Here is a 72,089-nt window from a genome sequence, read left to right on the forward strand (position 1 = left end):
AAGTTCTTCCAAATAATTACAATTTTCAAGATCTAAATTCTCCAGATTCGGAGTCAACCCAATGTCAAGGGTCTTTAACCTTGAATGACTAATGTTGAGGTTTTTGAGCTTTTGGCATTCATCAGCCATGTGAAATTGTTCCAAATAATTACAACTTTTAAGATCTAAATCCTCGAGATTTGGAGTCAGCCCAATTTCAAGGGTCCTCAACTTTGAATTAGTGAGTTATAGGGATTTAAGATTTAGACATATACTGGCCATTTGAAATTCTACCAAATAACGACATGCATAAAGAATCAACGTCTTGAGATTCGGAGCCAGCCTAAGGTCAAGAGTCCTCAACCTTGAATGTGAGATGTCGACGGATATGAGCTTTAAACATCTAATGGGCATGTGAAGTTCTACCAAATTATTACATCCTTCAAGATTCAATGTCTCGAGATTTGGAGCAAGCCCAAGGTCAAGGGTACGCAACCTTGAATGACTCAGGTCAAGGAATCTCATCTTGTTAAAAACCTAACAGAAGCAAAAAAAAAAAAAAAAAGTTTAATATTGGTGTAATAACAAACCAATGCATGTAAAACATTATAATGAGTTGTGCAAAACAATCAATGATATTTACCTTTCTTCCTCCTCCTTCCCAAAGTTGTTTGATACTACTGTATGCCATCACAAGTGCAACAAGATTATTTGCTTGAAAAGTTTTGGGTAGAGACCTAAAAGGGTAACACTTCATACTCAGATATCGTAAAGCATCTGGAAAGTCTAGGCTCACTTTTTCAGATTTCAAATTATGGAAACGACCTTCGATTAACACCGAAAGAAATCTAAGTCCCTTCATCTTTCTCAAACCTTTTGTAACATTGTGCAACTTAAGTGCATAATTGGTGTGTATACATCTTGTTGCTTTAGTACCCTGTAATGCAAAACAAGTCACCATGAAACTTATGTTAGTAACAAGTGAAAATGTGTTAGTTTTCACCAACTTACAAACAAAATTTATATTTACCAAATCATTGGCCAATATCTCTTCAATTTCATCGCCAACCCACAATCGACTGTGTTTCTGAGGCTTATCCGGGTGTGAGCGACGAACAATATTCCTACCCATTTCTATAATATGGTCATGCATGTCCACAAACTCAAATTTAGAAATAGTTACGAGAGATTTTTGCTCAAGAACTCTTAAACCATTTCTAGCATGAAATCTACAACTTTCAAGCGCTCTGATTACTACGTCTTTGTGGAAACCTTTTAGCATGCATGCAATATCTAGGAATATTTCCTTGTAATCCTCCTCTAGACTGATATAGCTTAATTCCAACTTTTTCAGAGTTTCCATTAACGGAATCGTCTTTAATCTTTCTAGAGCATCAGTCCATTCAAGCTCAGTTTTACCACAAAGAAACGAACCCAAAACTCTAAGAGTTAACGGAAGACCAGCAGCATATTGTACAACTTGTATCGATAGCTCTTTGTACCCTTCAATTGGATTATCTCTCCCAAATGCATACCTACTGAAGAGGCAAATTGCTTCCTTGTCTGATAACAAACTGACATCATGAATGAACTTAACCCGGTGCGCTACAAGCACTTGCTCATCTCTTGTTGTAATGATAATTCTACTTCCAGGCTTAAACCAATTAGGCTCACCGGCTAACGCCTCAAGATGGTCTATATGATACACATCATCCAGAACAACAAGAACCTTCCTATCAGGCATCACCCTCTTCATCATGTGTTTCCCGTCATAAACACTACTTACTTTGATGTCTTTATCATTTAAGACATCCCGAAGGACTTGTTTTTGCAAAGACTTCAAACCGGACAAAGAAGCATTTGAAACTTCCCTGACATTCTCCACAAAGCTTTTACCTTCAAATTGAGAGGAAATTTGATCAAAAACAGCTCTGGCTAAAGTTGTCTTCCCACCACCTCCCATTCCCTTTATCCCAATCATGAGAACATCAAAACCGGTTCCTAAAGATGATACAACTTCTTTGACCCGAGACTTCATTCCTACCAACTTTTCATCAATGTTGAAACTAATGGAACGTAACTCTAGTGAAAGCTCTTCAACAATCTTTTGGATGAATTTAGCTTCATGCCTGTTCATTAAAAAATATTCAGTTAGTTACTCAAAATCCCACATGACTAGTTAATCACACTTATATAATCGTATCCCAAGGTTAAGCTTTCGTTAAGACTCAGATCTTGAGTTAAAATATGACAATCAAATATGCCATGTACGAGTCGTTTACATCCAGGACTCCAGGTTATCCCCTAGATCAGAAAAATTCAAAATACAAGAATACTGCAGACATATGATGAAAGAATTACCCATCAGAAGTCTTCTTCAACTCCCATCCAGCCAGATCCGATGCTTCTTTTAGAGCCTTTCTCCATTTCTCAGCAGCCTCTTCCATTTCATATTTGGCAAACGCTTCTCCAACTGCCCCACTTTGTTTTCTGACTTCGGAGGGTTCCACGTCATAGAAAACAGGGTAGGCAGTATGCTCGGTTGTTTTGTGACATTCCATTATCTTCACAAGTTCATCCAAGCACCAAGATGAAGCGGCATAGTTCTTTGAGAAAACAATGACATAGAATTTTGAATCTTCAATTGATCGGATGAGCTCATCACTGATCTTTTTTCCTTTTTTGATTGTTTTGTCGTCCTTGTAAGTGTGAATGCTTTTCAGCTGAAGAGCATGATACAGATGATCCACGAAGTTTGTACGGGTGTCTTCGCCTCTAAAACTCAAAAACACATCATACTTAAAGCTCTTGTGAATTGATGAACTTGAGGAAGACGCCATTGAAGGTGTACCTGAAGGATCCTTTAAAAAATTCAAATTCTATTTCCAATTATCAAAGTTTTCAACACAACTTGTTTATAAATCCATAATTTCAAATAAGTTCTAAGACCGAAAACAGAGTTGTTAACACAAATTGTCTAAATATCCATAATTTAAGTAAACTTCCATCAAATTATTTAACCGATAAAACATTCTCAATCTCAATACTAATATCCTCTACACAAGAACAACTCCTGTTGTTTGCCTATGGTTTGCAGGTCAAAAAGATCAACAACCAGTTAAAGTAGCACAAGAATGAATAATTTGTTTTTATAGCTTGATGACAACATGATGGAAGCAAAATTCTTCATTTAAGCAATTTTAAAGCCTTCAAATTTCTTCTAACGGACTACATTCAGTCAGCACATCAGACCAAAGTTGCTCTGATTGGATTAAGAAGAAAGTTCGACATCTAGAACAGGATAGTTGGCTTTGAGAACCTTTTATATTTGAAAATCAAACCCGATTCTTTTCAATTACAAAATCGGTAAATTGATAACAGAGCTGATATATAGATTGATCTACAAGTAAGTTCCACGACTGAAAATATTTGATCCAGAATATTAAAAAAAACTGAAATATTAGTTTTGAATTTGAAAAGTACGGAGACTGACGAATTTTCAAAATCACCTAGGCATACTTTATTGCTGCAAATTATGCCGCTTCAATGAAAAAAATGTAAACATATCTACATTAGGGCTCTTACTCATAAGATTTTCTTGAACTGGTCAACTTTATACATAAAAAACAATGGCTTTTTTTGTGCAAGATTAAAACTTTTTAATGTTTGAATATTCCTCTACACTCAGAAGGAAATCAAGCAAATTAAAGAAATTGAGATAAAGATTAAGCTATTGTACCGGTAGCAGGGGCTGTAAGTGGTAGTTGAGGAGTTGGTTAAGAAGAGAGGAGAATAGGAGATATTCACTGGGCCAAGATCCCACTCGAGCGAAAACTTCTACAGCCGGTTGACCAAAAAAGAGAGAAGAGAATCGTCGATTTAGATTGAGAGAGTAGAGACGAGAGAGAAGAGATGACCTCTGGCGTCTGGACGAAAGTCAGAGAGAGGATGGGTGTCTGAGTGACTGAGTGTATAATGAAAGTGAGAGATTACCAAGGAACAAAGTTTTTAGACTAAATGGGTGTTTCACAAAGTTAAAGGAGTTTTTTTTTTTTTTTTTTTTTTTTCGGTTTACCTGGATAAGTAAAAAAATAGTAAGGTAAAAAAACCATTTATAACCTCAGGTCAAAAAGTCATAAGTAACCTATCCATACTTATTAAAAACACTTTACTTCACCAAATAAATTATAACTTAAAAAATTATAAATCTTTTCAAATAAGCTTTGTCAAACACCCTCTAAATTACAGAAATGGTCATGTGAACATGAATCTATAGTTTGTTTGTGGTGGGCACGATTCTATAGTTTGAGTCCTATTTTTTTAATTTATTCAACATTGGTCCTTACTGTATGTTTTTATTACTCATTTCTTCCTTATCTGTTTGATTACTCATTTCATCCATATCTCTCTTACATTTTCATTGGATGTGTCGACCACCCTCATACCTCTCATACGAGGGGAATTCTAGTCATTTTCCTACTTTCCAAACCAATAACCACCGTTTCTCACTATCACAACCATCCAACTTGTATTTAGAGTAATTTAGGTAAACTCCATCTCACACCATCTTCATCCTCCACTTTTTTTTTTCTTGAAAACTACCCTAACATTAAATTATGGGAACCTTGTCCCACTTCCAATTTTCTTTCTTGCACAAACCCAAATCATATATGCTAATATAACAGAAGAAAAACATCACCCTAAACATTCAATTCCTTCCATTGTGCATATCTTACCTCAATTTATTTTCTCGATACCAAGTTATACATTGCAATGAAGTTTCTCAAGGTAACAAGTTACTCTAGGTTACTAGGTTATATGCTCAATATTAGTGTTCACTAAGTACCAAATTTCTCAAGTTAATTTACGTAAGTGATCAACTAGTAGGGCCACAATCCAAGCAGTTATGATGGAATTCTTTCATCTGGTTCATCTTTCATCTAGTTCATTGTCAACTTGAGCACTTAATGATGTATAGAAACTAAAATAACTTACTAGTGAGCATTAGGTTTGTTGTTGATCTCTTGGTTTCTGTCTGCTCTTTTGGGACTAAAATTAAGGTAATCATTTTTAAAATCCATGCAAATTTGTCATGTGTAACACTTGTTTTCCGGAATTGATCAGATAAAGACTTGAGGATTTCAAATATAAGGTTTTGGGCAAAAACCTGATGCCACGGAGTGGCCATGTCATTAAATGTTTGTGTTGCACCACGATGTGGTGGTTGTTGCAGCCCAAGCCTAAAATTTTAGGGTTTTTACCATATATGATGTGACATCCCCAAAATCTCGGCCAGAAAAGACCGATTTCATTTATGCTTTTAAAATAATTTCAAAGTAAATCTTTTTGATTTGAAAGAGTTACGGAATTTGCTCCCAAAAACAAAGTATAATAAAATAATATTTACCAAAGCATTTCATAAAGAAATGTATTTTCATTATAAAATCAAAACTCGGGATGTCATGTCCCGATACAGACCATAAAGCATAACGATAACATTACAAGTCATTCAACGAATACATACATATACAGACTTGTAAACAAAACAACTTGATGATTCATCCCTCTTATGCCCATGCGCCACTTCCTGTAATACAATTAAAACTGAGTGGGTCAGGCTTAGGAGCCTGGTGAGCATATAGGGTTTTCAACCCACAATAAATAATTAAATTTAATTTTCACCAACCAACAATAACCCGATTACTCATTCCCGTTATCTTCACTTTATGTCCCTAAACAACATCTATTACCAGTGACCTAATCTAGGATTTTCATCGGGACGGACATTACTGCTAAGGGGTTTCCTCAACAATAGATGTCCTAAAGGCAACCATGAGGGGGATAGAGTACACCGGTGAACACATCGTTCACAACACCTACAGGTTATGAACCTGCTAGCATTCCACTAGACTGTCTAGAAAGAGTCTGTGGTCGTCATCCATACTCCGCTAGATGACTAGGTCAACAACAACATCGAGGTCTCTCATCTGTTTATCACACATCAACTATCTACCAATGTTCTACCCAACATATTAGTAGATAAAAATACATATTTTTATACATAGTTTAAAATCTGTATAGCATTCTCATTCAATACATTTTCCAAACAACAGATGAGACACATACACATAACACGTATTTCATAGAGAACAAATCATGTCTATGAGATAGAAGAAAGTGAATATACATTCACACATATAACAACAAAATATACACATAACACGTATTTTATATAAAATACTTCATAATTATGCGTTAGAAGAAAGTAACTACACACTCACTTGATCAGAAGATGATCGGACAACACTACGACTTATAGAAGTAGTATTCTTCGGTAGATTTGGAAGATCTTCACAAAAATCAAGCTTCTCGCAGGCAGAGCTTCGGCTTGGGAATTGCACTTCTCGGGATCTTCGGAGCTTCAGGACTTCCTTCGGGGCTCAGGAATGATACCGGGGCTTCGAGATATTTCTTGCACACAAAACGGGGTAAAACGGGAGAGAGAGAGAGAGAGAAGAGAAAATGAGCAAGAAGGTCGGCTGCCCTCGCATGCCTTTTATAGAGGCTGAGCCTCGCACGTATGTTGGGCGTAATGCTTAGCTATGCGCGGCGTACGCAACCAAAAAAGTCATTACTTACGTATCGGAGAACTTGAGTGCGAGGCGGGTCACGCTTCGGTGTACGCTGGGCGTACTCAACTACGCTGGGCGTAGTGTGGATCAGATTGGTGACTCCTTTGGATATATATCCGAATTAAAGATTAATTAATAAATATTAATCATTTAAAAACTTCGGAAATTCATATCTTCTTCATACGAACTCCGTTTTCGATGTTCCTTATATCCACGCGTAGGTAAGACTACACTCTACAACTTTCATTTAAACTCCGTCGGCTAATTTTGAATTTATTTTTATTATTTATTTTTAGTAGGCTAGGACAGGAAAACTCCGTTATAAATTCATAACTTCTTCATCCGACGTCTGTTCCGTCTGTCTTTTTACCGTTGCACTTCCCTTGACAAGATCTTCGATTCTCATTTAGATTGTTTCGGCTAAAAACTGCTCTAACATAAATTTCACTTTTTACGTCATTCAACGTTGTCGGTTCTGTCGCGAAACTTCGACAGGTCATAACTTCTTCGTTATAACTCGGATTTCGGCATTCTTTATATATTCGGAAACCTCGTTTCAACTACTACAACATTATTCATAGATATCAGCTTTATCTAACATTTTATTTTGACGCTTATTTTCATTCTTAATTTAATTAAGTCACACAACTAAGCACAAAACACATAATACTCAAATAATACATCTTTATTATTTCAAGGCGGGTTACAAAGGTTAACCTAGACTATTATATTGCTATTAATGACAAGCCCAGAAACACGGGCGTTACATATAAAGGCTCTAACTCATGGTTTGGGTCATTCTCTTTAGCCTTCCTTTTCTAAAATTGAAACCCTAGCCCTTACCTGAATGTTCTTGATGTTTGTGTAATGTTCTTGAAGTTTTAAGCCTTTAAATACATTTTGGGAGAAGAAGGTGTTATGCTTGTTAGTTGTAAGGTTGTATTTATTTAAGATCTTGCATCTTATGCATATTGTGGAGCTTTAGAAGGTATAAAGTTTCCATATTTATCATTCTTGTTTCTCATTTCATGCGTTGAGGTCCTTTTTATTCCTTTGAAGGGATGTTCTTGGAGTTTTGATGTAACACCCGTTTCCATAAAGAATTAGTCAATGGTATAAAGGAGTCAAAGACATGGTTTTTTAGGAAAACCATATGTCACGACGTGACATGAAGGATGTCATGACGTGGTATGCCAAATGAAGAACGCGTATTTCGGATGGTCACCACGGCATGACATGAAGGGTGTCACGACGTGGTGAATGTTGCAGCCCAAGCCCTATATTTTAAGAGTTTCATTCATTTTTATGAGCCTTAACTCTAGGGTTAAGCCATTCCCTTCAACCTCTATTCCCCGTAAATGAAGCCCTAGCCTCTCATCTTGCCTTTTTACCTTTGATGTTGTTTTGATCACTTGAAGGTAGAAGGAAGACTTTGTTGAGCAATGGATCAACTAGCAACCTTGTCTACATCTCTTGGTGCACTTACTAGACTTGTGTAAATCTCCAAGTTTCCATCTTTTTGGTTCATCTCTTGTGGATCTATCTTTTAAGCCCTTTCCTTAATGATTTGTGGTTATGATTGGTTGGATTGAATAAAGTTGGCAACTTTACAAAGCATAGTTTCCAAAAGTTATATTTGTGAATTAGAGTATCCCAAAATCAAATATCATAAAATACGAAAGATGTGCACGATCATGCCTTTGCCTTGCCCCTGTCCTCTGAAGTACATGAAACCATAACAATTAAACTGTAAGCCAAATCTTAGAGAGTTTATCCAAAGTACCACTCAATCAATTAGAAAACTAAGGCTCTGATACCATTGATGGGTTTTCTAGGTTATAAAAAAAATCATGTGGCGGAAAAAACACTTAAACCCTTATGTTCACATGTAACCCAGAAAGGATTTATGTTTTCTTTATTGATAGCAATAAACTATGAACATCAATAAACCCTAGAGAGTGGTTATGAAAATCGAATTAACATAAATATTAGGGTTACATACGTTTTTATTATTATAGCAAATAATCAAATCAAATCCTCTTGACATTCCTTAGAAAGCAAACACCAAAAGGATGATGCATCTAATGGCTCACACCTAAAACCAAAAACCCTAGAATGAGGAAGGGAACAGAGACATGAGGGAAATTTCGTTCAAATGCCTTTAGGTAATGTGGTGAGCGAATATTGCAAATCAAGGGGTCCTATGTAACGCCCGTAGATTCGGGCTAGTCAATTTAGAGATAATAGGGGTCGAAAATGACTTTTCGACAAAAAATTATTTAGAACAAATAATCTTAACCAATTTTTATAATATGTCTCAAGGGTTCCGTACATATAAAGAACGCCGAAATCCGAGTTATAACGAAGAAGTTATGGCCCGTCGAAGTTTTACGACAAAATCAGCACGGCATGGGGAGACGTAAATAGTGAGTTTATGATAGAGCGACTTTTAGCCTTATTAATCTAAATGAAAGTCATAGAATATGTTAACCTGTGACATCCCCCAATTTCACGGCCAGAAAAGACCGATTTGTTTATGCTTTGTTTTTATAAAATCAGAGTAATCCTTTGATTAAAAGAGTTGCGGAATTTGTTCCCAAAACAAAATATGATAAAATTTATCAAAACGTTTCTCAAAGAGAATGTATTTTCATTAAATAATAAAACCTTGGGATGTCATGTTCCGATACAGACCAAAAGCATAAATAATATAAAATAAACCTTACAACAATTATTTATAACTACTGATCTATAATCCAAAATCTCTCGTCAAGTCCACTAACTTATACCCTTGTGCCATTACCTGTAATGCAAAGAAAACTGAGTGGGTCAGGCTTGGGAGCCTGGTGAGCATATAGGGTTTTCAACCCACAATAATACATTTATTATATTCAATTATCAAAAAATCAACCCAAATACCCATCCCCATATCTACTTTATTTTCTCAAGGGTTTACCCTAAGAATCCACTATCCTTCATTCATTCATTCCTAAGGATTTACCTAAGGAATTGGCACGAAGTCCATTGCTGCCAAAGCTTATCTATCAGATACTAAATCCATAGTTATCAGGCGCTAACTCCATAGTCACCAAGGTTTATACAATAGGCACGAAGTCACATCGTCACAAAGGTTTATCAATAAGCACTAAGTCACATAGTCGCCAGGGTTTACTCAATAGGCACGAAGTTACATCGTCACCAAGGTTTATCAAATAGGCACGAAGTCGCATCGTCACTAAAGCTTACTCAATAGGCACGAAGTCGCATCGTCACCAAGGCTTTACTCAATAGGCACTACGTCTCATAGTCACCAAGGTTTTACTCAATAGGCACGAAGTCGCATCGTCACCAACTATTTTATCTACCCATGTTCTACCCAACAATTTTGTAAATATAAATACAAACACGGTTTAAATCATTTAACAGCCATATAAAAACATCAATTACAAGCCCATCTCAAATAGACAAATAATATATAACAAATAGCACGTATTTCATAGCTAATACTTTATATTTATGTGTTAGAAGAAAGTAACTATACACTCACTTGGTCAGAAGATGATCGGACAGCACTACGGCTTGTAAAAGTAGTATTCTTAGGTAGATCTGGAAGATCTTCACAAAAACCGGGCTCCTCGTGGGCAGAGCTTCGGCTCGGTAATTTCACTTCGCGGGGCCTCGGGACTTGCTTCGGGTCTCGGGATGATACCGGGGCATCGGGGGTACTTCTTTGCACGTAAATCGAGATAGAACGGGAGAGAGAGGAGAGAAAATAGCACCCCTAAACGGTTGGCCCTTCAAATCTATTTATAGGGTAAAATTTTCCCTTGCCACGTTGTGGCACCTTTTTCCACGTCGTGGGCTTGGTTGTCGCTGCATGCGTCATCGCAAGTTGCGTCTGGGGACTCCAGGAGGTGTCAGAAGACGTGCCACGTTGTGGTATTTGATAGTTTTGGGGTTTCATGCCCCGAACTTCAGAAATTCATAACTTTCGCATACGAACTCCGTTTTCGACGTTCTTTATATCGACGCGTAGGTGAGATTATGATATACAACTGTCTTTTAGACTCCATTGGCTAATTTTGACTTTATTTTTAATATATTATAAACATATTGCTTATATATTATTTTTGGTAGGCCGGGATAGGAAAACTCCGTTATAAATTCATAACTTCTTCATCCGACGTCCGTTTTCGCCTATCTTTTTATCGTTTCACTACTATTAATGAGATCTTCGATTCTCATTTAGATTGTTTCGGCTAAAAAACCGCTCGATCTCAAATCGAGTATTCGGGCTGCATACCGCTAAGTTAAAACTTAGAAAAATCATAACTTCCTCATACGAAGTCAGATTTCGACGTTCTTTTTATGCACACTCACAGTTTAACGTATTCTACGACTTTTGTTTAGATTGCTAAGGCTAAATATCGCTTTAATGTAAATTCACTTTTTATGTCGCGTTGTGTCGTGCCGGTTCTGTCGCGAAACTTCGACAGGTCATAACTTCTTTGTTATAACTCGGATTTTGGCGTTCTTTATATGTACGGAATCCTCGTAACATATACTATAACTTAGTTAAGATTACTCATTCTAAATAATCTTTCATCAAAAAGCTATTTTTGACGCTTATCATTTCTAAATTGACTAGCCCTGATCTACGGGCGTTACAATTATCTCCCCCTTAGGATGATTACGTCCCGGAATCATCAACGAAATAGCACCTATAAAATGATTCCAATCTTCTGACTTATGTCAGATGTTACATCAAACTTGGTTCTCATATAACAAACTCATCGTAGTCGGACTCAATTTGATATGACCACTAGGGTCGAAATAACAACCATCTTACTAGTCATTACCGAAACAATGGTAATGACATACTTGAATAAAACAGAATTAATTACTATCTTCTTGGTAACCTTGCGACTTCCCATGATCCAAGCGTGAGTCCTGTTCTTCCGGTAGTATAGATCTCTACTACCATTCACACCTACTCATACTCGTCCTAAGTATTGTCTCACAGTTAACCAAGTCACCATACAGAAATCATATAATCATTCAACACATCTGATAACAAAACCAGGGTTTACATTAATTCTTGAAACTATTACACAAAAGTTCAAGTTCACCCTATACTATGCCTCTAACAGGCTATGCTTCCTGATACAGACTTTATATATTAATATTAAGTCTTCATATTTTAATCCTCCCATCGTTTTCTGCTTTGTAGAGGAGCATGTGGAATGCCCTTGGTTGTGGCGGTGCGTTTTTCTTTGGGCAGTCTCTAGAAATATGCCCTTCTTCGTTACATCCGTAGCACACCTTTTTGTTAGCTGCACATTTGTTGGTGAAATGCCCTGTCTTCCCACATTTGTAGCAGGTCGTCTCCTCGTTACACTTCCCGAAGTGTTTCTTTTTACACTTCTCACACCACTTAACTTCATCTCTTCATCTAGATTTCAAGAATTTTGTTTCTTTGTTGATCATTGAAGATCCTTCATGTTTCCTTTTCCCTCCAACTTCAACTCTCTTCAGACCCTTTTATTTTATTTGGGTCTCAACATTTTTGGCTTTCAGAGTGGTTGCTTGTTTGACTATCAGACCAAATTCCGCTGGTAATCCATTGGCAAACTTGTTGACCTTGGAAAGTTCAGTTGGAATTAGGTATGCAATAAGCTTCATCTTCTCCGTAAAGCTTGTAGCGTATTCGGTGACACTCAATTTTCCTTTCTTTGGTTTCTGGAACTCATTGTTGATTTCCAGAAGATCCAGCTCAGAGTAGTATTGCATTTTCATTTGCACCACGAACTCTTCCCAAGGCATCTTACCAGCTTCCCCCTTAGGCATTGAACTAGCCAGTAACTTCCACCAGCTCAATACTCCAGATTTTAACAGAGGAATTGCAAGAGCGGTCTTCTGCCTGTTGCTACACTTGCAACTTTCGAACATTGTCTCTATCTCGGAGATCCAGTCCATGAGTTGCACCAGTGTCGGGCTCCCAGAAAGACATGGTGGTTTGGATGCCATGAAACCTTGTACTTTCATCCACGTCCGTCATTTCCTCCATCCTGGTTCTTTTGGCGAATTATTAGTGGGTTGACTTAACCAACAGTCCCACTGTAGTTTCCTCCTTCAGACTGCCCTCCATTTACTTCGGGCTCTTCAACTTGAATTGACAATTCTTCGCGATTCTGCCTAATCAGACGTCTGGTTTCTTCCATCTGATGATCCAACATTGCCTGGATCATCACTTGAATTCCGGCCATTGTCATTGGTTCAGGTGCTGCTACTACAACATGTATTTACTCAATCACTAGTATTTGATTCCTGTTTTCATCAGCATTTCCAACACCACTCCTCGTTCTCACCATTTTTGATCTATATACCGAATATGGTGAAATTAGATCCTCATTCACAATAGATATTCAAATCATCTTTATCACTCCGAAACGTTTACATGCTAATTCTAATACCGTAGACATACGCTTAGAATCCTAAACACATAAGGTTTCCAGATCCGGTCGGCAACAGACCATAGATCCGAACAAATAATATCATATATGGAAAACATATAACATTTAGCACACAAAAGCATTTTAGGCAACTTTCCTAAAATAAACTAGTGCTCGTGTCTTAAAATATGGTAGACACTCATCTCACAATTATCGCTTAGCATTCTAAGTTTAAGTCTAGAAATCCTACAAATTCCTAGTTCGCTTAAACTAATGCTCTGATACCAACTGTGACATCCCCAATTTCACGGCCAGAAAAGACCGATTTGTTTATGCTTTGTTTTTATAAATTCAGAGTAATCCTTTGATTAAAAGAGTTGCAGAATTTGTTCCCAAAACAAAATATGATAAAATTTATGAAAACGTTTCTCAAAGAGAATGTATTTTCATTAAATAATAAAAGCTCGGGATGTCATGTTCCGATACAGACCAAAAACATAAACAATATAAAATAGATCTTACAACATTTATTTATAACTACTGATCTATAATCCAAAATCTCTCATCAAGTCCACCAACTTATACCCTTATGCCATTACCTGTAATGCAAAGAAAACTGAGTGGGTTAGGCTTGAGAGCCTGGTGAGCATATAGGGTTTTCAACCCATAATAATACATTTATTATATTCAATTATCAAACAATCAACCCAAATACCCATCCCCATATCTACTTTATTTTCTCAAGGGTTTACCCTAAGAATCCACTATCCTTCATTCATTCATTCCTAAGGATTTACCTAAGGAATTGGCACGAAGTCCATTGCTGCCAAAGCTTATCTATCAGATACTAAATCCATAGTTATCAGGCGCTAACTCCATAGTCACCAAGGTTTATACAATAGGCACGAATTCACATCGTCACCAAGGTTTATCAATAGGTACTAAGTCACATAGTCGCCAGGGTTTACTCAATAGGCATGAAGTCACATCATCACCAAGGTTTATCAAATAGGCACGAAGTCGCATCGTCACCAAAGCTTACTCAATAGGCACGAAATCGCATCGTCCCCAAGGCTTTACTCAATAGGAACTACATCTCATAGTCACCAAGGTTTTACTCGATAGGAACGAAGTCGCATCGTCACCAACTATTTTATCTACCCATGTTCTACCAAACAATTTTGTAGATATAAATACAAACACATTTTAAATCATTTAACACCCGTATAAAAACATCAATTCCAAGCCCATCTCAAATAGACAAATAATATATAACAAATAGAACGTATTTCATAGCTAATAGTTTATATTTATGTGTTAGAAGAAAGTAACTATACACTCACTTGGTCAGAAGATGATCGGACAGCACTACGGCTTGTAAAAGTAGTATTCTTAGGTATATCTGGAAGATCTTCACAAAAACCGAGCTCCTCGCGGGCAGAGCTTCGGCTCAGGAATTTCACTTCTCGGGATCTTTGGGGCCTCGGGACTTGCTTCGGGTCTCGGGATGATACCGGGGCTTCGGAGGTAGTTCTTTGCATGTAAATCGAGGTAGAACGGGGTACTTGCTTCGGGTCTCGAGATGATACCGCGCCTCGAACTTTAGAAATTCATAACTTTCGCATACGAACTCCGTTTTCAACGTTCTTTATATCGATGCGTAGGTGAGATTATGATCTACAACTCTCATTTAGACTCCGTTGGCTAATTTTTACTTTATGTTTAATATATTATAAATATATTACTTATATATTATTTTGAGTAGGCCAGGACAGGAAAACTCCGTTATAAATTCATAACTTCTTCATCCGACGTCCGTTTTCGCCTATCTTTTTATCATTTCACTACTATTAACGAGATCTTCAATTCTCGTTTAGATTGTTTCGGCTAAAAAACTGCTCGATCTCAAATCGAGTATTCGAGCTGCATACCGCTAAGTCGAAACTTAGAAAAATCATAACTTCCTCATACGAAGTCAAATTTGGACGTTCTTTTTATGCACGCTCACGGTTTAACGTATTCTACGACTTTCGTTTAGATTACTAAGGCTAAATATTGCTCTAACGTAAATTCACTTTTTACGTCGCGTTGTGCCGTGCTGGTTCTGTCGCGAAACTTCGATAGGTCCTAACTTCTTCATTATAACTCGGATTTTGGCGTTCTTTATATGTACGGAATCCTCCTAACATATACTATAACTTAGTTAAGATTACTCATTCTAAATAATCTTTCATCAAAAAGTCATTTTTGATGCTTATCGTCTCTAAATTGACTAGCCCTGATCTACGGGCATTACATAACCTGAGAGCATCCATAAAAAGAACACCCAAATCTGACTTTGTATGAAGAAGTTATGATTTTTCGAAGTTTCAGCCTAGTAGTGTACGACCCGAAACTCAAATTTTTGTTTGAGCGGTTTTTGGCTTACGTGACCTAAATGAGAGTTAAATATCTCATTAATAGGGACTCAATGGTAAAAAGACAGACGAAAACAAAGTACGTATGAAGGAGTTACGAATTCTTCGCGGTCATTTAACAGTCTAAACTCCTCCTACTGTTAAATTTAAGATTGATTGAGAATTAGCCGACGGAGTCTAAATGAAAGTTGTAGATCTTGTTTTTACCTACGTGTGGAAAAAAAGAACGTCGGAAAAAGGGCTCGTATGTTATGGGTTTAGAAGTCGGCATGGTACTGCTGCAAAAGGGGTGACGTGGCTGAATATGAGCCAAGGATTTCTCCCCAAGGAAAGCCATCAGGTGATGAAACGTGGCACTGACTCGGCGAGTCCATGAACCGACTCCGTGAGTCCTTCAGGATTTCACCCTATAAATAGAGGTGTCGGGTTCTCTTATTTCCCACACCTCTCCCCTTCAACTTTCTCTCTCTAAACTCTCTCTCTAGCCTCCCTTAAACCCCCTAAAGTCTAGGTAAACCCCCTAGCACCCAAAGGAAGCCTTGAGGCTCCCGAAGTACCGAGAAAAGAGCCTTTCGGCTCGGTAACGCTGCTTCAGGCGAAGCCCGATTTTCGAGAAAACCTGTTGTAAGTGAGCTATGCCTACCCTATCTTTAGTATAACTTATGTTTCAATATAGTAATGTTATTAGGACTTTACAATTAGTATTTAGGCTATTATTATGGGTTATATAAGTATTGTTTAACGCTTATATAATAGTAATAATAGCTAGACTATTAATTAGTCTCGTCAAACGTTAGACTAAACTCTAGTGGTAATGATACTAGGTTTCGTTAGTGGATAATTGTTTTAAGAATAAGGAAGTGTTGTCTGAGTGTCGATTCACCACCTTATCAGGTGAGTGCATATTTACTTTCATCTTACACATAGATATGAAGTATTTTACATAAATTACGTGTTATGTGTGCATGTTATTTGAATAGTTGTTGTCTACGCTAGAGGAACGATTTTATACATGTTTTAAAAGATTTAAATGGTATATTTATTTTATATCTACAAATATGTTGGGATAAAACAAGGGTAGATGAAATAGTTGATGTGTGGTAAAATAAAATGATGAGAGATAGGTGATGATAGGAAGGTGATGATAATTAGGTGAGGATAGATAGGTGATGATGAATCGGTGATGTAGGATGAAAGATACTATAACCTTGTCCGACAATTTGGAGATGTAGTCATCTACCATAGTATAGATGGCGACCATGGACTATTATAGACAACCCCTTGGAAACACCAGCAGGCTCATAACCTGTAGGTGATAAATTAAGAGTTCAGGCAATATTGTAACTACGTATTCATGCGATGATACTCTAACCCCTTACTATGAATTACGAGTTCAGGCGATGTTGTAACTACGTATTCATGTGATGATGCCCTAACCCTTGTTGGACACGTATTGAGGGAGTAATCCCTGAATCAATATTGTCTATGCGATGTAGGCGATGATCCTTAGGGAGAGTCCTTAGGAACAAACATATAAGGAAATCCGATGTAAGGAGATGAGAGGTAAATATGATGTAGGAGACAGCCCTTAGGATAAATCCTTAGGGAGGGTACATAGGAATAAAGAAGATAATGGGGATGAGTAATTGGGTTAATTGTTTGATGATTAAATATAATAATTATAGTATTGTGGGTTGAAAAACCTATGTACTCACCAGGTTTCCCAACCTAACCCACTCAGTTTACTTGTATCATTGGTGACGATGTGAACTTACATTACATTGAGAGATTAAGGAGATATAGATCACTAGTGTAAATGAATGTAAGTTCTGTTTATGCTTATGTTTCTGTATTGACGATGACATCCCAAATGTTTTAAAAGGAATAAAAATACATTTCTTCGGAAATGCTTTGATAATGAAATTATCATGTTTTTCTGGGAATAAATTCCACAACGTTTGTATTGAAAGAGATACTCTGATTTTTATAAAGCATAAACACAAATCGGTCTTTTCTGGCCGTGAAAATGGTGATGTCACATCCTATTTATAGTTTAGTTAACTTGTAGGCAAATCAAGATTTGAATTAATTAAATAATAGATTTACTATTAATTCAAATCTTTTCCTTATATACAACCAGGAGGCTTTTAGAAACCCTAGAAAACCCTCCAAAACTGTTCATACCATGAAGGGTTCTAGAACTGCTTCTTTTATTCAACTATTGAACAATTATAATTCATCCATTGCACCTTTAACTAATTCCATCAAATCTAAAATTAATTTCAGATTAATTCTTATTAATATTTAATTAATTCTAATTAAATTCACATTAATTTATTAATTATATAAATTAACAAATCAACTATTTAACAATCGATTTCATACTAATTTATTAATCACATAATAAATCAACAGATCAACTTTTTATTTCCAATTACTATATTAATCACATAATATATTAACAAATCATTTTCTCACAATTTCCAATTAATTTATTAATCGTATAATAATTTAATAAGTTATGTATTTTCTCTTTTAAAATCATTTCTAGTTATGTCTATTAATGAGGGCAACCCAAAACAGACTTTGCATCTAATTACAAGAATATATCAATTTAGTTATTAACTTAGACACCTTAATCCAATAATCTCCCACTTGGAGAAGTCTGTAACAACAATTCCAAGTATAAACCTTGAATTAAACCGCAAAGAGTGCTTTCCAAAGCCACTGCCAAACTCTAGTTCAAATCAAACATTGGCCCTAAGATAAGTGATAAGTTATTCCTTCGTTCTACAAGATATCATATGAGTTGAGTCATGGATTAAATGATCCACCTCATGTTCATTCATTTTGTTTTCTAATTTCCTGATTTGTGAACAACTTAGACTTCAAAATTAAACACATCAATTTATTCCAGACCAGGCCCCTGGTTTTCATAGATCAACTCAAATCAACAAGGGGCCTAAAGATATCGCTTTTCCTTATTCAGGAAAAAGGAACGAATTATATTGACTATATAGTCATAGAATTTGTTGGATAAGGTGTCTAAGTCCATAATTATATTTGGTATGTACTTGTCCTGAAAGTAGCATGGTCCATTTGGGTTGCATTTCACCGGAACAATTTGTAAGGATGGACTTTTCAGAATAGGTTATTTATGATTTATTAATATATTATAAGCTCTAATATATTTATATGAAAGCGTATTATTTAATTAGTATTGATAAAGAATTGATTTGGAATTAATTTACTGATCAAAAGAGACTAATTAAATGTGAGGGGATTGATTTGGTAAATCAATGATTCTTATATTGTGGGCCTATGGTTATTTCGGATGGGCTAAACCAATATGGTAGTCCATGGAGGTTTAACCCATGGATCCTAAGAAATATGAAAGGTCATGTCCATTAAGGTTTACATGGATGTAACTCTAGACCTTGACACACTATATAAGAAGTCCCTTAGCTCCTAAAATCGGCACTAGTGAGATTTGGAAGAGCCATAACTGATTTTTGTGTGCAAGTTATTCTCTCTCAAAGTCCTCCATTATTGGTGGTGTTTTGTGAAGCATTTGAGGCATCACATTTGGGGTGCTAGGCTCTTAAAGGTCCAAGCTAACAAGCTACAAGAAAAGGCATGTTATCTAACTAGTTTTTGTTATACAAGTACCCATGTTTTGTATGCTAGTTACGATAATGCATTGGAGAATCAAATTGCATGTATAATTAGAGAAAACATAGATCCAAAGCATTTCGGGTTGTATGTGCACCTTAAGGTTGTTAGAGTGCTCAAAACCCATCAGTGGTATCAGAGCCTATGATTGTTTTCTATTATACTTGATGTTTATTGGTTTTCAAAGTTGAAAAAATTGAATTTCTGCATTGTGACTGGTGAACTCAACTAGTCCACTTAGAAACAAACTAACTCGATGAGTCTAGTTCATGTACTCGCTGGGTTGGTGCTCCAGTGTGCATTATTTCGTGTTTTGGCCAGAAATTGGATTATGATCATTACCCCAAACTGTTTTTTGAATCATGAAATTTGTTCTTTTGATAAGGTAATGATCATGCTTGTCCAATATATGTAAATACATGAATATGTTTTTAATTTGTACGTTTTAAATATATATATATATATATATATATATATATATATATATATATATATATATATATGTTTTTAAGTGTATAAACACATATAAATATGTTTTAAATATATATAAATATATAAATATGTTTTTTATTTGTACAAATACGTGTAAATACATTTGTAATATATATAAATATATTTTTAATATATATATATATATATATATATATATATATATATATATATATATATATATATATTGTTAAAAAAAAAAAAATACGTATACGCATGTTTGTATATCATGACAAACTTATTTATATATTATGAGGTGTCTTTATATAAATTTAATGATATAAATACGATTTGAAGATATAAATACTTATTTAAATTGAAAACTATTTTTTAAAGATATAATTATGTTTCTAAAAAGGAAAATCATGTTTTTAAATATATAAATACGTTTAAAAAATATATTTATACTTTCATAAATGGAGTTATGTTAATAATAATAATAATAATAATAATAATAATAATAATAATAATAATAATAATAATAATAATAATAATACGAATAAAAAGAAAAAGAAAAAGAAAAATAAGAAAAAAATCCTTTCGTGAATTGTTAAGTTTAATACAGCAGAAGTTAAAAGATAAAATCCCTTGTGGCTGAGTGGTGAAGGCGTTGATGTTCTCTTTGTGAGGCCACTGCTTCGATTCTCGTAGGCCTTGTTTCATCAAACGCATAATCCTTTTTCTAATAAAGAAATGAATATCTGACTTGGCATTCCATGTCAATGCCCAAGTCAACGAAAAATACTTGTAATGTGACCCAAAAACTTGATAATAGGGCAGAAATGTAAATCTTTACCCAAACTTCGGCTTTAGTGAACCTAAAAGTCATCTAAAGGTAAAGCCGAAGATTTCTTGAAAATCCAAGGGCTCTTATTGGATCAGCCGAAAAGTTAAATATGAAGGTCTAAACATTTAGGAAGTTTGATTTTTTAATGAAAATGAGAAAAATATTGGATTATTGAAATTGAAATGCTCATTCTCTTTTTAATTTAAAAAAATAATTTAAATAAATAAACAAATGAAATAGTTTGGCTTCAATTTGGGAATTTTGAAATTAAAAGGAAAAGTTGTATTAATGAAATTAATATCCATTTATTATTACATTTATTATAATTATTCTATTTAAATTCTATCATCTCTGATAAATGAATGTTTATTGACATATGTTTTCTTCTCTTTCATTTTGCTACATGGCTTTTTTTGGTTTTTTTTTTTTTTTTTTCATTTTCTTATTTATCACTTGTCATTTTTTTGAGCTTTTTCATTCTTACATTAAATTTCCAGTATTTTATGGTTATATATATATATGAAATGTTCTCATTCTATTCATATAAGGTTATCTTTTTATTAATTTAAGAATAAATTCATATAAATGTTACAAACTTATTGATTTGCTTTCTTTTTTCAATTACTTTATAAAATATTTAATGTTTACATATTGATATTAAACATTTTATTTTTAATAAAATCATATAGTACACGGGTCTCGCACCTAGTGTGAAATTTAATAAAATACAAAAACAATAAAATGACAATGGGAAAATTTTAATTTAAAATAATTACAAAATGACATGTAGCAAAATAAATAAAAGTGTTACATGTGGTATAAAAAGATTTTTATTTATCAAGAGTAGAGAAGATTAGAAACATAAAAACTAAGATTTAAGAAAGGTAAATCTATCAAATATTATAGAATTAGTTTACACATGGAAAATCCAAGGGTTATTGTCACTCTAGCCCAACAAAGTTACGTATAATGGTTTAAATGATCCCTCGTGATTATTTTTTGCGTTTTAAGGGCTTAAACTTGTTAATGACCGATTGAGAAAGTCATCTTACCCATTTTAGCAGGTTAACATGCTTCGTCACTTGCCATGTATACGTATAAGGTAACTCACTGAGTCAATACCGAGTTGACTCGATGACACATAAGCTGGCACATGCAGATTAGCAATTATCGCCTTTAATGTCCACCAACACCCCAACAACCTTACACTGTCGATTCGATTGAGTCCCAGGCACAAGTCTCGAATTATAAGGGGACATACGCTTGTAGGGTTTAAATTAAAACAAATTTGAAACTTGTTTACCATTTTCGGGCAAACAATCTTGTGGAAGAACCCTTAAAAAGCAACAATGTCAGCTCCACCACCTTCACCCAACTCTATAAATTATGGTGAAGACATCAACTACAATGTGCTCCACTCAATCTTCTGTGATTGTGGTCCGAAGATTACAGAAAACCAAACTGAAATGAAAAGGTTGAAGGAGCAGCTAGGACAAGAGTATATCATTTGAAGGATCGACCACATCAGTCTCCAGCACAAGCTGGATGACCATGATCAGAAGTTTAAAGTCGTTGGTGTTGCTCTGGGTGGCATGATGTTTGGGATGCTCTTGTTGCTGGTTGTTGTGCTTCATTTCCTTGTTAAGCTTTGGTGATGGGTTGATCTGCAGCTAAGGTGGTTAATGGTTAAGAAGGTTATTAGTACGTAGTGTTCGTGTGTTTTAATTCTTTTTCTTTTATTTCTGTTTATTTTGGCGAAATATGTAAAAGTCCTGTCTTAATGACAGACATTTTGTAAGTGAAATCGAATGATTAATGAAAGACATATCAAAATGATAGGCGTTTTGTAAAGTTGTCTGATGTTCTTTACCGATTGTTTTTAATTTGAATTAGTTCTTAACTTTGATAGAACGAATCCGTTGAAAGTGCAATAGTGGGGGTAATATAGTCTTTTACTCAATGGGGGTAATATAGTCTTTTTTATGTACTGCTCCTTCATATATACATTCTTGCATTCATTCTAACACATTGTTTTCTTCTTCAAATACTCTCCACTGTGAAGGTACATAATGAAGAACATGGAATGTGGATGTGGAGCTGAGGCTATAATAAAAACATCTCGTACTAGCAATAACCCAACAAGGCCCTTTTATGCATGCCCAAAAAGGTAATTTACCATTTATTAAAAATTTGGTGTTAACCCTACTTTTTTTAAGATGTGTTAATTGAAGCAAATAGTTGGAATCAGGATGCTCGTTCAGGTTTTATAGCTTAGGTTGATGAAATGGAGTGCAATAATGAAGGTTTGATCATAAATGGGTTGTATAAGTCCAACAAAAAGCTTCAAGTTGAAAGTTGAAGGTTTACCTAGTATGTAGTTGGGTATTTTTTTATGTTTAATCATGTACAAGTTGTAATGAAGGTCAGTTGGACCACTTGTCTTGTTATGTATCTTGTAATGCACTTTGATGTCTTTTGAAACTTGTAATGTACTTTATTTCCTTTATGTTGTTATGTAATCTGTAATGTACTTTATTTATTTGGGGTTTGATGTGTTTTGTATGTATAAAGTATGAACAATCAAATTAAACAAAGTTAACACTTAAATCCAACCAAACACAACAAATTTAAAACATAACAAGTTGTCCAATTCCAAAATTAATAACCTACTACATCCCAATACCAAACTTAACACTTAAATCCAACCAAACACAACCAAGTTAAAAGATAACAACTTAAACAAAATAAGATCCTAATCATTAAGCTCCAATGGGTTTGCACTTGTTTCTCCTTTCCCATCTTTGCCCTTCACCCTCTTAGCAAGTTTCATCTTTATGATTCTTTCTGATTTCTTTCTTTTAAATATCCTTCCATCAGCAACAACTGTTGCTCCTTGAACCTTTTTCCCTTCGTGCATTGATTTTGCTCCTTGACCATTTTTCCCTTCATTGACACCTCCTGCTCCTTCACCTTTCTCTTTTCCATTGACACCTCCTGCTCCTTAACCTTTTTCATTGACCCCTCCTGCTGCTTCACTTTTTCCATTGACACATATTTTCCTTCTTTTAACATTTAGTTTGGGCCTCCTACCAACTTTAGGTTTTTGCACTTGAGGTCTTTTAGCTTGAGGACATGTGACCTTGTTATGCCCCACATTTTTACAAACACTGCATGATATTTTTTTTCCCTGCCTTAGACATAGTGTGCCTTGGTAGCTTCTCTGATGTATCTCTTCTTCTGTTAACCTTTGGTCTACCTGGCATTCTTCTCTTAATTGGTGGAAGAGGTGGTATGAAGTCAGTAGGTGGCCACATCTTGCTACCATTCATCCCCTGAATTAGATACTTATAGGTGTTCTTGTAGACTGCTCCATAGAACATTGTATCAACATAACTACCAACATCTCTATTGAGGAATGATATAGTTGCAACTGAATGCACACATTCATACCCATTAAGTTTCCACACTCTACAAGTGCAAGTCTTCTTGTCCAGGTCAACAACATAGGACTCAGCCATGTTTCTTGTTTCAAATTGGTTAAGACCACTTGGTAAAACCTGCCAATACCTAGTGTAGACATAACATAAGTAATTATATTAATTTATGAGTTTAGAGTTTAGAAAGTACCTTTGTGCTTTTTTAATTGATTCAGAAGGAGTGTAATTACTGGGCAAGGCTTGTAATCAGGCCATGAACTACCTTTAATCTTTAAATTGTATATTCTCTCCATAACATACAATCTAATCTCCTCTAACATGGTGATGATTGGCTTTTTCCTAGCATCTCTTATCACACTGTTAAAACTCCCAGATAACCCATTCTCCACTGCATCACACATTTTTACCTCTTGAAAAAATGCTCTACTCCAAGATTTGGGGTTGGTGTCCATAAGATAAACAAAGGCTGGAGGGTTAAGCACTTCAATCTCCTTCATGGCAGCATTGAATAAAGGGTCAGTGGATGCCTTGCTTGCCTTCCAAAACATGTTTTCATAATGCACACCACTAAATCTTTTCCTAAAGTTGGCAACAATATGCCTTGCATACTGCCTATGTTCAGCAATAGGTAGTATTTCCTTCACAGCCTCTAACAGCCCCTGTGCAACAATGGTAACAAATTATATAAAGGGTATGAAACTAGAATTTATTAAATTAGGAAGTAAAACTACTAACCTTATGCTGATATGACATTAATGTTATACCAAAACCATCATTCAGTTGCAAGTCATCTCTAAGGTTTTCCAGAAACCATTTCCAATTTTCTTTGTTCTCTACATAGACAACTGCCCACGCAATTGGAAATATGTGATTATTAGCATCTCTTCCTACAACAGATATGAGCTCACCACTACATAAGCCCTTTAAGAAACATCCATCTAAATTTATAACCCTTCTACAACTCCCTCTCCACCCTTGCTTAATCCCATCAAAACACAAATAAAGTTTTCTAAATAATTCTTACCATCTGGCATAGAATTGACATCAATTTTGACTGTTGATCCTGGATTTGATCTTCTAATCTCCTCACCATAATGACCACAAATTTGGATACTTCTTTGCTCTTCTACACTGTCCCATACTCACATCTATACCAAATTTCTCTTTAACTCATCCCTAAGTAGCCTCACACTAACCTTTTGTTTCTGTAAGAATTGTGTTGTGTAATGGGTACCTATCCATGAATAATTGACAATTGAACCAAACTTGAAGTTTCTTGCACAATTATGCTACTTTATAAGACTCTTTATCTGGAAAGACTTTTCCTCACTCATCCAAGAAGCCTACATCCTAAACTTGCACTGCCCATAACAACATTTCACTAATAGCCTCTTACTATCATTTTTTTTGTAACACAACTGATAACCATTTGCTACAACATAGTTACACATCATATGTTTAAGTTGTTTAGGACTCACAAATCTCATACCTAATACAGGTTTTTGCTTTTTCCAATGAACATTCTGATTGTAAATATCCTGGTCAGTAGAAATTACCTCAACTTCATTTGGTGGATCATATGTATCTTCACGAGGTGGACTGTCTGGGATACTTGCTCCTTTGGGCACAACTTACTAAGAAACTCATCCTCCTTTGTCTTGTTCATAGGAATGCACTCATCATGATCACTAACCCCTTCCATGTGAATGTCATCATCTCGCTCTCCTTGCAAATCCTCGTTTAGACATAGGATATCATCCATACCACCATGTAAATCTTTCATGTCGATACCATCATCCATATCCATACGACTGCGAACTTCTTCACGATCTTCATTTGCACCAGATAATTGGTCCAAATAACTGCCAACTTCTGCTTGCTCTTCAAGAATCCATTGATGTACATTAACACCAAGATTGTCCATATATACATCGATTACACAATCAGAAGCATACCCTACTTCGATTAGTTCCATGTAATCCATGTCATTCGCGATTAACCTTAAACCATCAGGAAAAGCAATATCGGACATGCAAAAGTACACATTCACACATATCTCACACGCGAATCTTTCAAGGATCTCGACAAATTCCTTCTTGTCCATTCCAGCAAAATCAACATCATCAAACCGTTGCTCTGCTCCATCTTTGTAAGTAATAGAGGGGTACTTGGTAAAAATTCCAGCAAAATGTAGATCAATCTTCATGAAACGGCCATAGCAAGAACAAAGTTCCCTTATTTGAGTGACTAACATTTGAAGAAAAGGATATGACCGAAGAACAAATCAACAAAGAAGTCCGATGTGGAAGTTAAAGACGAAAGTGATAGAAGGGGACAGTTAAGGGGTTTAAACGTACAATATCTCTCATTAACTGTGCACACGTGGTAATGAAATGGCCTAATTTAATATGACGTGGAATGCCAAGTAGGATGGGGTCACCGGGTGACCCCTTCATTTTTCCAAGATTGCCCTTTTAAACCAACAAATAACAAGTTTAAGCCCTTAAAACGCAAAAAATAATCACGAGGAACCATTTAAACCATTATACAGAACTTTGTTGGGCTAGAGTGACAATAACCCAAAATCCAAATCTAAAAGGTGAAATCCATTTATCTAATGATAACATGGGGGAAAATAGGATTGTAATGTGACTATGGGCCGAGGATAGGCCCAATTGCTCAAGAAAAGTTAAGTACACAATCCAAACTCAATATCCAGGAAGTGATTATCATAAGCCCTATTGTCAGCCCAATTTCCCAACAATTTATCATCACATCAAGCAGATACCATATAAATAAGCACACGACACAATATTAGATTCCTAATCAACCTATAGATTTTACCAAGTATTAACAAGCAGCCTACAGTTTTTCCAAAGAGTACATTTTTTTAATTGATAAACAGATTATAGTTTTTTTCTGGGGAATAAAAGGTGTTTCTTTTTCTTTATAATTTCGGCATATTACGAGAAATAATAATCTCAACAATGTGATATAACCTTTGCTCATAATAACAACCTACTAACAACTGTATACAGTTGTACCAGAACTTTTAACCTGAAACCTATCAAAATTGTTTTCACAATACATTATATGCTGCAATCAACACACACCAGATGGGAGATGATTCTTAACTTTCAAAACTACAATCCTATTGTTAATATTCAGGATATGCTTTGTGTTGATCCATGAAAAATCCGAGCAATAAGCTAAAATTGTATTTCAATATACAAAGCATTAAGCTCCAATTCAAAAAAGAAATTACAAACAAGACCTATAATGACTTTTTTGCAAAGATAACTTATGTGCAGGCTTTTAGGGTTGTCCATCAAATGATGAATGGAACGAATTTATTATCAATTTTTTGCAGTTAAAATAAGGGAAATCTCCAGAAAAGTCCTAAAATTTTAGTCTAATTTATGAAAAAGTCCCGAACTAATTTTTGTTTACAGAAAAGCACAGAATATTGGCTAAAATTTCGAAAAAACACTTTTTGGCCGGTTTCGTAGATTTAGCCGGTATTCTGTCCTTTTTCGTTAGTTTGTTCAAAATATTAGGACTTCTCTGAAAATTACCCGATAACCAAAATATTATGATTTTTTTGAAAATTACTGTGGAATTAATGGATATTATTATTATTATTAACAAATCATTTATAAACATAAAAAATATTTTTTATTTAAACAAAGGAAATACATTTGTTGCTATTTTCTATGAATAGAATGGTCGACTATGTACTTCTTTATTGTTTGTTGACTACTCAAAGTCTCTATATTCTTCCTATGTATCGTTGTGGGTGTCATAGTAAGAAGTACTCTGTTAGGCGTGACCAATACAAGAGTTGATGATACTTATTAATACACAATAAATAAGTGTCAATTTGCTATTAGGCATGATGCTATATGATCACGTGTTATTAGAAAATATGATTACACAAACATATAGATCTTTTATTGTGTTCTATAACCTAACTACTACCTACCCTCCAAACATTACCCGATAACAACCACAAAATTACACATCTATCAGAGTGAAAAGTAAACTTTGAATGACAATTTAAATAGATAATCACCCTTCACTTGTTTCCATATAAATAATCATTGGTTCACTTTTCACATTTTATAGATGTGTGTTAGCCGATGGTTGTTAACACTTAAGGTATGAATGTTGGTTGGTAGTTAGGTTAAACAACATAAGAGAAACACCAACATTAGAGGAATGCTAACTAAGTTCATCTCACAATCATACCCACAACAATGCATAGGAAGAACATAGTGAGTTAGAGTGGTCAGGAAGCAATAGAGTATTAGCGTGTATATTATTAGTTGTAAACTGTATATTATTAGCTGTAAATTGTATTTAATATTAGCTTATCTATTTTAGGTTAGTACCTAGAAATATGTGATTATCCCTAATTATAGGGAAATCTGTTCCTCTTTTGTAGCTAGCTTTCCTATATTTAATCTGTTGTACTCTGTTTTGCTGGGCACAAAGACACGATTCCCTTTATGGTATCAGAGCCTAGCTCTCGTCTCTCTCAAACCACGGTTTGATCTTCCTCTGTTTTTTTTCTCCCGTATCCTGTTATCCATGGTCGCCACACCTGCACCTGCTGCCAAGCCCCTCCACCCCGTCTACACTGTGACCAACATTCAGCATAAGGTCCGCGTGCTTGATGGAACGAAGGTATCATACTCTTCGTGGGTCAATCTCTTTCAACTACACGCAAAGGGTTACAAAGTCATGTCTCACATTGACGGGACACCGTCCCCAGCCAAAACAGATACATAATACGAGGCCTAGGCTGAAATTGATGCCATTGTTTTGCAATGGATTTATGGAACATTATCTGACGATCTGCTGGTTCGCGTTCTGGTCACCGAGTCCACTGCCTATGAGGCTTGGTCTCGAATCAAAGCCATTTTTCTCAACAACAAGGGCTCTAGGGTTGCAGCTTTGGAGCATGAATTCAACAATCTCACACTAAAATCCATGCCATCTCTTGAAGCCTACTATCAAAAGCTCAAAGAATTAGGAAGTCAACTCAATGATGTGGACTGTCCGGTAAATGATCAACGACTTGTTCTTCAACTAGTTCGAGGACTACCCGCTGAATATGATACCGTCGCCTCGTACATCAATCAAAGCCTTCCCACTTGGGAGACCTCCTGCAGCATGCTTGAACCGGAACATCACCGCCAATCGGCCCGTGAATCCATGTCCCATCCCACTGCCATGGCCGCTGTCTCATCTAAACCGCCACCTGCCTCTCCTAATTATAACAACAGACGGCGTCCCAACCATAGGCCTGGACAGAAGCGCTCCAATAACCCCTCTAGCGGCTCCCCCTCAACAGGCCCAGGACGAGGCACTGGTACACCTCAGTCCCCTGGATGTTTCATCCCAACCGGCTACCCAACTGGGCCTATTGGACCCCACCACCGTGTCCCTTTCCCACCAACCCGGGTTGGACCTCTCCTTGGGCCGGGCCTCCTGCATCTTCTTTCTGGCCTACACCTACCGGCACACCTGCAACATCCAAATCTGGACCCAGATCCCCTGCTCCAACAGCAAACCAAGCCAACCTTACTGCATTCGACCCTCTCGAGCCCGCTCAACTTGGCGAAGCCCTTCAGACAATGACTATGGACCCGGTTGATGGTCAATGGTACATGGACTCCGGTGCCACAGATCACCTCACAGGTGACCAAGGTAAAATTTCCAAACCCTCGTTCAATTGTCCTCTTAGCTCCATCTTTATAGGTAATGGTGCCTCTGTGCCATTTTGTGGATCAGGTTCCTCAACCATTCAGATAACCACACGAAACCTTCACTTAAATAATATCCTTTACACACCAAATATCATCAAGAATCTTATTTCTGTTCGAAAATTTTATGTTGATAATAATGTTTTCATAGAATTTGATCTTCATGGATTTTCTGTGAAGGATTTTCCGAATGGTCAGATGCTGTCCCGCCACAATAGTTCCAGCAAACTTTATCCTCTCACTTACCCAGTCACAAATGCAGCCTTCCTTACCTCAAGTGCTCGATATTTTTGGCATGATCGACTGGGATACCCCGGTCTTCCAGTTTTGGATTTTCTTAGTTTAAACAAGCTTATTCCATGTAATAAACATTCTAGATCATTAGTTTGCAATTCTTGTCAAATTTCCAAGCATAAACGATTACCATTTTCAGATTTAACTTCTTCTACTATTTTACCATTTGATATTGCTCACTGTGACTTATGGACATCCCCCGTCCTCAGCAAATCCGGTTATAAATATTACATGGTTTTAATAGATGACTTCACCAACTACACTTGGGTTTTTCCTCTTAAATACAAATCTGAAACATTTTCCAAATTTTCTCAATTCCATAACTATATTTCCACTCAATTCCACCTAAAAATTAAAAATTTCCAATGCGACTTAGGGGGTGAATTTGACAACCAACACTTCAAATCTTTTGCTGAAACAAACGGTCTCCTTTTCCGGTTTTCTTGCCCTCACACTTCCCAACAAAACGGAAAATCTGAGCGTATGATTCGTCTCCTTAACGAGATCATACTTACACTCCTCACCCACACATCTCTTCCACCACATTTATGGGTCGAAGCACTTCATACTGCATCTTATCTTCACAACATTCTCCCAACAAAACTCTTGAAATTCAACACCCCCATGACTGCTCTCTACCACCGATAACCATCATATGAACACCTCCGTGTGTTTAGCTGTGCGTGTTATCCTTACACTACCGCCACACGAAAACATAAGTTGGAACACCGTTCAACTCATTGTGTTTTCCTCGGGTACCCCGCTAATTTCTGCGGGTATCGGTGCCTTGACATATCTTCCGGCAGGGTGATTTTATCCCGTCATGTAACCTTCGATGAGACATGCTTTCCTTTTTCTAAACAACATTCTCATGTTCTTGTTGACTACTCTTTCCTTAAGTCTGACACGTCTCCTCTCATCTTTCACCCGCCTGTCTCTCCACCACCTCCACAAACACCCAACCACCATCCCTCTACTCCAAACACAACCCTCCCACAACCCCCTCTCCTTCATACCTACCACCACCGACACAAACACCCACAAACCACCTCAAACACCGTACAACCCGCATCAGCCCCTACCATACCACCTCCACCACCTCCCCCACTACCACCACAAACCGCTTCCACCCACCCCATGATAACCCGGTCCCGAGCATTTACAACTCAACCTCCTGTCAGCCTTCACACCACTACTCGAATTCACATATCTCCCATACCAACCTCTCACATCAAAGCCCTATCTAATCCACATTGGCACGCCGCCATGACTGACGAATATCGAGCCTTAATGGACAATCAAACATGGGAATTGGTACCTCGGCCACCTTATGCAAACATTATTCGATGTATTTGGTTATTCTGTCACAAGTTTAACGCTAATGGCACCTTACAACGATACAAAGCAAGATTAGTAGTTAACGGGAAATGTCAACAGGTCGGCATTGATTGTGAAGACACATTTAGTCCCGTTGTCAAACCAACCACAATCCGAACGATACTCACTCTCACCGTCTCCCGGGGTTGGTTAATTAACCAACTCGATGTTAAAAACGCATTTCTGCACGGGGACTTACATGAAACAGTATATATGTTTCAACCTCTGGGATTTACCGACACCACTCATCCCAATTATGTATGCAGGTTACGTAAGTCACTTTACGGGCTTAAACAAGCCCCCAGGGCATTGTATGACAGATTTGCTACCTATATTAAAAAGTCTGGTTTCCGGAGTACCGTCAGCGACTCTTCCTTTTTTGTCTACAAAAAGGGACAAGACATGGCCTATTTACTGTTGTATGTTGACGACATTATCCTCACGGCATCTAATAATCAACTGCTCACCAGCATCATCGCTCTTCTATCTCGTGAGTTCGCTATGACAGATCTCGGCACCCTCCATCACTTTCTTGGGATCCAGGTTACACAAAAGAACGGCGGTCTTTTCCTCTCACAAGAAAATTATGCCGCTTCCGTTTTATCACGGGCTCATATGGCAGATTGCGAGCCTTCTTCCACTCCTGTTGACACTTCCCCCAAAATGAGTGCAACTAGTAGAAACCCGCTACCTGATGGGACACATTATCGCCAATTGGCAGGCGCTTTACAATATATCACCATCACTCGCCCGGACCTAACCTATGCGGTTCAACAAATCTGCCTGTTTATGCATGCCCCTCGAGACACCCACTTTCAGTTCCTCAAACGGGTTCTTCTCTATCTTAAAGGAACTCTCAACTATGGTCTCCGTATAACACCCTCCAAATCGACCCAACTTACTGCCTACTCTGATGCCGATTGGGGGGGGGGGGGGGGGGGGGATGCCCCGACTCTCGCCGCTCTACATCCGGATATTGTGTTTTCTTAGGGGATAATTTGGTTTCTTGGTCTTCAAAACGTCAAGCAACCATATCACGCTCTAGCGCGGAGGCAAAATATCGTGGGGTTGCAAACGTGGTTGCCGAAACGGCTTAGCTGCGTAACTTACTTCTTGAACTTCATCTTCCAACTCGCACGGCCACGATAGTTTACTGCGATAATATATCAGCCGTATATTTATCGGAAAACCCCGTTCAACACCAACGTACCAAGCACGTGGAAATTGATATACACTTTGTCCGAGAAAAAGTGAAAATTGGTTCTGTTCAAGTTTTACATGTTCTTGCCAAGTTTCAGTACGCTGACATATTCACTAAAGGGCTTCCACGTCACCTTTTCACTCGGTTTCGGTCCAGTTTGGGCATTCGTCCTCCTACTGCTCAGACCGAGGGGGTGTATTAGCGTGTATATTATTAGCTGTAAATTGTATTTAATATTAGCTTATCTATTTTAGGTTAGTACCTAGAAATCTGCGATTATCCCTAATTACAGGGAAATCTGTTCCTCTTTTGTAGCTAGCTTTCCTGTATTTAATCTGTTGTACTCTGTTTTGCTGGGCACAAAGACACGATTCCCTTTATAGAGGAGTACTTAGACCACCAATTTATTCTTCGAAATTAACAACAAAATGTATTTCCTTTTTTTATAATAAAATTATTTTTTATGTTTATAAATGATTTGTTAATAATAATATCCATTAATTTCATGGTAATTTTCAAAAAGTCCCAATATTTTGGTTATTAGGTAATTTTTGGAAAGGTCCCAAAATTTTGAGCAAATTAACGAAAAAGGACACAATACCAGCAAAATCTGCGAAACCGGCCGGAAAGGGTTTTTTCGAAGTTTTAACCGGTATTCTGTGTTTTTTTGTAAATAAAATTTTGTTTGGGACTTTTTCATAAATTTGACTAAAATTTTAGAACTTTTCTGATAACTCTTGATAATGGGAAAGTCTCGACCTTGTCATCAAAGGTTTCCATGCACATCTTAAGGTGAATATATAGATTATATTGTGGATGACAAAAGATCAACCATTGCCAAATTGTAATATAATGTGGAAAATAATGCAGAAACATACATACATACATTTATACAAATATAAATACATACATATATAAATATCGGACAAATCTTAGATATAGCAATGTACCATAGTGCATGTTTCATCCATTTCTCAGCATTTCTTTACTCGAAAACTAATTAATTTATTTTTTTACAAGAGAAGATCAAGAGAAGAGAATGAGACTAGGATGAACCAGGTTATAACAGTCTTTTCAAATTATCACTGACTAAAATAAAATAAAAAACACACAGAACTTCGGTAATGAGGCACTCAACTCCATATATACAAATTGTAGAAGATCAAGATCCTGAAACAATAATGACATTCAAGTATTAATTACAGAAATCCATGGGAATGATGAGATAAAGTTTAGTTATACCTCAAGAGGAGGACCTATCTAGGGACCAAATTATAAGTACTAGAGGTTGCTGATAATAAAGTAACATGGGTTGAGAACTTGAGATAATAAGTAGATTCCCTACATAGATACCAGATTAATCTCAATTAACAAAACATTTACCCCAGATATCACGAATGCTTGATAAAGAACAGAACAGATGCAGATGCCTGATAAAATCAGTTATATGATCAAATCAATTTTTTGACATGTATAAACAACAATAAACTAGATTCTCCACATATATAATAAAGATATCAAAAGATTTACATGTAACACAAAAGTTGTCTCTAAGTACAGTACTTGTATCTTTTTAGTTATAATTGTTGATTGTGGCTGAAAACATAATTATCATCATAAAAATTTCAAATTTGAAATCATGTAACATGAATACAAGATCAATAAAAAAACACTCAAAGTACCTCTTCCAATAGTTCTATTTCACTTGACTATGGGCTCCTGCATTATGGGTACCCGTGCGTAACACATCGTTTCATCTATATATTCGTGGGCTTCTATCTCGGGTGTAAACCCACACGACTGAAGAAGCTGTCTCGACCCTTGAATACGCAGATCTTTCAACAAAAAAATGCTCTGCGGAAGATCACTTATGCTTGTACCATGTATATATAACGCTTCTAAACATCCCAAACGTCCAAGTTCATCAGGCAATTTTTCAACTCGAATACAACTGTAGAGAAAGAAATGTTTTAGACATTTCATCTCACAGATGCTATTTGGGATATCTTGTAAACGTGCACATCCGTGTAAATCTAGCTCCTCTAAACATTCTAATTGGCCAAGATCCTCTGGTAACTTCTCAAGCAATGAACCACAGAGTAGAAGATTTTTCAAGCGTTTCAACATGCAAATGCTCTCTGGAAGATGTTTAATAATCTTTGCATCTGTCAAATGTAGCTTCTCTAAACATTCTAATTGGCCAAGATCCTCTGGTAACCTCTCAAGCAGCAAACAATCATAAAGTTCGAGATATTTCAGGTGTTTCAACATGCAAATACTATCCGGAAGATGTTTAATAATCTTTACATCTGTCAAATGTAGCTTCTGTAAACATTCTAATTGGCCAATATCCTCTGGTAACTTCTCAAGCAACGAACAATCATAAAGTTCGAGATATTTCAGGCGTTTCAACATGAGAATGCTATCCGGAAGATGTTTAATCTTTGTATAATACAATATGAGCTCCTCAAGAGATTCTAACTGGTCAAGGTCCTTGATCACCTCTACAAAACTGTGTTGGAGTACAAGCTTTCTTAAACGTTGTAAACCACAAATGCTTTGTGAAAACGTCTCAAGGTTTGTGCAAGCACACATACCTACAGAAAAAAGTCTCTTAAGATTTCTAGTCAATGAGGGTCGATCTTCTTTATAATCACAGAAAAACTGAAACTTTGGCAATTTATTGTCTGGGTGAAGTAGGCATCTTTTTACAGACTCTGCACACAGATATAACTCAGCAAGAGGACCAACCTCAAGTGACTCATCCACACTACAAGAGGTATAATCCTTTATGTTAAACTCAAAACGTCTAAACCTCAAACAACCACTTAAGTTTACGTGGACAAGCTTTTTTAGACATCCAAAAGGAGTGTGAAGTTCTACCAATTTATGACACTCTATGAGAACTAACTTCTCGAGATTTGGAGTCATCCCAAGGTCAAGGGTCCTCAAATTTGAATAAGTAATTATGAGTTCGTTGAGCTTTTGACATTCATTGGCCATGTGAAGTTCTTCCAAACAATAAGACTTTTTAAGGTTTAACTTCTCGAGATTTGGAGTCAGCCCAATGTCAAGGGTCCTCAACTTTGATTTGGTGAGTAGTAAGTGTCTGAGATTTAGACATCTTCCAGGCAAGTGAAGATTTTCCAAATCTTCGCATCCAACAAGAATCAACTCTTCAATATTTGGAGCCAGCCCAAGGTCAACGGTCCTCAACCTTGAGCCTTCGAGGTTGACAGATGTGAGCTTTAAACATGCAGCGGTCATGTGAAGTTCTACCAAATGATAACAATCTTTAAGAGTCAACGTCTCGAGATTTGGAGTAAGCCCAAGATCAAAGGTACTCAACACTGGACTACTGAGGTCAAGGAATCTGAGCTTGTTAAGGACCTAAAATAAGCAAAAAGTAAAATGAATATTGGTGTAATAACAAAACAATGTATGTATAACATCATAATGAATCATGCAAAACAACCAATCAACCATAATTTTACCTTTCTTTCTCCCCCTTCCCAAAGTTGTACGATTCTGCTGTTAGCCATCTCAAGTGCAACAAGATTATTTGCTTGAAATGTTGTTGGTAAAGACCTAAAAGGGTAAAAGTCCCAATGCAGATATCGTAAAGCTTTTGGGAAGTCTGGACCGACTATACTAAACTCCAAATCAATGGAACAATTTCCACGAACAGAAAGAAATCTAAGTTCCTTCATCTTTCTTAGACCTTTTATGAAAATAGGAAGACTGAATTTCTTTCTATGGACTTGTATATATTTTGTTGCTTTAGTACTACCCTGCAATTCAATAGAAGTCACCATGAAAATTGTGTCATAATAACTATAAATGTGTTGGTGTTTCCCAACAAAAAAGTAAACTTTATCCTTACCAAATCATTAGCTAATGTATCTTCAATTTCATCGACTTTCCACAATCGGCTATGTTTATGAGGCTTATCGGGGTGTGAGTGACGCACAATATTCCTACCCATTTCCTCAAGATGATCATGCATGCCTAAGTGATCATAACCATAGTTCTTATAAATAGTTATAAGAGATTTTTGCTGAAGAACTCTTAAACCATTTCTAGCATAAAATCCACAGCTTTCAAGCGCTTTGATTGCATCATCTTTCCGCCAACCTTTCATGATGCATGCAACGTTTAGAAAAATTTCCTTGTAATCCTCCTCTAGAGCAATATAGCTTAGTTCCAATTTTTTCAAGGTCTCATTTAACGGAATTGTTTTTAGGCGTTCTAGGGCATCTATCCATTCCAGCTCATTTTTACCACAAAGAAATGAACCCAAAACTCTGATTGTTAACGGAAGACCAGCAGCATAACGTACAACTTGTCTACATAGCTCTTCATACCCTTGAGCTGGAATATCTGTCCCAAATGCATACCTACTGAAGAGGAAAATTGCTTCGTTATTTGATAATAGATTGACATCATAAATCAACTTCACTCGGTGTGCTACTAGCACTTGCTCATCTCTTGTCGTAATGATAATCCTACTTCCCGGCTTAAACCAATTAGGCTCACCGGCTAACACCTCAAGCTGGTCTATGTGATCCACATCATCTAGAACAACAAGAACCTTCCTACTAGGCATCATCGTCTTCATCATTTGTTTCCCATCATGAACACTACTTATGCTGATGTCTTTATCATTTAAAATGTCTGAAAGGACTTGCTTTTGCAACGACTTTAAACCTGATAAAGAAGCATTTTCCCTGACATTTTCAACGAAGCTTTTACCTTCAAACTGAAAGGATATGTGATCAAAAAGAGCTCTTGCTAAAGTTGTCTTTCCACCACCTCCAATCCCCTTGATCCCGATCAAGCGGACATCATCACAACAAATTCCTAAAGATGGTACAAGATCTTTGATCCGGGTCTCCATTCCTACTAACTTTTCATCAATGTTGAAACTGATGGTACGTAACACTAATGAAAGCTCTTCAACTATTTTTTGGATGACTTTTGCTTCATGCCTGTATATAAAAAAAAGAAAAATTCAATTAGCCTACTCAAAATCCCACATGACAAGTTACCTTCAGATCTATAACCTACATTGATACAACCCTATATGAAAAAAATTGTAGTTGTATAAATCATAATTCATGGTTATTCTTTCGACAAAACTCAAATTGAGTTAAAATTTGGCAATCCAAGATGCCATTTGGGAGCATTTTACATCTAGGTTATATGCTAGATCAGAAATAAACAAAATAGAAAAATATTGCATAAGATCTAATGAAGGAATTACCCATCAGCAGTATTCTTCAACTCCCACCCCGCAAGATCCGCTGCTTCTTTCAGAGCCACCCTCCATTTCCCAGCAGCCTCTTCCATTTCGTACTTGGCAAATGCTTCTCCAACTGCCCCACTTTGTTTTCTGACTTCGGAGGGTTCCACATCATAGAAGACAGGGTAAGCAGTGTGCTCTGTTGTCGTCCTGTGGCACTCCATTATCTTCACAAGCTCATCCAAACACCAAGATGAAGAGGCATAGTTCTTTGAGAAAACAATGATGTAGATTTTTGAATCTTCAATGGATCCGATGAGCTCATTGCTAATCTTTTTACCTTTTTTGATTCTCTCATCGTCCCTGTAAGTATGAATGCTTTTCCGCTGGAGAGCATGATAAAGATGATCAACGAAGTTCCTACGGGTATCTTTGCCCCTGAAACTCAAAAACACATCATATTTAAAGCTCTTGTGAATGGATGAAGTTGAAGAAGACGCCATTGAAATTATGATTGAAGGATCCTGAAAGAATAAATCTTTGAAGGGAGAATTTAGGCGAAATGATTGTAAAGAAACTTGTTGAATGAGATCAATCGACTAACCCTCCGTGTATATTACTGGTAAAGTCAACGTGATGGGTTTGTTAGGAAAACCTTTAAAATGGATAGAAGACTGAGGTTAGTTGAACAGATTAAAAAAGTTTCGAAAATTTTAAATTATACATAAATGATCCATGTGCTTTACCAAAAAAGTCTCGGTCTTTAACTATTTTTCTGATGTGAATGATCCCGGTGGTATCTAGTTCTTGCTGCTTAGTCCCCTATCCATGTGAGGTAAAATGATTGTTATACTTTTTTTATATTTTACATATATTTTATTCATATAAAGTTATTTATTTACATATAATCTAATCAAATTGTTATATGTATGGACCGACCCAAACCCCACTAGGCATCCCTCACATCACCTTGTTCTTCATGCTCGTCTAATGAAGGAAGATGAACATTCATCTTGTTAATCAACGTGTTCAAATAGATGCAAATCGATTTTGCAAAAACATAAAACCACAAATGGAACCTAGCAAAAGCATCTTTAATCGAAATAGAACCCAAAAACAAGATCGAAATGGAACCCAGCAAAACCATGTTCAATCGAAATAGAGCAAAAAAAAAACTAGATGGTTATGAGTACCACATTCTAACCAAAAAACACATGTGTTTATAAGAGACAACTTGAAGTGAACAATATGCAAGGAATATAAAGATCCTAGATGCTGATGAGAAACACCTTGAACAAAACACCCAGATGCTGATTAGAAACTCCATTTAATTTTGTTCTATCTTTTTCAGTCTAATGAAGAAAACCTTGAAAGTGGCGGCGATGCTGGAGCAAGAGATGGTGAATGGCGAATCGAGCGTGTGGCGGTGATTAGCAACATGGATACCTGCAACTGTTGGGTAATCTTGACATGGGTTGTGGGTTAATTTGATTTATGGGTATGGGTAAAAGGTTAATTATTGGTATTGTTTTATTTACTTGTTGAATAAAGAAATTGGATAGAAGGGTTTGATTAAGTCACAAAAATAGGCACGTTGCCACGTTGGAAATATACATGTTAGGAATAGTTCAAACCCTTTTACCTGTTCTTTAGCTTAGAGTAGTATTTTATTCTTTTCTTGCTTCTTCCCATGTGATGATGTATGCAAGGCTATATTGTAAGGATAAGGTAATGGAATTGATAGAGAAATTCATAGACCTAGGTGGGATAGGAGAATTGATAAAGGGAATAGAGATGATGATAGAGATCATACTGAGAAACAGATTCGATCCCAACGACCGCCTCGCAAGACCTCTGTACTTTTTTCTTGCCTTTCCTTATTTGAATTTCAGGAAATCCACTTCTTTACTAGAGAGAACTCGATTTGAAGCTTTCATTCCTCTTCGGGTGGTTTGCTTTCTCTTTATTTAGCTTTTAGCGCTCTACGGCGCCCTTCAATCTCATTTTGCAGTTGCCCCATTTCGGCCTAACGCTTATATCCTACCAACCTTAATCTGCACGTCCGAAAGGGACCCTCTAATTCTATCATTCAGAAGCCTCAGGACTGTATATAGCATTTATGTTATGAATAAAATAAAAGGTAGCAATTCTGAATACAAAACCTTTATTATCTTTTTTATAATATTGTATTTTATCCTAATCATATTTTATCCATAAATTATAATAATTTCTAAAAAAAGTTAGAAAAAATAAAGGAAAATTATTACGAATAGTATCCTTTAATGATGAACATCCGTATTGATACAGTATAGAATAAATCTGCTTCTCTTTGTTCATACAAACAAAATTTGGAACTTCGTCTTTGATCACAACAACAATAACTTCACCAATATGAGCATATTAGCGATTGCTAGCTCCTATGATTCGAATACACATCAATTCTCGAGTCCCGCTGTTATCTGCTACATTCAAATGGGTCTGAGGTTGAATCATATCATTTTTTTATCTGTTTTTTATAATACAAAGGTCGAAGAAAAAAAGAAATATTTTTTATCCATTTGTTTTCTTTATTCTCTTCTTGAGTACAACAACAAAGTCTGTTTCTTTTTGTTATTTGCTCACACATTAAAGTAGGTAGGGGTGTCAAAAAAACCCGAACCTGACTAACCCGACCCGACCCGACCCAAACCTGAATTAGGTAATTAGGATCGGGTTTAATAGGGTTAAAATTTATAATCGGGTTAATCCGACAAACCCGAATTGAAGTTAGGGTCGGGTTTAGAGTTATTTTTTCTAAAAAAAAATCGGATTTCAGGTCAACTCGTTTAACTAACAGTTTGTACAGTACAATACTTTATAGTTATTGTTATTCTTCGACTTTATTTTTCTTCATTTAAAAGTTAAATCATATCATAAAGACAAAACCCTTCATTTTTTTCTCATCATCGGGGATGGTTGTCATAAGTAACAAAATAAACTAAACATTTTCTGAAAATTTTACATTTTCAGTCCTTATATTCCTTATATTCATAAGTGATTTATAAAATTGATACATCTTACCTTCTACGTATAACCTACACTAACAACATAATGAATTGAACTTTTTTTCTTAGCAATTTATATATTTAGTCGTACTATTACTTGATTTGCTCAAATGGAAAAACATTAGTCTGACTTGCATTTCAATCCAATTAATCCGACCCTGTTAACCCGTCACCCAATTAACCCGAACCCAACTAACCCGTACCTTAATAGGATCGAGTTTTGGGTGAATTTTTTATTTTTGCAAACCCAACCCATTTAACCTGAAACCCGATAGTGTTGACTCGATTAACAGCCTTAAAAGCAGGGACTGAACCAACATTTGGTATCAAAGCCCTAAGATCGTGGGATCATCCGAAGAGGTGCTATGTGAACCATAGAGTTTGGTGAAAGCCGAAGCCTTATGTGAGCCGAGTTCAAAAACAAGAAATTTGCATGATTGAGGTTTTTTTTTTTTTTTTTTTTTTTGAAGATTAATCATGTGAGATAAAGGGTTGTGTGTTGAATGAGTTCAACCATGAAATCTGTGTGATTGAGTTTTTTTTTATTTTTTAAGATTGATCTGTGTGAGAAAAAAGGTGTGTACTAAATCCATGTTCTAGGTGAGAAAGAAAATCATAAAAGACAATAAAAACTTGTTGTGATGGCACCTTGCACATCTGATTTCGAACCAACATCCAAACAACTTGCATTTGATCGACATCCAAACAACTTGCATTTGATCGACTCTGTCTGCGGGTTGTATTGACTGATGGTTGGTGGCTGAGATTTGGTGGAGATAGTGATTCGATTAGTTTTTTATAGGGTAAATTACATCATTCGTCCCTTGTGCATGTGTCAGAAAGCACGTTTAGTCCCTATTTTAAAAAATTAACTCGGACCGTCCCTCGTTTGATTTAACCTTGCACGCTTCATCCCTTAAAAAAGATTTTGTTGCGAATTTAGTCCGTGCTAAATTTTAAAAGACCATAATGCCCTTCTAGTTTTATTTTTTAATTAATTTAATGTTTTTATTATGATTTAGAATTTAAATAAAAATAAATCCCCCTCCCCTCTTCGTTTTCCCCAACCCATTCATTATTACTGATCGGAAACAAACCCTAAAAACCTAAACTGTGATTTTTGGTTAACCCTCCTTTTTCTCCCACCACCGTCGTCGAATCCACGCCACCTTAATCCCTTCCAAGAGCCACTTGAACCACCGCTGACTGCCACGCCTCCGAATTCCCTCATCACGGAAATCAATGGCTCTAGTAAGACGTAATGGAGGTTTGATTTTGCGAAACAGACAAACATGAATTGGGGTTTTTCTGGATCGTTAGGTTCCGAAGAGCCCTTTATTTCTCCTCATTGCACATGTGATTATAGGTTTACCGGACTAAAATCCATTCAGATGTACATAGGGAAAACATGTTTTCAAAGGAAAGGAGTTCTCTAGAGAAATTAGATAAAAAATGAAGGAATTTGGGAGGAGAAATTGATGAGAGTGCGTCATAGCTGTCATCGATTCTTGAATGGAGTGTTAAGTATTTTGATATTCGATTGATTTCTGTGAGAAAAATGCCACCATTTGTGGCCTTCGCTACTTTGGAAAGGAGAGGTTGAATGTCAATGTTGAAGGCTCCAAAACGCCAGTTACACACATAGCAGAAGTCATCGGCGGAGTTTCAGATTGAGGGTTTACAATCGAGGCATTGGCGATGATTGGTGGTGGTGTCGGAGGAATAAGTCAGGTGCACTGGTGACATTTTAAACAACAACAGAGGTGATTTAAGGGTGAACGAAGATGGTAACAAGTGGTATAAGGCGGCGATGGTGATTTGGTTTAGTGATGAAGTTCTGCGAAGTAGATGAGAATCGGGAAGAAAGGAAGTAGCGTAAAGACGGGTGGGGATTTTTTGTTTAACTGGTTTGTAGATCATGGTAATGGTAGGATAAGGGGTTGAAGATTTTGCGTCCGACCACAATCTTCCTCATATCCTCTCATCTCCCTTCTTCATTTAACTTATTTGTAGATCAAGTATATGGATTTGGGTTTGATTTTAGGGTTTAATTCTAGTTTTTGTTGGAGATGAATGGTCGTGTTTGCCAGAGTTGGCTTGTGGCCTGAGGTGATAGGTGGCCGAAGGTGGCTGGTGGTCGGAAGTGACCGGTGGTAGGAGGTGGTTAATGATCGGAGGGGTTAAAGGGAAATTTTATTTTCTAAAAGTTATAATTAAAAAAAAGTAGATAAATTATAAACAAATGAAAATAAATGAAAAAGAAAAAGAAAAGGGCAAGATAATCATTTTATGTATGCGAGGGACGAAACATGTACCTTTTAACGATACGAGGGACGGTCCGAGTTAATTTTTTAAAATAGGGACTAAACATGCTTTCTGGCATATGTACGAGGGATGATTTGTGTAATTTACCCTTTTTTATACTTGTTGATTTATCAATTATGGGGATCCTCCTTCGATTTCTAGTAGAGTGTTAGGTTCTTTGGAATAAGAAAAGAGGGATGGCTAGAGGTTTATACAAGAGAGGAAGAGAAGGGCTTACCAACTAAAAAATGTTTAATTATATATCATTTAAAAAAATAAAATAATCATTAAGGGTATATAGGTAATTTCATAGAGGTTTAATTAGAAATTTTTAATAGAGTTAACCAAAAGGACCAGTAACGAGACAAATTTAAAACTAACATGACCACTGTGGTGTGCAAGGTTTGCTCTAAAAAGCTCATTCATGCCAAAAAAAAATAGTTTGATAAAGACTATTTTAGAGAAAAAAATAAAAAAGCTGTGAAATTTTATCAACAAAAATCAGCCCTGTACTTGCCCCGCCCTTCTATTACCCACTTATCGGATCCCCTAATCCTCCAGACCCGACTATACAAACCGACCCATTATCTTCCCTTGAGCCGTAGAAAGTACAAAGTAGAAACTAGAAAGGACGTCACAGCAAATAACCTAACACCAATTTACCCCACCCCCAAAATTTAATCCACCGGCGACACCCATCGCAACCTCGTCCTACCATAGCACCACCGTGCCTTCCAGCCTTTCTTTGATTTTCCTATTCCCCTCGTCTCTTTCATACCTCTCTAACACCATAGCACCACCGTACGCCTCCGCATTCCACTTCCTCTTTTGCAATTCAGGTATGATGTATGAAGTTTGATTGTGTCTCTCCAGCTAATCAGGTTCGTCATTCTTCCATTCTTCATTCTCTCAAGACTTGTACTTTGGGCTTCAAGATTGATCCTGGGTGTATGTTTCATTTCGTGCAGAGTTGTAGCTAGTCATCATCACCCTTTGATTCAAGACTTTGATTTGCTTTAGATGATTTTTTTGCTACTTTCTATTGATGGATTATGATTACTGTCGTCTTATTGTTATGAAGTTTTGTTTTCTGAAAGTTTTGTACAGTGGGATTTCGATTTGTCACATAATTCCTTGGAAGAAATTTTGTACATGCTTGAGTTTAATGTTCCTAAATGATGGAATGAAGTGTTGGTAATCCAATCACCATAGTTTCCTATACTTTTTAACTCCATATCTCCCTCTTCTACATTCTTTGAAAAAAACAAGACTTGTGTAGCGATCCTTCTCCCTTCCTTAATGCCTCTCGTGCTAAGATACATAAATAATGAATCATTGGATTAACATAGTAAATTAATATGAAGTGTTGTATAAATTTTATAAGCAACACTACACAATTTTCTCAAAATGAACACTTTTAAAAGAAAATGAATGGATTACAAATTATTTTGGAGGGCAAAAAATCTTTTCTTTATAACTCAAGCAAATTGCAAGAAATAACAATTTAACTTACCTTTTTTTACCAATATGAAGGTCTCTTAACTTTTACCTATAATAACAACATATTTACAATTTTCTACTGATTATATAAAGATGTAAGTATTACCAAAACCGTTTCCATAACACAATAAATGTTGCAGTCAACACAGATATGAGCTGATTCTTAACTTTGTAAACTGCAATCTTATTGAATACACATTAGGTTGATGCATAATAGCTCAAAGAAATTAGCTTAAATCATAATTCAAAATACAAAGCAATAAGCTCCAAGCCTAAAAACACGCAATTACAAGAATAATTCTTGATGATGGTAACCTTTTGAGGAAAACAGACATGATATATGTATTTTCAATTTTTTTATTAGAGCATTAACTCTGAAAAAAACTACCCGATTATAACATGGTACTTCTAATCTCTCTTACTAGAACATTATATCTTCTATTTATAGCATTGTACTTTTGAAAATTTCTTGATAGAACATTATACTTTGAAAAATCTACCCAGTTATAACATTGTACTTCCATTTTTTTTTCTTATCAGACCATTATAATTTGAAAACTCACCCAACTATAGCATTGTGCTTTCTATCTTTACTTATTAGAACATTATACTTTGAAAATCTACCCAATTATAGCATTGTACTCTTAAATTTTGATCTTACTAGTTCATAATTGCATAAAAATCTACCCAACTATAGCATTGTACTTTCATATTTATTTCATATTAGAACATTATAATTTGAAGTTTCAATGTTTTTCGTATTACATAAGGTATACTCTAACAAATCTACCCAATTAGGGCAGTGAAATTGCTTTGTATCTTAATGTCACTGCTATAATCAGGTATATATTTTGTAGTACAATGCTGTAATATAAGAGGAAGAAATAAAAATATGATGCTATGATAAACAAGCAAATTAAAGTATGTTGCTATTTATGCATTTAACCCCATTCATATATACAACATGTGCTTGGATATAAGAGAGGTGGATAGTGAGAAATTTACCCAAGTTTGTGTTTCATCAATTTCTCAGCATCTCTTTTCTGCAAAGGCGTTGAATTTAAGTTTTCATCAGGAAATATCAAGAGATGAGAAGGACACTAAGATGAGCCATGTTATAACAGTCTTTTCAATTTACCAATCATTAAAATGAAGAAATAATACACCAACCTTCAATAACAAGGCACAAACTCCATATAAAAACTGAAGATCCTGAAACAATTATGAAATCCAAGTATCAACAGAAATCCATCCATGTGAATGATGAAATAAATTTTAATTCTACTCAAGAGGAAGACCAATGTGGAGACCAAATTATGAGCAAAGGTTGCTGAGAGTTATGATTTATGATGTACCACAAACCTGACAACATAATAAAATGGCATCAGATAATAAGTACATTGCTTATACAGACACCAAATTTGATTTCAATTAACAAATATTAACCCCAGTTGCCAAGATTGCTGAAGAACAAAATCAATGCAACATCCCATCCTCCATGTTCAGTGAAATGACACCTTGACAGCTTCCTGGTAGAAATTACTGATATGATGAAATCACTTTTTGACACATATATGTAAACAATATTAATTCAAGGGAAAAACAGAGTTCACATACCATCACTACCCATGATTAGATCCGAAGCCAAATATTCCACAAGGAACTGTGTCATGTTTCATGGCATCATCATACAATTATATGAAACAACACAAGTCCACTTCTATCAGCAGCACACACTGATAGAGATCCTGCAAAGAGCCCATGGAGCCCAGATCCTTGAAGGTGTAACACAGGAGAAGGATACCTATAAAATAACATCGTATAAACCTTTGACAAAGTTGAGATTCTGATCATCACAAGCACATTGGCATATCTTTCCCTCTTCAGGTCAAAAAATTGGTAAACCATAATGATTAAAGTAAACTTAATAGCATCCTGATAACCTATTGAAATGCAAAACCTCTATTATGATTAAAAGTAGAAAGAAAAATGTTTTGGTTATCAGACACGTGCTTGTGTTGCTAGGTGTCATCTTGGACCAATGTAGTATTTTCCAAAAAATACGGTTTGGTTTACAAATGAAACAAAATGTATGATGGTTAAAGAAACTCTATATAGTAAACGAAAGACTCGATTACATGGTATGATTAAAACCAATGGTAAAAGGGAATAAAATTTTACATGTTTGGTGATTTGCACAAAACCCATAACGATGAATAAGATACTCTGCGAATTCTTCTTGTACGTATTCTACTTTTTAATTGTTTTTTCAGGCTGAAATATTAACCACTTTCATATCAATTTCTAAATTCGATATAAAGTAAGATGATATATCGAAAACAGAGAATACCTGTTGCAATGGTTCTTTGTAAAATGGCTTTTGTAGGCCTTCCAATCTTCTGAAAATCATCCCACTACAATGTAGCAGAACGTTTTTAAGTACTCAGAACTTTTTATCTCGGATGTAAACCCACACGATTCGAGAAGATCTCTCGACCCAACAATATGTAAGCCTTTCAATAAAAGAATGCTCTGTGGAAGATGACTTATGCTTGTATCTTCAATATTTAACAATTTCAAACATTCTAAACGTCCAAGTTCCTCAGGTAACTTCTCAAGAAACCAACAATGATTGAGTTCGAGACATTCCAAATGTTTCAACATACAAATGCTATCTAGAAGATACCTAACCTCTGTAGACGATAAGATTAGCTCCTTGAGATTTTCTAACTTGTATAGGTCCTCAGGCACCTCAAGGATACTACCTTCTAGTTGAAGCTGTCTTAAACGTCGTAACCCACAAATGCTTCCGGAAAACTTCTTAAGGTACGTGCAAGAACACATAAGTTCTACCAAATTATAACATTTGTCAAGTTGTAAAATCTCGAGATTTGGAGTCAGTCCAAGGTCAAGGGTTCTCAACTTTGAATGACTAATGTTGAGGTTGGTGAGCATTTGACATTCATTTCCCATGTAAAGTTCTTCCAGGTGAGAATTTTCATGCAGATCTAGATTCCTGAGATTTGGAGTCTGCCCAATGTCAAGGGTCGTCAACTTTGAATTAGAGATTAGTAAGTATTTGAGATTTAGACATCTACGGGGCATGTGAAGTTTTTCCAACTTTTTGCAATTAAAAAGAGACAACTCTTCAAGATTCGGAGCGAGTCCAAGATCAAGGGTCCTCAAACTTGAACCTTTAAGTTCGAGGTATTTGAGCTTTAAAAATTCAACAGGCATGTGAAGTTCTACCAAATGACAACATCCTCCAAGATCTAACCTCTTCAGATTCGGAAACAGCCCAAGGTTAAGCGCCCTCAACCTCGAAAAACTAATGTTGAGGTTGGTGATATATTGACATTCATTCACCATGTTAAGTTCTTCCAAGTAATCACATTTTCCAAAAACTAATTCCTGGAGATTTGGATTAAGACCAATATCAAGAGTCCTCAACTTTGAATTAGCGAGTCCTAAGTACTTGAGATTTAGACATCTATCAGGCATCTGAAGTTTTTCCAAACATTTGCAGAAGTTAAGAATCAACTCTTTGAGATTTGGTGCCAGCCTAAGGTCAAGGGTCCTGATCAAACTTGAATTGCTGAGGTCGATGCGTATGAGCTTTAAACATTCAACAGGCATGCGAAGATCTGCCAAATTAGAACATCGTCCAAGATCTAACGTCTCAAGATTTGGAGTAAGTCCAAGGTCAAGGGTAGTCAGCATTGAACAACTGAGGTCCAGGATTCTCAGCTTGTTAAGAACCTAAGATTAAAAAAAATTAAAAAATTAAAAAGCAAGATGAATATTGGCATAATAACAAAGCAATGAATGTACAACATTACAATATATCATGCAAAACAATCAATCAATCATATTTCCACCTTCTGTTCTCCCCCTTCCCAAAGTTGTACAATTTTACTGCTAGCCATCTTAAGTGCAACAAGGTTACTTGCTTGAAATGTTATGGGTAAAGACCTAAAAGGGTAACCGATGATATGTACATATCGTAAAGCATTTGGAAATTCTGGGTTGACTATATTCCACACCCAATACAAATTAGAATCCGAATACACACCACGAGCAGCTCCCACATAAAGAAATCTAAGTTCCTTCATCTTTCCAAGACCTTTTATATCAAATATCCGATTGCTGTTTTGAGTGTTGAGTCGTATGCACCTTGTCGCTTTCGTACCCTGTAATTCAAAAAAGTCGCCATGAATCTTGTTTTACCAAATGAAAATGTGTTACTTTTTCCAAACTTACTAATAAAATTAATCCTTACCAAATCATTAGCCAATACATTTCCAATTTCTTCGCAAATCCACAATCGGGTATGTTTGTGAGGTTTATCCGGGTGTGAGCGGCGAACAATATTTCTGCCCATTTCTTCAAGATGGTCATGCATGCCCACATACTTGCATTTATTGGAATTATCATAATTAATAGTTATGAGAGATTTTTGCTTAAGAACTCTTAAACCATTTCTAGCATGAAATCCACAGCATTCAAGTGCTTTGATTGCATCATCTTTCCGCCAACCTTTCATGATGCATGCAACATCTAGAAACATTTCCTTGTAATCCTCCTCTAGAGAAATATAGCTTAGTTCCAATTTTTTCAAAGTCTCTGTTAACGGAATCTTTTTTAGTCGTTCTAGGGCATCTATCCATTCAAGCTCATTTTTACCACAAAGAAACAGACCCAAAACTCTGATTGTTAAAGGAAGACCAGCAGCGTAACGTACAACTTGTCTTGACAGCTCGTCATACTCTTTAACTGGAATATCTCTCCCAAATGCACACCTATTGAATAGGCAAATCGCTTCATTATACGATAACAAATTGACATCATGAATGAACCGCACTCTGTGTGCTACAAGCACTTGCTCATCTCTTGTTGTGATGATAATTCTACTTCCTAGCTTGAACCAATTAAGCTCACCGGCTAATGCCTCAAGCTGGTCTATATGATCCACATCATCCAGAACAACAAGAACTTTTTTATCACGCATCCTCCTCTTCATCATGTGTTTCCCATCATAAATACTACTTACACGTATGTCTTCATTTAAGACATCTGAAAGGACTTGCTTTTGCAACGACTTTAAACCTGACAAAGAAGCATTTTCCCTGACATTTTCAACGAAGCTTTTATCTTCAAACTGAAAGGATATGTCATCAAAAATAGCTCTTGCTAAAGTTGTCTTTCCACCACCTCCAATCCCCTTGATCCCGATCATGCGAACATCATCACAACCATTTCCTAAAGATGGTACAAGATCTTGGATCCGGGTCTCCATTCCTACTAACTTTTCATCAATGTTGAAACTGATGGAACGCAACTCTAGTGAAATCTCTTCAACTATTCTCTGGATAAATTTAGCTTCATGTCTGTATTTTAAAAATGATTCAATTAACCTATTTAATTAAAACCCCACATGACGGGTTGCTTTCAGATCTATAACATACATGATACAATCCTTTATTAAAAAAATAAAGCGTAGTTGTAAGTATTTTATGGTTATTCTTCCGACAAGACTCATATTTTATGGTTATTCTTCCGACAAGACTCAAACTGAGGTAAAAGAAATTAGACAACCTAAGACATGTTGGGGCCATTTATATCAAGGTTATACGCTATAGATCAGATTTAAACAAAATACAAGAATATTGAATAGATCTAATTAAGGAATTACCCATCAGCAGTCTTCTTCAACTCCCACCCAGCAAGATCCGCTGCTTCTTTCAGAGCCACTCTCCATTTCCCAGCAGCCTCTTCCATTTCGTACTTGGCAAATGCTTCTCCAACTGCCCCACTTTGTTTTCTGACTTCGGAGGGTTCCACATCATAGAAGACAGGGTAAGCAGTGTGCTCTGTTGTCGTCCTGTGGCACTCCATTATCTTTACTAGCTCATCCAAGCACCAAGATGAAGAGGCATAGTTCTTTGAGAAAACAATGATGTAGAACTTTGAATCTTCAATCGATCCGATGAGTTCATCACTGATCTTTTTACCTTTTTTGATTTTCTCATCGTCCTTGTAAGTATGAATGCTTTTCTGCTGGAGAGCATGATAAAGATGATCAACGAAGTTTGTACGAGTATCTTCGCCCCTGAAACTCAAAAATACATCATACTTAAAGCTCTTGTGAACCGATGAAGTTGAAGAAAAAGCCATTGCCATTAAAGATATGATAGAAGGATCGCAATAGATCAAATCTGTGTTCCCTGTTGGAAACTTGATGAGATAATCGAGTAAACTCTCCCTATATTACTTGTAAAGTCAATGTGATGGGTTTGATTGGAAGACCTTTGGAAAGGATAGATAGAGAAAAACTACATAAACTATTTATGTAATTCTGGGCCGGCCCATAGGAGAGCCGGGCCACGGCCCAGGGAAGCCTAATGGATACTCCAGTTATGCTTGTATCATATATGCATATGTTGGCCCAAACTTTGATGTATATAATATAGTCGTCTCTGACGTGATACTGTTCTACCAAGCTATCAGCGATTCAGCACGATTCTCAAAAAAAAAAAAGTGAATTCTTGATTCGTTGTACTGATTGATCACGCCATTCTTCATCCTTAATCAGACGGTTGGAGATTTCATAGCAACGGCAACAAAGATTCTGAGTTTTTCAGCCTTCGGTTCTCAAATGTCATTATAAACCAGGATTAGGAATATGATAAATCACATCATTCTACTCTCCTTTGTAATCTTTCTATTGACCTAATCTAATTTCTTAATTTCTTAGCTTATGAATTATGATTCTTATGTAGGTTCTAGTGTCTAGACTCTAGTTATATTTCTGATTTATAGATAGTAGAGTGGGGAGATACATTAGGTGGTCTTTGAGACTTTGACTCGTTGTCTGACTGTTTTTTTTTACTCTTTTCCACATACCCCACAAGTCTACAAACGACAATCTCATAAGAACTGAGTTAAATTATTATTTCTGTCTTTCTATTATTTGTAATCATTTATTATTTAGTGATTTATTGATTTTTGTTATTTCTAATGTCTGATTTGCCATATTCGTTTCTTAGTTGGTTTAATAGATTGATTTCTGATTAATTACTTTAATCCCAAATGTTCCTAACGATAATACCTGTACTTTATAGGAATTTTGTTTAAAAAAAAACCCAAAAACTTTATACTAGGAGCAAAAAAGGTTTGAACCATGGTAGCATGTATTTTAAGTGGTCTTCATTTTTCTTATTATAACAATAGGAAATTTGTTTAAAAAACTCTTTGAAATATCATGAGAGTGATTCACCAAGTCAAATGTTCAAATGTTGATGATCTAAGTTTAACAGAGCATTAATAAGATGTTTTTATGGAACTTAATTGAGATTTTGGTTGTTCAAATGATTGGATCATGTTTTGAAGTGATTTGCAACCTAAATTAGAATGTCAGTTGATTCAATAGAAACCATTTGGAAACAGTGCCGATTGGTATCATGAATGGTGGCACATGGTGTTTCTCCAGCAGCCATAAAATCCAGTAACAATGGCATCAGGATCATTGGCAAATAAATTGTAATAACCTGTAATCAGAAAAAGAGAGTTGTGAATAAAAATTAAAATAAATCGTAATAACCTGTAATAAGAAAAAGAGAGTTGTGAATAAAAATTAATAAGTCTCTTGGTTGCATCTACCACTATAAAGAACATGGTTCAAATAACATTCTAGGTTATATGCATGAAAGAGCAACGTACATTCATTTATATAGATATTAAAGCATCCTACTATCATTTATTCTTGTTATAACATTGTACTTTGAAAAATCTACCAATTATAGTAATATCATCAAAATACAAATAACTTTTCACTTCTATATATGGGTATAATTTTTTAAGTATAATATCCTAATAATAGAAGGAAATGAAAGTAGGAGGCTATATTCCTCCTCATGGTAATTAATTGGGATTCTACCCATGGTTAAATCAGTAATATAATCCAAGAACACTCAGATGAAATTAGAAATTAAAGATCAAATAAAGATAGTTTCCATTCATTCGAGAGGAATGGTCTCTCCAAAGAAGAACAAAGGTTCTTTACAAATAAATTCTTAGCTACGTTAACAAAAACCTACAGGGATATATATATTAGACATGACTTAGGAAAAGATGCTCCAAAAGGAGTGGTCCCTCCAACAGACATGGGAAAGAGATAATGCTCCCAAGATGACTAATAACGGGTAAAACCCCAAAAAGACAAAACTACCCCTGGACCCAAAACATACAATAAAATGACTCAGACAATGCAATTAAGGGGGTGTTTGGATAGGAAAAAAAGAGGTGCTTATTGCTTATTCCCACAATAAGCTAATTTAAGTGTTTGGATAAAATCCAGCTTATTAGGCTAAATAAGCTAATTTTAATAAGCATTCATCCCCATGCTTATTGCTTATTGCTTATTCCCACCACAAATAAGCTATAAGCAATAAGATAAAAATCTAATCCAAACACCCCCTAAGCTAAAAGCATTCCAGGCTAAGTTGGGGCTTATCAAGAACCTCAGGTGGTAGATGACTCAAGTGAAGATACATGTGGTCCTTCAATGTTCCTATTATAAGGAAGCAAGATTAATTTAACTGAGATGTGACTCTCTTCCCCAAATAAATAGATTAAACACATAATTGTTTATAGATATATTTTTTATTTTTAGGTTATGATTTTACTTATTGTCAGATCAATGTCAAAATTAAAATCAGAGCAAGACGACCGCTAGAAAATAGAAAAAGTACCTGTTACAACAGTTCTTTGTGAGCTGTCTCTTCCAGATCTTTTGAGCTTCTTAAAATCATCCCAACACTAAGTAGCACAATGTTTTGTGTTCTTGGGTTCGTATCTCTGATGTAAAACCACATGACTAAAGAAGTTCTCTCGAACCAATAATTCTTTTAAACATTCCTCAGGCAATTTCTCAACTCGAATATAATCATGGAGATAGAAATATTCTAGGCATTTCATCTCACAGATGCTATTCGGGATATGTTTTAACAATTCACACTTCCCTAGGCTTAGCTCCTCTAAACATTCTAATTGGCCAAGATCCTCCGGTAACTTCTCAAGCAGCGAACAATGATAAAACTTAAGATATTTTAGTCGTTTCAACATGAAAATGCTATTCGGAAGATGTTTAATCTTTGTAAATGACAAATCTAGATCCTTTAAACATTCTAATTGACCAAGATCCTCTGGTAACTTCTCAAGCCATGAACAATAAAAAACTTTGAGGGATTTCAGATGTTTCAACATACAAATGCTACCCATAAGATGTTTAATTTTTGTATATGACAAATCTAGCTCCTCTAAATGTTCTAATCGGCCAAGATTATCGGGTAACTTCTCAAGAAGCCAACACGATGTAAGTTTGAGGGATTTCAGATGTTTCAACATATAAATGCTATGTGGAAGATAGTTTATATTTGTAGAAAACAAAATTAGCTCCTCGAGAGATTCTAATTGGTCAAGGTCCTTGATTTCCTCTTGAAAACTGTTTTCATGTTCAAGTTTTATTAATTGTCTTAAACCAAAAATGCTTCGTGAAAACATCTCAAGGTTTGTGCAAGCACACATACCTAGAGAAATAAGCATCTCAAGATTTCTAGTCAATGAGGGTCGATCTTCTTTATAAACACAGTCAAACCCAAAAGTTGGCAACTTATTGCCAGGGTGAAGTCAACATCTTTCTAGAGACTGTAACTGTACATGCAGATGTAATTCAGCTAAAGGACCAATCTCAAGTGATTCATCCACACTACAAGAACTACAACTCTTTATTTGAAACTTGAAAGATCTAAACCTCAAACAACCACTTAAGTCTACGTGGACAAGCTTTTTTAGACATTCAATGCGAGTTTGAAGTTCTACCAATTTACGACATTCTTTGAGATCTAACTTCATGAGATTTGGAGTCATCCGAAGGTCAAGGGTTCTCAAATTTGAATAGCTAATTTTGAGTTCAGCGAGCTTTTGACATTTATTGTCCATGTGAAGTTCTTCCAAACAATAAGACCATTGAAGATCTAACTTCTCGATATTCGAAGTCAGCAAGGGTCCTCAACTTTGAATTAGTAACTAGTAAGCATCTGAGATTCAGGCATTTATCGGGAAAGTGAAGTTTTCCAAATTGTTGCATTCAACAAGAATCAACCGTTCAAGATTTGGAGCAAACCCAAGGTCAATGGTCCTCAACCTTGAACCTTCAAGGTCAACAGATGTGAGCTTTAAACATCCAGCAGTCATGTGGATTTCTAGCAAATCCTTACATTCTTGAAGATTCAAGGTCTCGAGATTTGGAGTAAGCTTAAGGTTCAAAGGTACTCATCATTGAATGACTAAGGTCAAGGAATCTGAGCTTGTTAAGGACCTAAAATAAGCAAAAAGAAAAATGAATATAGTGTAATAACAAAACAATGTATGTATAGCATTATAATAAATCATGTAAAACAAACAATCAATCATAATTTTACCTTTCTTTGTCCCCCTTCCCAAAGTTGTACCATTCTGCTGCCATCCATCTCCAGTGTAACAAGATTATTTGCTTGAAATCTTGTGGGTAAAGACCTAAAACGCTAACCGCTCCAACACAGATATCGTAAAGCATTTGGGAAGTTTGGACTGACTATACTGAACTCCAAGTCACTGGAACAATATCCACAGACGGAAAGAAATCTAAGTTCCTTCATCTTTCTTAGACGTTTTATAAAAATATGATGATTGAATGTGTTAGTGTGGAATAGCATACATCTTGTTTCTTTAGTCCCCTGCAATCCAAAAGAAGTCGCCATGATTGTGTCACATTAACTATAGATGTGTTAGTTTTTCACAACATATAAGCAAACTTGATCCTTACCAAATCATTAGCCAATATATCTTCAATTTCATCGATTTTCCACAATCGGCTATGTTTATGAGGCTTATCGGGGTTTGAGTGACAAACAATATTCCTACCCATTTCCACAACATGATCATGCATGCCATGAACTCGTAAACCAACTCGTCACCGTAAGAATTACAAATAATAGTTATGAGAGAATTTTGCTCAAGAACTCGTAAACCAATTCTAGCATGAAATCCACAACTTTCAAGAGCTCTGATTGCATTGTCTTTCTCCCAACCTTTCAGGTTGCATGCAGTATCTAAGAATATTTCATTGTAATCTTCGTCGAGACTGATATAGCTTAATTCCAATTTTTTCAAAGTCTCTGTTAACGGAATCGTTTTTAGTTGTTCTAGGGAATCTATCCATTCAAGCTCATTTTTACAACAAAGAGAAGAACCTAAAACTTTGATCGTTAAGGGAAGTCCAGTAGCATAGCATACAACTTCTCTTGATAGGTCTTCATACCTTGGAGATGGAACCTCACTCCCAAATGCATACCGATGGAAGAGGCAAAATGATTCCTCATCCGATAACAGAGAGACATCACAAATGAACTCCACTCGGTGTGCTACAAGAACATGCCCATCTTTGTTGTAATGATAATTCTACTACCTGTCTTAAAACAATTAGATTCACCGGCTAACGCCACAAGGTGGTCTATACAATCCACATCATCTAGAACAACAAGAACCTTTCTATCACGCATCATCCTCATCATCAGGTGTTTTTGGCCACTGTTTTCGTCTATTCCGGTGATGACAGCCTCTTGAGAGGTGGCTGAATATGAGCATGTTCGAGTATTTTGGTTGTTTTTGGTATTTTTGGTGTAGTATGCGAGTTATTTTGCCAGAAAAAACCCACTGCCAGTCTGCCTCTGCCACCACCATTTGCTGCCGCTATCAGCCACTGTGTAGAGGTGGATGTGTGTGTAGTATGGTGTGTGAGTGTGTGTGTTTTATTGATAAATGTTGTATCAATTTTCTTAGTCAAAAGTGAAGAAGATCGCCACCACCATCGTGAGGTGGTGGCTGGCGCCGTGAGCCGCCGTCGACCACCATTGCCTGAGGTGGCAGTGGGTGGTGCTTGACTTGGTGAAACCCTAACCAACTTAAAACTTAGCTTTTGGGCCTAATTGGCGTGTTTTGGGTTGGAAACCCTATGTGAAAACCCGAAATTTCCATTCTGTACAAATTATATCACTTCAATAGAAGTTATAGCAGTCACAGTTAATTTTCAGACTTTTGCGTAAGTTTGAGTAATTCAGGGTTTATACTTCAGGAAATATCAGGAGAGTGGGTGCACTAGGGTTTTGTGCAACACTATTATTCCAACACTCTATTTTATTAGGGATCATTTCAGGAATAAAAATATTTTCTGCCAAAATATCTCAGGACTATAAATAGATTTCTGAACCAAATTCATTCATTATTCACATTTCCGACTAGAGAAAAGCCATTTTCTCTCTGACGGATCTTCGGGTTTTTATACCAAAACGTGAGTAACTCTTTATAGTAATGTTAGAAAGCTTTATATGTGTCTATAACATGATTTAGAAGGCTAAAACATGAGATCTAGGAGTTTACACCCCAAGGTGTTCTTGGGCGGTAAACTCCTAAAACGAAGCCAAAACCGACACTTGTGTTATGATAAGGCCTTAGATGCTTATATATACATGTTAGGGACAAGAAAACAACCACAAATCACCCAAGTTTGGGGAGTTCACGACCCAAGAGTTGCTTAGGCCGTAAACTCCCTTTTCAAGCTCAAAATGGTGATTTAAGGACTCTAAGACTTTAAGGCTTTTATCTAGACTATTTTCCCATGAAGTGTAAGGCCTTAAACACATCAAAAGACACAAACAAAAGTGAGTTTACGGCCCAAGTGAATCTTAGGCCGTAAATTCCATTGAAATGGACAAAAGGGGTGTTTTCATGACACCTAAAGCCCTAGACCTTTACAAGAAATTGTACCCACTTAATGGAAGGACCAAACCACATCAAAATCACTTAACAAAGTGAGTTTACAGCCAAGGCATGGTTCTTGGGCCGTAAACTCCTAAAAAGGGCACCAAGGTGTGCCTAATGCCTTCTTATGCTAGGAGTAAAAGTCTAGAACATATACCACAAGTGCAAGAGGCTTGAAAACAACAAAAACAACACCCCAAGGGAGTTTACGGCCGTAAACTCCAAGGGGAATGGCCTTGAGGCCATAAAATCCTAATTGGAGTATTTCTAGACCTCAAACCCTTCCAAGGACTTAGCCACTAAGTTAGAATAATTCTAGAAAGCATTTGGGACTTCAAAACACACCAAACACACATGTTTGGGAGTTTACAGCCGTAAACTCAAGAGTTTACAACCGTAAACTCCATGTGTGATGGTTTATGGAGAGTAAACTCTCATATAGGGTCCTTTGGAAACCCTAAACACAAATACCCTGTACCACAATAGCTTAGATGCAATCCTTAAGGCTTAAAACACTTATATATAGTGTTTATTATGTCTAGGATGTCTTAAACATTATCAATTAGTCATTTGAGTCTAATTGAGTGCATATATGTGTGATTATATGTTCATTATGATCGTAGTGTGTGCACAAGTCGTCGCTTGACACCTAGCCATCCTATACCGTTCAGTTCATTCCAATCACCAACTACAGGTGAGTTCATACCCCTAATCAATGTTTTAAATGATTTTAAATGCATTAAAGTGGGGGGAATACAAGTAGAAACAAACATGTTATTAAATCATTGTTATGTATTTTATAACTGTATTTGTCATTTAACAGATTTCACATACTACAAAATGTGATGCATGAAATGGTTTTAAATCTTAAAAACGCATTGTTATCAATTGTTTTACATTTGAAATGTATATTATAAATGACATCAAGTCATTGTTAATTATTGTTCAAAACCCATAAGATGTCTTATAAAACCATTTTACAGTATTGAACTAAACTATGCATGTACATTTATATTCTTATATATGTATTGATGTTATAGTTTACAGTTTTCATTTAGTTTCTCACACCCTTGAGTAGTAAGAGTGTATAAAACTACTTGAACGACCAATTACCTTCTAGTAAGTTATCATAGGGATAATTTGGAGATATCAAACATAATTCCTATTACAAGGAATCACACAAGAGTCAGTTCATTCATGAGTCTATACCAGTACATTACCTGATACATGAGTACCTTTACATCTGATTACATGATACATGAGTACGTTTACATATACTTACATGATACATGAACACGCGTACATGAACGCATTACATGAGTACCTTTACGTAGATACACTTAATTATGTACATTAACATGAATACTTGTATCTCGAATTGCGAGGATGATTTATTAGTACCTTCTGCTTAAATCTTCCTGCATATCCCTAGTACCTCGGGATATCTAGACATGACCCTATCCCCAGTACCTCGAGATACCTAGATGGGCCCCTATCCCTAGTACCTCGGGATACACGTACGGGACTAACCATTCCGGAACCCATCTGTTAGCAACAGTGGGTGATGAACATCTATGGATGCCTACGGTTATTACTTATATTAGGAGTACCTTTAAAGGGACTAACCCTTCCTACCCCCTGCTGCTGCTATAGAGGACAATTGGACAATCTTCGGATGTTCATTAGGTTATATAGGTCGTGTTAACCCTAGTACCTTGGGATAACAGTTACATATGATGTGTTAGTCCTAGTACCTAGTGACAACACTTACAATAGTACATTTTCCTGTTTACTTTATTTTGTGATTCTTTCACATAAACGATGAGTTAGACTAAGTACTTTAGTACTAAACAATTAAAGGAAAACTATCATTTTACTTACAAAACATTCGGGTCTTGGTAGAAGACTACATCTCAAACTGATAGGAAATAAGGGATTTTCTAGGGTTTTTCATACGTACATCAACATTTTCATTTAACGATTTACATGGCCTTTATAACAGATTTTCACAAACAAGGCAATGACACTTATATACTTATGAATTCACCAGCTTTAAAGCTGATACTCGCTTTCAAAATAACTTGTATTCTCAGGTCATCAGTAGACAGGTACGGAGGCCAGGTTTTGAGAAGACGGAGCAGACAAGTCTCGTCTTTTATTTTGATTGTATATTTTTGGTGTCTTACTACAATGAAAGAAACACACATGTATTAAAACTTTACTTATAATGAAATGGATGATGTTGTTGCTTGTTTATTATATTACACTGTTGTGATATTGTACATGACGTCCTCCACCCCTGAACGTTTCTGCCGTTCGTGGTTTTGGGGTGTGACACCCTAATTAGGGTCTAGAAAACCCTAATCTTGGAGATTTTAATTTGGACTTACCGGGATCCGCATTTTGGACCATTAGATTGGAATTATGAATTAAGCCCGACCACACTTATGATTGACCTAACAGATTGATGGACTTAATGGATTAAGTCCTTAATGGTGTAACAACCATAGATTTTACACCAAATTCAAACTTTTTAAATCATAAATAAAAAAACCGAATAGTATTGTTTACAAAATGTTTTCAAATCATTTCCCATCAGAGTGTCCCAAAAATCATAACATAAGGATGAGGAGCGGTACGGTTACGCCTTCGCCTTTCCGTGACCTCCTGAAGTACCTGAAACAATAAACCGAAAACTGTAAGCCCAAGGGCTTAGTGAGCTACCCCCAAAATACCAATACCGCACTGATAATACCATATCAGTAATAATCAACCAATCAACATGCATACTGGGCCATCGGCCTGACTGGACCGCCCTGTCGGGCCTACAGTCTGTCTGAATCTATCCCGAGCCTTCGGCATGACTGGTCCGCCACGTGGGCCTACAGTCTTCCTGGACCGCTTATAGGGTATATTGGCCTTCAGCACAAAGCAGGACCGCCTCAACCCAACCACAAGCAAATAACCATGTGCACATATAACAGGTAATCACATAACAGTCCATAGACAAACAAATCGATCTAGCAGATCATAAGGCATAATAACATCCTAACCAGGATACCGACCTAACCGGTCACTAACATAGCATCATCCTATATACCAGGACACCGACCTAAACAAGGTCACTAACATAATACTGTCCTAATTACCAGGATGTCGATCTGATCATATCAATAAGCACATCAACCCGTACATGTACAAATATCATATATAACTAACTCACAGATCATCGATCATAGTAATCTCTCATAACCAAAACACCGACCTAACCAGGTCACTAACATATCAATCCTAACGGATCATAAGAGCATGACAACATACTGTCTATCTGGATATCGATCTAACATATCATAACCACATGTATCATACCATAACAATAACAACTAAAGGGTCGGCCTTGGTGTCGTAGACCCTATCGATATAGTGAGGATAACTCACCTCGCAGATGTCGATATGAAATGTAAACTCCAACTCTCAGACCATTTGACACAGGTTCCACCACTTATCATCATAGTTCGTCATACACATAAGTCCTTAACCTTATAAGGTACCCCATAACCCACTAGTCAACCCCTGGTCAAAGTTAAAGCCCTCAGTCAAGGTCAACAATCCATGTTGACCCCAACTCGCCGAGTACCATCGGCTACTCGCCGAGTTCCTTGAAGTACAATCCAACTCGCCGAGTCATCGGGGTGACTCGTCGAGTTCTTTTGATTCTCGTTCGAACTTTAAGGCCACCCGTCGAGTTCCCTCCTTGAAACTCGATGGATACACACTCATACATATCCAAGAGGAAACCCATCTGACTCGTTGAGTTGTTCTTCAACTCGTCGAGTCTTATGGCGATCTTCATCGGACTCACCGAGTTGTTCAACCAACTCGTCGAGTTCACGACCATCTTCATGTGACTCGTCGAGTCAACCTTACGACTCGTCGAGTCCATTAAGTCCTTTTATCATGCAGACAACTTTGAAGCCATGGCAAGGCCCCAAATTGTAGATCCAACTTCCTTAGACCGGCTTATCACGTACAGTTGCTAACTTTACGTGCATGCAAGGCTTGAATGACTCAAAAAGCCCAAACTTTGCTTGAAATGGGATTTTACACTTAGGGAGGGGCTCAAACTTGCCAAAGCTAAGAACTTTATGGTCCTTTAATCCATAGAGAGTTCAGATCTGAAGTTACAACTTCAGATCTTGGCTCATACTCCAGGAAATGACTTTAGAACCCAACCAAGAACCCTAATATCCAACCAAGGAGGTCTAGAATGAAGTAGAAAGGAGGATAACAAATTGATACCTTCCCAAGAGATGACAACTGGAGTAGATCCGGATTTTCCCCAAGCTCCTTGTTTCAAACCACTTGCTTCCCTAGCTCTTTTCACCAAAAATCCTCTTCCAAGGCTTCAAACACACAATGGGCACATACACACGTATTAGGGTTTGCTAAGAGACTGCAAAGAGGCTGAAAAAGGTTTATGTTCCCTTAAATAGGGTGCACAAACCTAGGATTTAGGGTTTCAGCTGCCAGCTCCTACTCGCCGAGTCCCAAAATGGACTCGTCGAGTAGGTTACTTAACCCGCGATCCTTCCCGCTGCTACTTGACGAGTAGATTAACCGACTCATCGAGTAGGGCTTAACCCAATAACTCATATTTAGATAATACCTGGGAATCATGGCGTTACAACTCTCCCCGACTTGATCTGGACTTCTCCCTCGAAGTCCGCTGGAATAAACAACGTCGGGTAACGCTCGCGCATCTCCGCCTCCGGCTCCCATGTCCACTCGGATCCCTTCCGATGTTCCCACTGTACCTTTACTAAAGGTATTTCCTTGTTCCGCAGAATCTACTTCTTCCTTTCCAAAATAGCCACAGGCCTCTCCACATAGTTCAGGCGCTCATCGACATGAATGTCATCCAACGATACTACTGCCTCTTGGTCCATAATGCATTTTCGCAATTGTGAAATATGAAATGTGCTGTGGATCCGGCTAAGCTCCTCCGAAAGCTCTAGCCTATAAGCCACCTTGGCAACCCTGGCGATAATCCTGAACAACCCAATGTAACGGGGACCCAATTTTCCCCTCTTCCTGAAGCGGATCACACCCTTCTAGGGTAAGACCTTAATATGAACCATGTCACCCACCTGAAATTCCAGCTTAGATTGGCATCGGCCGGCATAACTTTTCTGCCGTCTCTGAGCGGTCTGCAGTTGCTATCTAATCTGTTATATCATTTCGGTAGTTTGCAGAACTACCTCTGTCCGACCTATCACTCTGTGCCCAACCTCGCCCCAGCAAACTGGGGTTCTACACTTCCTCCCATACAACAGCTCGAAAGGTGGGACGCCAATACTGGAATGATAGTTGTTGTTGTAGGCGAACTCTGCAAGTGGTAGGTGGGAATCCCAACTCCCACCGAAATCAATAACGCATGCCCTCAACATATCCTCGAGGGTCTAAATGGTCCGCTCACTCTGCCCATCAGTCTACGGATGGAACGATGTGCTAAAATGCAGTCTTGTACCCAGTTCCTCATGGAACTTCTGATGGGTTTTTGTCATAAGACATCCTATGTGCTCATATAAACCCTAATGCTTGGATCTAGGTTTCTCTATTGTACATGCAAGTTATCCAAGACTATAAACCCTAATTCTAGCATTCAAATAATCATATTAACATGAGAATAGGTTTATAATGTTACCTTGATTGTTATGTACCAATAACAATCACAAATCTCCTTGAATTGACTTTGGAAGGCTTAGAGTCACAAGTGTCACTCCTCTAATGGTTCACAAACACCATAAGCAAGAGGATGAAGAGGAGAGAGGATGGAGGCTGCCAAAAACGTGTGTAAACCCTTACGAGAACATTAGCCACGTTTTTGAGCCTTAAGGGGTCTTTATATAGTTCGGCTATTAGGGTTATCTAACAAGGAAACCCTAATTTGGATGCTTAAGCCCTAAGCAACCCATAGACTCCTTTTATCAAGCCCATGGATGATTTACTTATGGGTTTCCCATTAGAATTTGTCCATCCCTTAATACAAGGCAATCCATGGCCCAAATTGCAATTATCCTATAATTACAATTCCAGTCCCTTAAGTTTAATTAATCTCTTTTAGTCACAAAACTAATTACCAATTAATTATTGACTAATATTAATTAAACAATATGATTTCTCCTTTAATATATTATTCCCATAATATATTAATAAATCATATTTAATCCTTACTCTCCATAATTCATCCTATCAAGTTGCTTTGGTGAAGGCAACCCAAAAGGACCATGCACTATCGGGTCAAGTACATACCAAAATAGTTATGGACTTAGACACTAATCCAACAGTCTCCCACTTGGATAAGTCTAACAACTATTATGCGTATGACTTCAGATCCCGATCTGCAATCGTAGCTTTCCAAAGCCGCTGTCAACTCTGATCCTATCAGATACGCGTGTCCTTAGATAAGGGATCATATATTCCTCCATTCTAGATATCGTATGAGATATGATTTCAAATCATTCTCTTTGTACTATATCTCGATTTCCGATTTATGACGACAGACTAATTGAACAAATCAAATTAGCCCTAGCCCGGCTGAGCATTTACGTATGTCATCACTAAACCATCGAGGGGCCCAAAGATATCGCTTTTATTCTTTGAATAAAAGGAACGGATAAACTTTGATACAATGCTTGCTTGCACTCACTAACCAAATCACACACAACAATATGTTTTATAACACCAAGCTACTAGTGCGTTTACATATTATCAATGTGCAACCGATTAGCAAGATACAACTCACACATCTCGGTTTCAAGAATATAAGATGTTATCGTCTCACTAATCACTCGAGATAGTGATCCAAGTGAGCATGGGTTTAATCCAATGCTCAAATCATATTCATAAGCACTCATGAACGTTGCATCAAACATTTGCTTATGTCTAATACTTTTCTAGACAATCCTGTAACGACCCAATTTTTACGTCCGAAAATTTCATTTTAAAATATTACTTTAGAAAACATTAATAAATAAGAACATTGTTTGATCACACCATAACACATCGCAACCATGCTCTAAAAGGTCAAACCATACATCCCATCAAAATATCAGAGTACAATCCCAGTAAATCTCGTAAATGCGGAAACCGAAGAGTGTGTGTATGACGTGCCGCTACCGCGCCGGCTCCTTCCCCTTCGGTGCAGTGGTACCTGAAAACAAAACTGTAAACGTAAGCACAAAGCTTAGTGAGTTCCCCCAACGTACCACATACCACACAAACACATAACATACGTACTGCCAGGCTATTCTGGGGTGCCTGACTACCCGGTACGGCCATTTTGGGGTGCCGACCTACCCATGCGGCCATTCTGGGGTGCCGTCTTACCCGTGTCAAGCCATTCTGGGGTGCTGACTACCCATGTCAAGCCATTCTGGGGTGCTGACTACCCATCGGTCCTAACAACCGATCCTCGGGGACTGGTCCCCTCCCGCTACCTCTATCACATAACATAACAGACCAACATACAAGCATACCATCACATACAGTCAGATAATTCTGGGGTGTCTGACTACCCAGCGGTCCTAACAACCGAACTCTACTACTATTGCATATAACGTATCATGATAGCATATAACATAACAGGTAATAGCAAACCTAGATGATTTCACAAAGACAATCATCTATCATACGTCTCCTACTGGTGGGCCGGCATTGTGGCCTTAGACCCACCGCTACTGGAAGGTAACTCACCTCAAAGTAGCTGCTGAACTGATCGGGAACTAACTGACTGCTACTGCTCCGGGAGTCCTCCGGCTGCAATTCCCACAACATACTCAATCAAACACTGCTAACTGTCCTTTAGGTAAAATGACCATTTTACCCCCGGTCTAGTTCTAAGCCAATGCTAGAGTCAACTTTCAGTTGACCCGACTCGCCGAGTGGATCTCCACTCGCCGAGTCCCTAGCAAACTATTGTCCTGGGTCCCTGGTTCTACTCGTCGAGTTGGGCTATGACTCGACGAGTTCATCTTCTAACTGTCATTCAACTCCTTCATCCTACTCGCCGAGTTGTATGAACAACTCATCGAGTTCATCTTCATCCGAAGAACACTTTATGCTAAGACTCGCCGAGTTGTATGAACAACTCGCTGAGTCTGTTCTTGATCTATGAAGATTGCCTTGGACTCGCCGAGTCAGGGCATTGACTCGCCGAGTCCTAACATGGGTGAGTTCAGCTCCCAACTCACCGAGTCACCCCCTGTGACTCACGGCTCAACTCGATACATCATGAAGGGACCAAATCGGTGACTCGCGACCAGACTCGCCGAGTCGCCAATACGACTCGCCGAGTCGCCGCCATGCATCCACCAAATACACCGATTTACTCGATTTCAGTCCATGCCATTCATAGATCTGGACTTCTAGGACACAAATCACACGTAAAGTTTCCAACTTTACGTGTGGATATTCACTAATGTGGATTTTAGGGTGCAAAATGCCTCAAAAGGGTAGATCTAGGATGAACAAGCCACATGGGGCCATAAAGCTAACAGATCTGAGCTCCTGGAGCTCAATCTTGCCTAGATCTAAAAGTTAATCCACTTATTACAAAACATTAAGGACAGACAAGCTTGAAGAATTTCTCAAGAGTGTCTCAAATGGAATCTTAAGCATAGAAACAGGGGAAAAACGAGATATACCTCAAGGAAAATGTTGAAATGACACAAAGATGGCTGATCTCCTTCTCCTCTTCTTGATCTACTCCTCTTTCTCCTCAAAACCTTCAAGAACACACCAAGAACACTTCAATCTCTCAAGGAAATAAGGGAAAACGATGTTGGGGGAGTTCTGGGGGTGAATGGGGACGAGTTGGGGCGGAATGAGGGTTTAAATAGGGTGCAAACCCTTGAAACTTAGGGTTTCATCCAGCAGCGGTGACTCGCCTAGTCTAGGATATGGACTCGCCGAGTCGCCCACTTAAACGTGTCCTGAGTCTCGTCCCTACTCGGCGAGTCGGACCTTATGACTCGCCGAGTCCAAGGCTAAAATAGGGCAATGCTCAAATAAAATTCACATACCGGAAACCAGGTGCTACAAATCTCCCCCACTTATTTTAGACTTCGTCCTCGAAGTCTGCTGCCCGGTCCTGAAACAGCTCGGGGTAATGCTCCATCATCTCATCCATCGGTTCCCAAGTCCATTCCGAACCCTTGCGGTGCTGCCATTGCACCTTTACTAGTTCTACCCTCTTGTTTCTCAACGTCTTGGTCTTTCGGTCAAGTATTGCGACTGGGCGCTCAATGTAATTCAAGCTGTCATCAACCTGAATATCCTCCAACGGTACTACTGCTGAATCGTCCACCAGGCACTTCCGCAGCTGCGAAACATGGAAGGTGTTGTGGATCTGACTGAGCTCGGCTGGCAGATCCAGCCTATACGCCACCTTGCCCACCCGGGCTGCAACCCTGAACGGCCCGATGAACCTTGGGGCCAACTTGCCTCGCTTCCTGAATCGAATGACACCTTTCCAAGGCGACACTTTCAGGAGGACCATATCCCCGACTTGGAACTCCAAGTCGGATCGACGTCTATCGGCGTAGCTTTTCTGCCGACTCTGTGCAGTCTGAAGTCTGCTCCGAACCTGCTGGATCCTCTCGGTCGTCTCTAGCACCACCTCGGTGCTTCCCATGACTCTCTGGCCAACCTCCCCCCAGCATATCGGGGTTCTGCACTTCCGCCCATACAACATCTCGAACGGTGGTCGGTCAATGCTCGCGTGATAGCTGTTGTTGTAGGAGAACTCAGCCAAGGGAAGATAGGCATCCCAGCTACCACCGAAATCCAACACACACGCCCGCAACATGTCCTCTAAAGTCTGGATGGTCCGCTCACTCTGACCATCTGTCTGCAGGTGAAAGGCGGTGCTAAAATGCAGACGAGTGCCCAACTCGTCATGGAATTTCTTCCAAAATCTGGAAGTAAAACGCGCATCTCTGTCCGAGATCACCGATACTGGCACCCCATGTCGTGCCACAATCTCCCTGATATAGATGTCGGCCAATTTTTCGGCCGATATGCTCTCCTGAATTGGAATAAAGTGAGCACTCTTGGTCAATCTATCCACGATGACCCAAATCGAATCCACTCCCCGTGCGGTCCTGGGAAGCTTTGTGATAAAATCCATCGTGACATCTTCCCATTTCCACAGTGGAATGTCCAACGGCTGCATCTTGCCATGCGGCCTCTGATGTTCGGCCTTGACCTTCCTGCAGGTCAAACACCGCTCGACGTACCATGCCACATCCCGCTTCATGCAAGGCCACCAATAATCCGGACGAAGATCCCTATACATCTTCGTCGCCCCGGGATGAATAGAAAATCGGGACTTGTGCGCCTCCTCCATCAAAATCTGACGCACGCCACCGTGATACGGCACCCACACCCTACGGTGTAATGTCAAAAGTCCTCTGCCATCATAATCAAAGGAGGAAACCTGACCCACCACACGCTCGCTCTTCTGATGCTCCTCCTTGATAGCCTCCTGTTGAGCCTCCCGAATCTGCTCCAACAGGGGAGTCACCACAGTCATCCTCAAACAGACGTCCCTGATCGGCACCGTCTTGCGGCTAAGCGCATCGGCCACCACATTGGCCTTCCCCGGGTGGTAAAGGATCTCGCAATCATAATCCGTCACCACATCCAACCACCGCCGCTGCCTCATATTCAGATTCGGCTGGTCCATGAGGTACCTCAAACTCTTGTGGTCCGTGTAGATGGTACACCGAACCCCGTAGAGGTAATGCCGCCAAATCTTGAGGGCAAAGACCACCGCCCCCAACTCCAAATCGTGCATCGGGTAATTTGCCTCGTGAGGCTTGAGCTGCCGCGAAGCGTAGGCAATGACATGCCCCCTCTGCATCAGTACTGCGCCCAACCCTGAAATGGACGCATCGCAGTAAACCACAAAATCCTTTACGCCCTCAGGCAGGGCTAGGATCGGTGCCTCACACAATTTCTGTCTCAGCATCTCAAACGCAGCCTGCTGCTCGGGTCCCCACCGAAAGACCACGGCTTTCTTCGTCAGTCGTGTCAGGGGTACGACTATCTTGGAGAAATCTTGGATAAATCTCCGATAGTAGCCCGCCAATCCCAGTAAGCTCCGAATCTCGGATGGAGACTTCGGGACCTCCCATCTCATCACGGCCTCGACCTTGGCCGGATCAACCAGAATCCCGTTCTGGTTGACGAGGTGTCCAAGAAATTGCACCTCGCGCAACCAAAACTCACACTTGGAGAACTTGGCATACAAGCTCTCCCTCCTCAGGGTCTCCAATACCTCCTTCAGATGCTCCTCGTGTTCCTCCCGAGTCTTCGAATAGACCAAGATATCATCGATAAAGACTATCACAGACCGATCCAGCATCGGTCTACACACGCGGTTCATGAGGTCCATGAACGCGGCAGGAGCATTGGTGAGCCCAAATGGCATCACCACGAACTCGTAATGACCATAGCGCGTCCGAAACGCAGTCTTCTGCATATCCTCCTCCCTAACCCTCATCTGAGGATACCCCGAATGCAAGTCAATCTTGGAGAACCAAGATGCTCCCTGAAGCTGGTCAAATAGGTCGTCAATCCTCGGAAGCGGGTATCGATTCTTCACCGTTACCTTGTTCAGCTCCCGATAATCTATACACATCCGATGCGACCCATCCTTCTTTCTTACAAACAGAATCGGGGCTCCCCAGGGTGAACTGCTCGGCCGAATAAATCCCTTGTCCAGCAGCTCCTGCAGCTGCGTAGACAACTCCTGCATCTCGGGGAGGAGCCAACCGATATGGTGCTTTGGCTATCGGAGCCGCACCGGGAATGAGGTCAATCCTGAACTCCACCTGTCGCTCCGGAGGTATCCCAGGTAGTTCCTCCGGGAAAACATCAGCAAAATCTCGAACCACCGGGACCTCGCTCACGGTCGCCTTACCCGCCTCCCGGGTATCCATCACATACGCGACATAACCCGCGCATCCCTGCTGAAGGTAGCGCCTAGCCCTCGCTGCTGAACATACAGTGGGTCCACACTGCGGCCGCTTTCCATGAATCACTAACTCTCCCCCGCTTGGGGTCCTGACTCGCACTAGCTGCTGTGCGCAATCTATCACTGCCCCATTAGAGCTCAACCAATCCATACCAATAATCACCTTGTTCCCACGCAATGGAATGGGAACCAAGTTTACCAGGTAACGCTCCTCAAACAGTCGCAGAACACAATCTCGAAACACCATCGATGCTCGCACCGATCGATCGTCAGCAATCTCTACCTCTAACGGGCAATCTAACTCGCCTGAAGTCTCATGAAATCTCTTGCTAAGAGCAAGAGAAACGAACGATCGGGATGCACCCGAGTCGAACAATACCTGAACCGGGATGTCGTTCACATGGAACGATCCTAATACACATGTATACACACGGAGCACATATCAATATCATAACAACGTAAAATAAAAGATAGAAGGAAGGAATCATACCCGTCACCACATCGGGCGCGGCGCGTGCCTCCTCGGCAGTCAACTGAAATGCCCGACTCCTCACCACTGGAGCCTCTGCCTTGCCCTGACGGCCATCCGTGATCCGCAGGGTCGCTGGAGCTGGCGCCTTCACTGGCGCTGAAACTGTCAACATGGGGCAATTGGCCTTCTTGTGGCCCCTCTGGTTGCAGTGGAAACACAGCAACTCCGATGTCTGAATAACTGTCGTAGGAGCAGTGCAATCCCTGCTGATATGCCCAAACTTGCCGCACTTGTAGCAGCCTGACGATCCCATCCTGCACGCCCCCTCGTGCGGCCTGCCGCACCTCCTGCAGCGGCTCGGTCCCGACTGGCCTTTCGGCCTCCCATCTGATCCCTTGGGCTTCTTCCCCGAAGCCCCTGCTGCCTGACCGTCCTCAAGTTTCCGTTTCCGGATGTGCTCCAAATCTATCTCTCTCTCCCTAGCCCTGGCAATCATGGAGTCCAGGGTAGGGCAAGCCGAAAAGCTAACATGCTCCCGAATGTCAGCTCGTAGCATATCATGGTAACGAGTCCTCCTCATATCCTCGTCACCTGCATACTGGGGCACCAATAAAGCCCTCTCCCGAAACTTGGCGGTGATCTCCGCCACGGTCTCTATCGTCTGCCTCATGTCTAGAAACTCCCTGGCCAGCTGCTGAAGCTCGACCGCTGGTGCAAACTCTGCCCTGAACCTAGCCACAAAGTCCGACCAGGTCATTGCCTCGATAGCCGAGGCTCCCAACGAGTCACCCAATGACTCCCACCAATCCCGGGCTCGGTCCCGTAAACACCCTGCTGCGTACCTCACCTTCGACCCCTCGGGGCAGAAGCTGGTCAACTGGGCGGACTCAATATCCGCAATCCACCGCCTGGCGACAATGGGGTCCTTCACCCCATGGAAATCCGGCGCACCACTGCCCATGAAGTCCTTGAAGGATAGTGTGCGAGATCCCAACTGGCTAGAGGCCAAGTCGCTCCTGAATGCCCGTAGGCGATCCTCCATCAACTCCATGATCCCTTCCTTGATCGACCCAAAGATGATGGGGGTCGACTCAAGGATGCCCCTAGTGATCTCCGACGTGATGAACTCACGTAGCCTCTCATCAATCGGCTCGGTGCCTGATCTCGAACCTGACCCCTCTCCTGACCCGCCATCTGTCGGTCTCGGTCGAAGTACCACCATTCTGCAAAACAACATAATAATCATTAGTGGTACTGCTACTTTCTGAGGGATCTCAACTACTTACAGGTTCCTTGGTCTCGTCTTGGCCTTCCTCGGCTCGGGTACGGATCCTCTGCTTTCAGTAGTACGGGCCCATACTACCTTCCACATCTATCCGTACCTTCTCCGAGGAATTCCTCGACTCCACCAGCTCCCCTTTACTACTGCTACTCTCTGTTATTCTCATCCTAGGCTTGCCCTAGGGAAAACTCAAGTTCAACACGACTGGTCCTCAGCTGCTGTAGGTCTCCTCATAATGCCAGTTAGCCACCACCTAAACACCATCACATGTGATGAGGATTAGATAATCCTTCAAGTAAAAGATCCATCCCTACAACGGTTGGACTCAAACAAGAGCTGCGCAATAGGGCCAGTTCCAATACTTTGGGATTATTCAACCCTGATTACATGTGGTGTGACGTGTTTACCTAGTGGCTAATTCCCATTACTCAGAATCCCACCAAGCACGAAGCAAGCAGCATTCGGATAAGGGAAAAACAGACTCAAGCCAAAACTATTCTTATAACAAGAAACGACACTTAACATAGGATGCTAAGCTCATACTATCAGGCATAACCTAAACAGGCTATCCTACTGCTGTCTACTCAATTCTAGCATGCAATATTCATAAAGCTGTAACACATAAGCAGGCACATAAGGCATCACTCCTAGATCCTTAGCCTATTCTAGCATGCAGTTCTACGTAAGCTGATAAACATAACATAAACTTGTATGGGTACTATGGGGAATACTTACTTGAGCTCGGCCGGTCGCGCACGTCACACACTTTGCTCTTTCTTATGACTCTTTTCTGGGTTTTAAAGAACAATTTCTTTTGGAAAATCTTTCAATCCCTCGATTTG

The 72,089-nt window shown here is 38.1% G+C and overlaps 2 protein-coding genes and 1 pseudogene across 9 annotated transcripts in view; all 3 read right to left on the reverse strand.

Moving 5' to 3' along the window:
- LOC145043709 (uncharacterized) overlaps nucleotides 1–3,948 on the reverse strand; it is a 6,810-nt pseudogene extending 2,862 nt beyond the window's left edge. The window contains exons 1-5 of the transcript XR_013681130.1: nucleotides 3,719–3,948; nucleotides 2,341–2,830; nucleotides 1,010–2,108; nucleotides 623–916; nucleotides 1–516 (exon numbers count right to left, since the gene is read on the reverse strand). The exon at nucleotides 1–516 is cut by the window's left edge and continues 1,731 nt beyond it. The product of XR_013681130.1 is annotated as an uncharacterized LOC145043709 (transcript). The remainder of the gene's footprint in view (nucleotides 517–622; nucleotides 917–1,009; nucleotides 2,109–2,340; nucleotides 2,831–3,718) is intronic.
- A 29,487-nt stretch (nucleotides 3,949–33,435) lies between these two features.
- Nucleotides 33,436–38,398, reverse strand: LOC145043710 (disease resistance protein RPV1-like). The gene is made up of 6 exons (XM_078992435.1): nucleotides 37,769–38,398; nucleotides 36,389–37,493; nucleotides 36,000–36,296; nucleotides 34,188–35,895; nucleotides 33,748–33,846; nucleotides 33,436–33,675 (listed from the first exon to the last, which is right to left on the reverse strand). The coding sequence occupies exons 1-4, from the start codon at nucleotides 38,248–38,250 to the stop codon at nucleotides 34,207–34,209; spliced, it is 3,573 nt and encodes a 1,190-aa protein (XP_078848561.1). The 5' UTR covers nucleotides 38,251–38,398; the 3' UTR covers nucleotides 33,436–33,675; nucleotides 33,748–33,846; nucleotides 34,188–34,206.
- A 5,122-nt stretch (nucleotides 38,399–43,520) lies between these two features.
- Nucleotides 43,521–50,873, reverse strand: LOC145043711 (TMV resistance protein N-like). Of its 7 annotated transcripts, none has more exons than XM_078992442.1 (10): nucleotides 50,288–50,873; nucleotides 48,875–49,982; nucleotides 48,474–48,785; nucleotides 46,946–48,354; nucleotides 46,213–46,399; nucleotides 46,042–46,124; nucleotides 45,906–45,957; nucleotides 45,766–45,807; nucleotides 45,601–45,638; nucleotides 43,521–44,406 (listed from the first exon to the last, which is right to left on the reverse strand). In XM_078992442.1, exons 1-4 carry the CDS (start codon nucleotides 50,773–50,775, stop codon nucleotides 47,002–47,004), a joined length of 3,261 nt encoding a protein of 1,086 aa, XP_078848568.1. In that variant the 5' UTR covers nucleotides 50,776–50,873; the 3' UTR covers nucleotides 43,521–44,406; nucleotides 45,601–45,638; nucleotides 45,766–45,807; nucleotides 45,906–45,957; nucleotides 46,042–46,124; nucleotides 46,213–46,399; nucleotides 46,946–47,001. The 7 variants fall into 7 exon arrangements, with proteins under 7 accessions (XP_078848568.1, XP_078848565.1, XP_078848567.1 ...); XM_078992439.1 differs by having other exon boundaries at nucleotides 45,894–45,957; XM_078992441.1 differs by having other exon boundaries at nucleotides 45,881–45,957.
- Nucleotides 50,874–72,089: the final 21,216 nt, after the last annotated feature.

Source organism: Lactuca saligna, chromosome 4 (assembly GCF_052625555.1).
Source record: "Lactuca saligna cultivar CGN05327 chromosome 4, ASM5262555v1, whole genome shotgun sequence".
In the NCBI taxonomy this organism is placed as follows: Eukaryota; Viridiplantae; Streptophyta; class Magnoliopsida; order Asterales; family Asteraceae; genus Lactuca; species Lactuca saligna.

Coding starts and splice junctions, on each gene's coding strand:
- LOC145043710 (XM_078992435.1), bottom strand. CDS start 38,250: ATGGCGTCTTCTTCAACTTCATCCATTCACAAGAGCTTTAAATATGAT. Junction 36,297..36,388: donor ATACATTAGCTAATGATTTG/GTAAGGATAAAG, acceptor ATTGAATTGCAG/GGTAGTACTAAAGCAACAAA. Junction 35,896..35,999: donor GGGAAGGGGGAGAAAGAAAG/GTAAAATTATGG, acceptor TGCTTATTTTAG/GTCCTTAACAAGCTCAGATT.
- LOC145043711 (XM_078992442.1), bottom strand. CDS start 50,775: ATGGCAATGGCTTTTTCTTCAACTTCATCGGTTCACAAGAGCTTTAAG. Junction 49,983..50,287: donor TTGAAGAAGACTGCTGATGG/GTAATTCCTTAA, acceptor TTTAAAATACAG/ACATGAAGCTAAATTTATCC. Junction 48,786..48,874: donor ATGTATTGGCTAATGATTTG/GTAAGGATTAAT, acceptor TTTGAATTACAG/GGTACGAAAGCGACAAGGTG.